Raw genomic sequence first — 65,271 nt, 5'->3', positions numbered from 1 at the left:
CTGGAGGGGTCACGTTCCTGCCCTCCCTGCTCCGTGCAGTGACTCGCCCCATGCCAGCACTCTGTTCTGACAGCATTCCCACTTCCCGCTTCTCCTGCAGCTGCAGGGCACCCCTTGTCCCACTGCCCAGCAGATTTCCTTTTTGAGCCCAAACTGGGAGCTGGCATGGAATAAGCAGCACCAGCAAACCCAAGATGCATGGGAGTGGTCCCGTGTGGCAGTGCCAATCCGCAGTGTGGCTGCACTGGAGAGCCCAGTGATGTTCTGTGAGCCCGCGCCCCTCGGGACGAGCACAGCGCTGCCTGCCTGCTGTCCCGAGCAGCTGCCTGCAGGACAGATGCATTTAGCACTGGCACAGTCCTCTCAGAGAGCTAAACTGACTCCAGAACTGGTGATCCTATGGAATGACTGGCTACTGCCTGGACTTGCTCCTGAAGAACATCTTTGACACCTGAATTTATGAATAGAATAGAATAGAATAGAATAGAATAGAATAGAATAGAATAGAATAGAATATGGGATATTTCAGTTGAAAGTGATCCACAAGGATCACTGAGTCGAACTGCATGATCCCTTCAAGGCTGACTAAAAATTTAAGCTCGTTATTAAGGACATTATCCAAATGTCCCTTGAACACTGACAGCTTGGGGCACCGACCCGCTCTCCAGGACCCTGATCCAGGGTCTGACCTTCTTGGTAAGGAAAGCCCGACCACTGTCTCATTGAGATAGTGTGATAGCATCTCATTGCGGTATCATGATATAGTGTGACCACTGTCTCATTAGCCAGCTTCAACACAAGAGTAGAACTGGGAGAATCCACTCCTTGGGCGGGACGTGGGGCCACTGTCCGTTCTGTGCCATCAGCGACAGCATCGGGGCTCCTCCCGTACTGTCTGCGCTAACGAGCAGCGATGCTCGGCGTGTGCCGCGGCCGCTCCCCGGCAGTGCGCGCTGCACCCCGGCCTTCCCCGGCTCCCCGCCAGGGCAGGGCTGGGCAGCGGCAGCGGGGAAGGTTTCGGCTCGGGGGTCTCCTAGGGCAGCGTCCCGGCCCAGTTTTGTTCTCGGCTCCCGCCTGCGAGGCAGTGTCCGGGCAGCGGGGAGGGCAGCGGGGCGGCCGCGGGCAGGAAGGCCTCGCCAGCGCCACCGCCAGCGCCAGCGCCATCTCCGCTCCGCCCCTTCCTGCCCGGGGCCGGCCGGGAGAGCCGCTGCCGCTCGGGGGGTTGCCGGTCCGTGCTAGCGATGCCGGAGGGGTGGGTTTCAGGGGGCTGCGAGAAGCCCTGCCCGCGGCTGGGACCGTTCTCCTTGTCAGTGAGCAGCTCTGGTGGCTGTCGGGCAGACCCCCAGTGCCTGGTGCAGCCAGGAATGGGGAATGGGGAATGGGGAATGGGGAATGGGGCGTGCAGCCATCGTTCCTGCGCTGGGACGAGACGAGCATGAGGCCGTGGCACGTCTCCCAGTGCTGCCAGTGCCCAGGAGCACCGTTCTCCAGCCCCGCAGTTACCCAGCCCCGCGGCAGATGGCTGAACCGGCGGTGGGAGTCTGTGTGATCCTTTAGATCGCACCCAAAGCCTGTAAAGAGAATCCAGCCCGGAGTCTGTGTGATCCTTTAGATCGCACCCAAAGCCTGTAAAGAGAATCCAGCCCGGAGGCTGTGTGATCCTTTAGATCGCACCCAAAGCCTCTAAAGTGAATCCAGCCCGGTCGCACTGACCCGCCGAGTACAGGCAGGTCCCACACATTGGACAGAGATGGGATGAAGTGGGACAGTGTAGGATCCCAGAAGATAAGGGGCTAATAATGTGTGTGTCTCAAGCACTGATAGCTGGAATAGCTGTGGAGCCATCCAAGGATTGTTGGTAATAACACCCCATTGGAAAAGAACAAGATGTGGCTGGAGAAGGGGTGATGCAGAGGGAGGGCAGCACTTTTCCTGGGACAAACGTCCTTGTTCCAGCCTCTGGAGATTAGCACAACACAGTCCAGTGCAAGCACAGGAATGAGGCTGAGGAATGAGCATCGGCTGTAGGAGGTGGTCAAAACCACCCATGTCCCTCGAAGCCCTCTGACCCATTTCCAGAAAGATCTGAAAGAATGGACTGCATGGGATGGGATGGGATGGGATGGGATGGGATGGGATGGGATGGGAGCAGAGGGCTCATCTAACAGTGATTCATTCCTCTGTTATCTTACTCCAGTTTCTGGTTCTTAACAGCTCTCAGAAAATAGAAAAGGTTCTAAACACTTGGAAAATCTCTTTTACCTGGGAAATTCCTGGGTGCTTTGAATTTGGGAAAAATGAATGTTCTGATGCCTCAGGAAGTGTCCTGATCCCTAGCAAGAGACGAAATAAGTGGGGATCAGTCTGAGGCAGCAATGGGCTTGTGTGTATCCCTCTTCTGTGGAGTTTTGGGCTAGAGAATACTCATTGCCCTGCACAGCAACACTGTGAGGGTCACTGCCCTCTGTTTGGACCTGTGCTGCTTTTTTTCAATCGGTTTAAAAATACATTTTAGAACTCACTTCAAGGTTTCAAACAGTGAACTATGTGATCAAATGGTGTTTTACTGAGGCACTTGGGCACAGCTCCACAGCTCACCCTCCCAAGGGCAGCCAGCCACCTTCTGGATTGAAATGCTCATTAAGAGCTCAGGACAGTGGGACAACCACACCCATAAATTTCTTAATTCACTAATTCCTGTTAAAATTATGAGTAAGATGCCTGAGCTTCCAGAAGAGACCTTCTGCATTTCCATGCAGTGTCAGCTCCAGCATCCTCCAGCACAATTACAGATGGCCCAACTGTCTATGACACTTGGCAGTATCCATAAAAACATGGACACTGTAAAAACGAGTAAAACCACAGACACACAACTCTGCTGCTAGATATGGCATCACCTGAGGGCCAGCAATGGACAATGGAGAGCTGGACATGATTCCAGCCCCTAGGAGCACCTGGCTGCACTCAGGCATGGCCCTGCTGGCCTCTGTAGGGAGCACCAAACCCCCAGGGCTTTCAGAGGGTTATCTCACCCACTGCAGCAGCTGGGACACTGGAATTCAGGTGGTGCCTTGGAAATAAAGCTGTTTGCATAGAGATGCTCATGGGACTAAGGAAAGGGGTTGAGGAAAATTCTTCACAGCTGTTATGGGCTGGGTGAGCAAAGCCCATAAACAACTGGGAGGGGGAACATGGGCACAGAAAGTGGTGTGGAGGAGCTGCTTCAGGGAATAGTTATTTTGTTTGGAAAAGGCCTCCAAGATCATGGATCCACCCTCTGCTTCCATGCTCTGTAACATGACAACACTGGTTTCAGGAAGGGAGGGAGGCCCTTCAGGTTGCAGCTGCCGGTGTGTAGGGTGTGCAGAGGCACAAAACCCATCCTGTACCAAAGGACATCCCAGTGACTAGAGGCTCATTTAAACCTGAGCTGAGTGATGCTGGGAGATGGCCTTGGCATCGAGGAGCAGTGTAAATGTGTGTGAAGCTCTGTGATGGCTCTCAAGCTGTTCTGCCCCATCCTGCTGTACTCCCAGGACTTGATCTTCTACCTTCTGGCTGAAGCTCTGAACCATTAAAGCCTTGACCAATAGATTTAAACTTAAAGATGCTGGTTTTAGGGGGCAGGTTCTTACATGGTGCATTGTGATGAAGGAAACAGGTCCCTTGTTACACTTTGAGACACTCAAAAGCACCAAGTGACAGTTTAGGACGCACGCCTGGGGCCTCCCACTGTGTCACTGCACTTCCAGCTGTGTCAGAGGCCAAATATGGCAGGGCTAAGTGTGTCAGTCACACACAGCCCTGTGTGTGACAGTCCTGCCCGTGGCATACACATGCAGTGGGCAAGGGGGATGATCCTGACAGCCCTTCTTCAGCCATTCAACAATAGCTGCCTCTCTGCAGAAAAACTTGAAACTGAAGTTTTTTGGCTTAATGAATCACCCTTTTCCTCCATAGGTGATTCTGAAGATTTTTGCAGACAGATGAAGTCTGAGTTTTAGTTTTTTGCTCAAAGACAAATTCCCTGCCACACCACCAAATGTAACGGATTCAAAATGCTAAATCCACCATAAGGGAGTTAAAATTCCAGCTTAGTTGGAAGGCCCTTTGCGAGCACTCTGTAGGAAGCTTTCGCTCCTCAGGGAAAGGTGCCACTTGGCCTTTGAACACTCTGGGAACAGAGGTAACTCCAAAACCCCCCAGCCTGTTTGTTTAACCCCTGTCAGAGCCTTGCATGGTGGGGCAGCAAGGTTCTGCATCTCAGCCCAGCTCATACTCTTTGTGTGTTCCTCTGTGGCCTCTGCATGGGAGGAGGTTGGTGGGGCTGTGCAGTGTTGGGGTTCATGGTCATTCAGGGCCTCAGTGTCCCCCCACAGCTCATGTGCTGCTGTGATCTGGTTCTTGCAGGGCACAAGGTGTTCATTACCATCCCCTTGGTGTCACAGCAGGGAAAGGGCTGCTGTGAGCAGAGCTGGTGACTTTAAAAGCAGAAATTATACAAATAGAGAATCATAGGGCGCTTTGAGCTGGAGGTGACCTTTAAGACCATCTCCTTCCACACCCCAGTAAACCCCCCAGGTGGTTAAACCCCCACTAAGATCATGTTACTGAATAGAAAGAAGCTCGTTCTTTCGGGTTCTTTAGACAAGGACCAGCCGCGGTGTGTGTCTGGTTGCCCTCACCGCACACCCAGCCAGGCGTTGTTCCCGCGGGTCGCGCCGCACTTGCGGCCACTTCTCCGGGCTTCCTCGCCCTTGGGGCGGCCCGGAGTCCCCCGCTCCCGCGGGGATCCCGCTGCTCGCTCGGGCTCTGCCCGCTGTCGCAGACACCCCGAGCGCCCCGAACGGGGTCCCCCCTTCCCACAGCCGCCGAGCGCTCCCCGCTCCCGGTGCCCGCGCACCGCCCCCCAGGCCCCCCCGGCGGGGCGGGCGGGGGCGCTCGGGCTGGGGGCAGCTCCCTCCCGGCAGGCGGGGGTTAACAAAAACACGCGTTTTCCGCCGAGCCCCCGCCGCGCCCCGGCCCCGACCGGGGAACCCCGCTCCGCCGCGCTCCGCTCCGCCCGGCCCGGCCCTGCTCGGCCCCGCTCCCTCCGGGCTGACGCAAGGCCGGGCCCGCCGGGGAGGCCGCGCCGGGCTGTCACCAGGGGGCACCGCCGCGATCGCCGAGCACCGGGAATCACCATCCTGGAGGGACAACAACAACAACAACAACAGAGAGCCCCGGCCCGCGGCGCCGGCGGGCGGCGGGACCTGGCCATGGCCCCCGGCTCCGGGCAGCGCTTCCCCGTCCTCCGGCACCGCTCGCCCGCCCCTCTGGAGCCCTAAATCCACTATCGCGGTTTTGTAGCGTTTTTTATTATTTTGTATTATTTCTGGTTTTCCGCTGCCCCCTTCCTCCTCCGTGCCACCCCTCTCGGCGCCTCGGCCCCGCCGCGCTCCGCTCCGCTCGGCCGGGCGGGCGGGCGGCCGCGAGCGGAGCGGATCGGCGCGGTCGGCGCGAACATGGCGACGGTGCCCGTCTATTGCATCTGCCGGCTGCCCTACGACGTGACCCGCTTCATGATCGAGTGCGACGCCTGCAAGGACTGGTTCCACGGCAGGTAACGCACCGCGCCCGGCACCCCGACCCCGGCCCCGGCCCCGCCGCCCCCGGTGCTCCCGCCGCCGCGCTCCCTCCCGCAGGCCTTCCCGGAGCGGGGAAGGAGGAGCCGCGCTTCCCGGCGCCGCTCCCGCGCTCCCCGCGCACTGGTTTTGTGTGTTTTGTGGGTTTAGGGCCGGATTCCCGACACAAAGCTGCTCCCCCCGCGGTGACACTGGAGCCCCGGGGTGGCGGGGGCCATTGTGCGCGCCCGCGGAGGGGATGGGGCCGCCCTGCGCCGTCCGCCCGCGGCTCCGGGGCTCGGCCGCGCTGTCAGCGGGCTCGGCCCCCGCGCCTCGGCCTCCCGCCCGGGCAGGGCTCGGGCACCTTGGCCGCGGCTCCCCGCGGCGGCGGAGGTGTTCCCCGGTGGCAGGGCGGCCATGGCCGGGGAGGGCCGGGGGCTGCGGGGAGCGCTCGCCCTGGCAGTCCCTCGGTGCCGGGGCCGGGCGGGGCGGTGGGAGCGGGCGGGGGAGCCGAAGCATGTGTGCCCGAGGCCGGAGCCTGCCGTGGCGGGGCCGCGGGCAGGGGAGCGGCGGGGGAGGCCGGGCGGGGCGGAGGACTCGGCTTTTCGGCTCGTTTCTCCCCCAAGCGCCTCCCGGCGCGCAGACAATGGGCGGCCGCGGCGGAGTTGCGGCGGGCGGCGGAACTTCGGTGGCGCCTGGTGTGATGAGGGCGAGGGCGGCGACTGGGGACCGAGAGCCTCAACAGCCACCGCACCGCCTGGGCAGCCGTGCCGGCGAAGGGGATCGCTGGGCGAAAGGGGGTACACGCGGGGACAGCCCCCCCGACAGGACCCCTCGCTCCCTTCGGGTGTGACGGAGGAGGAGGATGGAGTGTCAGCGGCATCGCAGCAATTCCCCGGGAGTGATTGAAGTGTAAAAAGTGCAATTAAAATCAGGTAAATCACCTGGATGAGCGCTTTTTACGACAGCGGTCCGGTCAGGTTGGGCTGTCGCTCTTTCATCGCAGCCAGCGCCCAGCAGAGTCTCCCAACAGCGGGCGGAGGCGAGAGGCTCTGCCTGGTGCGGTCACGGGTGCTCGAGCGGGCACTGGGGCATCCGCGGGTCTTCCGTACGCAGAAGAAACTATTCAGGACGATTTGCCGTGGCGTTAGGAATGATGTTCTGCCGTTTATTTTAGAAGCTGTGTAGAAGCAGGAAGGGAAATACAGAAACAGACAGTCCTAGTGGCAGTGCTGGCAGGAGGGTGCTCCGCACGTGTGTCCGGGACTGGAGGCTCGCAGGAATTGCGCTGGCCCGTGCCACTGAGGACTTGGGCACAGAGGGTGAGGTGAGGCTGGAGAGAAGCCTCAAGCATGTGCACTGGAAACTTAGAAAGTTGAAGGACATGAAAAAATTAAGATTTTCAGGCAAAGTAGTGACAGAGTGAATTGCTGAAGAGTAAACAGCGCAAGGAGGTAAGCTGCCTGCACAGGACGCTGAATGCCCATTGAAACTGACAAAGAGATGTTACTTGTAGCTGATCAGCCGAATGATCATGTTGTGGGCAGCTCAGGGTCAATAGCAAGAGGAAAGGTGTTTAATTTTGTGGCATAAGGGGCAGAATTGATTTGTAGTGCTGCTGGGGCGGGGGGTTGGGTTTGTACCCTTTTTCCTTAGTTTACAGTAGTGCCCAGAGATTGATGTTAGAGAAAGAAAACTGAGGAGGAGTTCACTTTTCACAGTGTCAGAGCCTGAGATAATTGTGTCAGAGAAGTTCATGGAGTATTAGGACCAAGCAGCTTATCTATGACACTGTTTGCTTTTCTTCATAATATATAAGCAAATAAATAGAGAAAAAAAAATCAGGATTTAATTGTGTAAAATCGTGTCTGTCCTGGACACTCAAAGCGCTGATGTTAATGTTCATATGAAACTGCAACAAAAATATTCAATGTTACATGGTACTGCAACAAAAACTACAATGTTACATAGGTTCCCAACCAAACGCGAGCCAGCCTGCCGAGCTGCGCAGCGCTCAGGAGGATTGCCTAGTGTTTTAATGATACTTCTGTTTCTTTTTGACATGATGTACAGTGTGCAATTCAGAAAAAAAGATGTAATTTCATGGGTTTGGTTTTGTAGAAGCAGATCAAGTGTTTTCATGTTTCCCCTCTGACAGGGGTTCCCAAATATCTAAAATTAATATTTTTCATGGGTTATCCCTGCAGCAGTCGCACTCTCCCTTTTGTCTAAGGCTGGGCAATGTCTCTGTGGCAACTTCAGCAGTTCTGGTGGCAAATTGATATTTTCAAAGTATCTAAAGTGTGTTAAGCTTATGTAATGTAGTTTAGAAGTCGGACACAGGACAACGGAGCCCTCTCCACTTCTGGGACAAATGCACTGGGGACCCTTGGACACTGCTGAAGTGTGCTGGGCCGTGGAGCTGTTGGTGTGTTCACAGAACCCTGTGAGTCCTTGTGAGACTGAGATTTGATGATTTCCGTTCTCTCCGTTTGCCTGAGCAGCTTCCAGCTGTCTGGAAAGGACAGAGATGATCTGAGAGGCAAAGGACACCAATGCCAAAGTGGACACAGGGCTGTTTGTCTCCTCTCCATGCGCAGGTCAGGTGTTCTCTGGTGTGGCTGCTTGGGCTGATGAAGTTCCACACACCTGAGTACTCTGCTTTGAGCAGCCAGTCTGGTGCTCTGTGATCTCCTGGCCCCTCCGTTGCCTGTGCTGGCTCTTCTCCCCTGGGTCCCATCCTGAGGAGGAGTCCTGGCATTGTTCTGCCTGGTAGCAGGGATGGCCAGGGTGCAGGGACTGGTTGGCATGGGAACTGGCTCTTTGAAGACCAGGAAAAGAGGAGGAAGAGGGAGTGTCTTGATGTGTGAAGAAGCTGACACTCAGCAGATGCCACGGGTCACTCTGCTGCCTCAAGGGCAGGCCTGGCTGGACAGAAAAATTGGTGCCAGCTGTGCCACAGGCAGTGGCACAGTATTCCTGGGCCAGGGTTCCTGGGCCAGCCACGTGCTGCTCGGGCACAGGTGAGGTAGGACAAGGGGGTTCAGCTGTGTGGTGTGAGCAGCTCTGCCTTCTCCTCAGCTTGCAGGTGATGCTGCTGGCTGTCCGTGCCCGGTGACATCGTGCTGCCCCACAGGGACACCCTCCATTCCCCCTTCCTGGGAGCAGCTTGCTGGCAAGTTGCTGGGGGCTGGGAAAAGCTGTGCGTGATGACAGATCTCCGAGTGTCTCATCTGCAATGGAAACGTTACAGAACCTTGTCTCCAGACAAGTCTTTTTGTACCAGTTTGTTCAACTAGAAATCTGTACAGGGTTACTCATTACAGCTGTAGGTGAGGGGAGGTAAATTATTCATATTCTCTGCAGTATTTTGTTACCTGTTCTTATAACCTGCTGTTGTAGGGTGGGATCATGCTCGCTAAATGAAATAACAAGTATTGATTTTATTACCCTGTGTATATTTAAACTTTGAACCTTCTTGCACCAGGACTAGCAGTGGTCAATAACTTAGTACAAGGTTTAGTTACCAAAAAGCAGTTTGTGCAGTTATCAGAGCAGCCTAAAGTGATGGTGGGAGTTACTCAGGACGCCCTGGCGCACAGAGTAAACATGGCTGGGTTAAGAAAAGCAAACTGCTACACTGCAAAGCTAAACTCTGTGTGTGGGCAGATTCTATACTCATAACAGAGCATTCAGCATTTTCCCTTTCAAAAACAGGTCTGGTTTTACACAGCAGCATCTAGTTCCACTCTTTTACCCAGGTTTGTCACTAGCTATGGGCAAATTTGGAAATTTGGGTAAAATTTGAAGATGAAGATAATCCTAAAACTAGAGTGCTATTTGCTTTGGTTTTGTCACAGCAGAGGGAATCCCTGAGGTTAATTGTGCTGTGCCTAGAATTATTTCCTCTCATGTACTGAGTTCAGATAGGACCAAAGTGTGCAAGTTTTTCAAATAACTAAAAATCTCAGGTTATTTCAATTTTTCCTGAAGAGTTAGTTGACGTGAGTGACAGGCTCAGTTCTTTTGGGAGCCTGCCCACAACATGTATCATGAATGAGCCATGCTAATGCCTATACTAGAGTGCTTTTGAAAAATCCAAGTCTAAGTAATACTGGGAGTGGAAGGGCCTGCACGAACCTCCTGGTACCTGAGAGCCGGTGTAGATCACAGAAGATTTTTGTATATAAAGATTCTTCCAATTCTAGAAGTTTTTACCCAGATTTTATCTCTGAAAGGATAAAATGTTAGAAATACTCAACACAATTCATATTTAATTAAAAAAAGACAAAAATACTGTGGTTTAATGATACTCTCCAGCAGCCCAAGCTTTCAGCTGCACTGTTTGTGAGCAGCCCTGTGGGCACCTAGGTACCTGTTGAGCTCAGCATTAGCAGGATGTCACAACACAGAAATGAGTTCTGCATGGAAAGGGGAACTTTTTCCTTAGTGCTAAGTAGCTCCATAATAAAGGAAATGGGTAAAGATGTCTTCACAAAAATTATCACAGGAATGTAACTACATATGGGAGATACCAGTGAAGAGAAAAAGTGTTATACAATCACTATAAGGCTTTCCAAAATTCAGAGGCCACCATCTTTAATATTACCTTAATGTATTTTCTTCTTTCTGACCAATGTAAATGTTGTAGTAGCAGCATAGTGTATTTACACTGAAAACTGAGTGTGTTCTCCTTGCCCAAATAGCCCTCTCTTGTGTGGCAGCCTGTAGGTCTACAGTTCTCAATATATTTTATTAAAATATGGTTTGTGGCATCAAGAGTGTCTTGTGAAGGTGCTCTGAAGCAGTGCTGGAGGTTTGTTTGTGCTACATGTGAGCTGATGCTTTGGAATCACGTGGGTTTTTCATAGTGACCATGTCATGCATCTTATCAGTGACTGATAACTCTGTAACGTGGGTGTACCTTATCAAATCTTACACTGGCTGACTGATACCAATAGTAATTAATTTCCAGAGTTTTATCTGAAAAAAAATGAGCCTGTTCACAGTCCGTTTTACGACTTTATGCATGGCTGTTTTTGGATGCTACCTGGCTGTTCCATCCAAGTACCTCTGGTATACAGTGTAATGGCAATAACAATGTGTTTGGCAAATCTCACCAGGTCTCTCATGTAGATTTTTCCTGGGGTGTTGGTCCCTCACCCTGTGTGATGGCTGAGCATCTGCACCCCACCAGAAGGGCCCTCTCTGCGGGACAGGGGTGTCCTGGGGCCATGCTCTCCAGAAGTGTGATGTGATCAGGCTGCAACACCTTGAGGCAAATGGCTTCAAGTTGTGCCAGGGGAAGCTTCAGTTGGATATTGGGGAAAATTTCTGCATCAGAAGGGTTGTCATCCCTGGCACAGACTGTCCAGGGCAGTGGTGGAGCCACCATCCCTGGATGGATTTAAGAGGGGGGGGACATGGTTAGTGGTGCACTTCGCCGTGCTGGGGGGATGGCTGGACCTGATGATTTTAGGGTCTTTTCCAACCCAAACAATTCCATGATTCTGTGAAGTCCTGCTTTGTTCTGGTGCTTGGTGCTCTTCAGCCCTGGGACCAGAGCCTAGGACACCCAGGGATGAATGTTTTCTCCTGGTCCTGGAGAGTGCAAATCCCTCTTTGTTGTACTCTCCTGGGCCTTTGGAAGAGCTGTTGGAAGAGGCTGACAGCATGCACAGGGCCCCAGCCAGCAGCCCATGGAGGAGTTCCTTCTTTTCCTCTCAGGCACATCCCCAAAATCTGATGGCTGCCGCTCCTCCAGGTGAGGCCAGGCTTAGTCCTGTGCTTACAGGCAGAGGAGCAGGAGTGAGGACGCTGAGTTTCCCTGGGTGTAATGGTGCTTGGCTTCCCAGCTAACCAGGATAGACTTCTCCTGGGATATTCAGCAATTTTTAGTGCTTCATCCATTTGTTTTAGTAACTAGTCAAGACAAGCAGAAAGTTAAGCAATAGTATATTTTGACAGGAAAAAATAAACCAGAATTGCAGAAACAAAGATATTTTTAAATTTCCTGTTTGCAATTATCAACCCAGTAATCTGGAACTATGTGAGAGCTGCCTTATTGTTTTTATGGAGTTGCTCGTGGATTTCATCGTGTTTTCCTCTTTTAGCAAAATACACAGTACATTTACTCTCAGAAACAGCATTTTGCCTCATCTGACAGACTGCAAGGATGTAACAAGTAAAAAAAGTGAAATATCTCTGCTGGATATCAGTAGTATGATTTTTTATTAAATCTCCATTTTTGCTGTTAACATCTCAATGGAAGGGAATGGAAACATGAGAATTGGCTGGAATGCTGTTCCTGTGCCATATGTGCCACGTCCCTTGTGTCAGCAGCACAGGGAACAGCCAAGGATCATTGTGCAGGAGCACAGTCCCCACAGCCAGGTTGAAAGTGAGATTTAATGCCTTTGTGGAGCATCTCAGCAAAGCCTCTGGGTTGGGGCAGGTGGGGGAAGCAAAAGGACTTGCAGTGCGGTTGCTGCTGGGCTTGTGTGTTGGCAGGGACAGTGTCTCCTGGATCCCCATACCATCCACTTGGGATTTCCTCTCCATTCGAGATCACTGAATACCCTTAAATAGATTGCAGCAGTTACTAAGGAATGTGGAGGGTATCTAGTGTACTCTTAATTTATTTTGCCAAAAGGAGCAGATTATTGGCCAGGAGCAGGCAGGGCCGCTGGAACCCCTATCTCCTTACAGGCATGGGGACAGCATACGAGCTCCTTCACATCCCAGAAATGTTTGCCTGGGTATTAAAGAAAAAAAGAATGGAAAAAAAAGCTGTCACTGAGGAGTCCTCTTGATACCTGAATGAGGAGCCTTTGAGCAAAGAGTGGTAAGCACGTGGGGCTGCTAAGTCTTTTGTTCCATGACCACTTCAGAAATCCGAGTCACAGAGGTGCCATCAGAAGGCACAAGACCCCCAGAGAGCCCAGGTGCCCGAGGCTGGGAGTCCAGGGGCCGCTTCTGCCAGCCTCTTCTCTCTCATCCCTGCTCCTGTGTATGGAACACTGACAGTGCTACTCTGCAGCGGGTGCTGGTAAGGGATTCATCATTCCTAAGACTTGACTAATTCCTGCTCTGGCATTGCCTCTCAATTAAACTTCCACTGAATGAAAAGGTGGGTAGAGGGTTGGAAAAGGTGAGATGCCATTTTCTTACAGGCAAATGTGGGGCTTGTTCTAAAAGGGATGGATTTGCTCTTGTTGAGATGGCTGAGGAGGTCTTAACACACTCAGATTTGTTCTGAGGAGATCCTATGAATTCACAGCTTTTACTGCCAAAGTGGTTCTTGGCAGTATTTGGAACTCTTATCCACCACTCTTTTGCATCAGGACAAACACACTGGCCAAATGAAAGCACAGCTGTTCTTGAGGGAAAGGCAACATATCCTCTCATGATTTGTCCCAATGTTTATTAGTTCATTATTGGAAAAAATCATGTGTATTTCCAATCCAAGTTTGCTTATTTTCAGTTTCCAAGTGCTGTATTATTTCATGAGTGAAGAGCTTCTTTCTCACTGAGGTGTTTCTATCAGTGTTTTGACGTGCTTCTGCTCAAGTCATCCTCTTTAATTGTAAGATGATAAAATTGTTTGTCTGGGTTTGGCTAAAATAGTAGAATATTTCTTCTACAGTCCAAGAAATACTCTTCATTTTCTAGTTCTATACAGAGACCTTTTAACTTTTGACCATGTTGAGGTGAATATTTTTCCGGTCTGCTACTCCACATTCAGGTTTCCCTTTTTCTTTGTTTATATTTGCAGTAACTTATCAGACAAATGTTGGTTATCTGCATTAAACTTGTAAAGGAACCAGATATGGCTGTACTAGTTACTTTTTAAGCAGCCTGCTTTTGAAATTTGAAATTGCAGCCAATTTTGAAATTTGGTTTCTACCTTTGGAATTGGCTCATGAATAACAGCAGAAAGCCTCAGCCTTGTTCAGAGTTGGAGCAAGAAAAACCTCTCCAGTCTGCTGAACTAGCACTGATAAGTCGAAGTGTTGAAGGACCAAGGAAAGCAAACAGAGACATGTAACAGTCCCTCAAAAGAAATTTATAGACTATTGCACAGGACTGTGACAAAGTTCAGCCTGGTGGAATCAAGGCACTGTGGTGGCCACACAGCAGCTCCTGCTGAGGGATGCCTGCCCACAGCATTGTCCTTCCAGCACTCCTGGAACAGGCTCCATGCTCACCCCTGGCAGCAGCACATCCTTCCCTGAACCTGCTCCATGCTCACCCCTGGCAGCAGCACATCCTTCCCTGAACCTGCTCCATGCTCACCCCAGGCAGCAACACATCCTTCCCTGAGCCCTCGCTCCCAGCCTCACCAGCACCGCTGCTCTCTCCTCTGCCCAGCTGGCGCTGCTGCACCCCCACAAGCCCAGCTCCAGATGCTGCAGAAGGAATGGGTGTGTGTCCAAGGATGCAGCAATGTCCTTAGAAATCAAGGATTGCTGGAAGGTGTGGGAGTGAAACTGCAGGGGACTATGAGCAACACCAGGGGAGTGAAATGCAGCTGTGGGTGAGAAACTGTTACTATTCCTGATGCTGCTTGCAAATCACAGACTGGAGGAGACAGAGGCAGAGGCACAGTGTGTCCGGACGCTTCGGTCGAAATGGATGGAGAGGGTTCACAAGGACTTGGATGTATTATTTTCCTTCATTCTTTGGACACAGAGTTGCACAGGACTGTTAGGAATGAGCAAATGCTTTCAGAGACACCCCAGCCCCACTCCTGGGCCCTGCCAGGCTTTGCAGGACCATTCTCCTGCAGCACTGTCAGTGCCCACGGCATTTTCCATTTTTGTCAAGTTTTACCCTCTTTTTGACATTGCACCAGGCGGGCCAGAGAACAGGTGAATTTTTCCCAGTCACCTCCTGTAAAAGGCAGAGTGCTGAGGTTGGCTGTGCAGTGGTGATTCCTGCTCAGCCCCTCGGAGGAGCACTTTAATATCTCAGACACCTGCGAGGTTTGGGTGCGTGTTCGCTGCTCCCCATGAGCAGTTCACAGGGAATGTGGTGATACTCCTTTGCTTTGCAGGCAGACACTGCCTCTGTGGGATGCTCTGGGTGTTATGGAAAAGTGGGAGTTCATGTTTCAGGTTCACTTGTGAAGTTTGCAGACTGCATGGAGAGGGGAGCAGGTAGGGAATGGGTGCTGTGAGTGACACCAGCCGGGAGGAGATGGTGTGACAAGCAGTCCTGCACCCAGGGTGGTGCTGGGCAGAGCTCTGCTCCCACTTACCGTCTGGGGCTGCTCTGAACTGCTGTTGGCTGCTACCTAAGGCCCATATACAGTTAAGCCCCTTTTTTGCCATACTGCTAAATTTTTCCATTTGAAAAATGCTGAACTGAAGTGGTTGCTGGAATTCAGTTACAGTCCTACTTGAGAAATACCCAAAGGGCTGGAATGAGCAGGAGCTGGGGTTGTTCCCTCATGCTTCCGAAGCAAAGGGCTGTAGGAAATGATCTATTCAACATGTCACTTGCAGTCAGAACTGCTGTAGTGTTCAATGGTGAGCCAAGCCTTAATGTTTTTAAGTTCTCAGACCTAAGCTTTTTCCCGGGAGGATTTCTGCAGGGAGGGTGGGCAGGTTTTGTTGTTTACTGGGGGTTTTTGGTTGCTTAGGACTTTTTATTTCGAACAAGCAAAACTGTTGTTTTATGCTTCGGTGCAAGGAAGATTTTCAGATACAAAGCACTCTCAAATGTTCTTCAGAATAATTATTTCTGCTTTTTTTTTGTGGTGTGAGAGTTGGCGAATGGTTTGAGGAAGGAAAGCATGTGTCAAGGAGGTGTTTCTGAAGAGCACTTACCTGGAATCTTACAGTGAGTGGGAGCAGAGCCCGTCTGGCTGCCTGAAGTCACAGCCTCAACCTGCCAGCTGCTGCTGCTGCCTTTTCATTGTTCCTTCTGAATTTTGTGGTTTTTTGCATTCTTGGAGCTCTGAAATCCTCTCTGAGCAAACTGATTGCTTTAACTGCAAACCATGCTGATGGGGAGGCTCAGTGGCACTGTTCTGCTGGCATTCCAGGTCCTGCTTGTGCCACAGGGCTTCCGTGGGACAGAAATGTCACAATAATTTTTTAAGGAGTGTGTTACGGAGCACATCCTGCATGGGCTGGAAGGGTTCAGTCAGATAAGGTTTTCCCTTTGAGAAGAGCAAGGCAGAGCTCTAATTTTGTGTTGATAAGTCACAAGCACTGAAAGAATATTAACGCTTCATGTCGTCTTTGTAAAAAGGCAAGAAAAATATCTGGAGAAAAAGAGGAAATTTACCACTTCCCATAGAATCCCGGAATCATTTGTGTTGGGAGGGACCTTAAAGCTCACCTTGTTCCCGCCTCCTGCCAGGGTGCATTGATGTGCAGGTGTCTGAATCAGCTGAAGAAAGGAGCACTTTACATCAGCACAGCAAGAAGAATCTCCACTGCTAACTCACTGCTAGTAGCACTGGATGTCACTGGGTATCTTATTTTGAGCTGTTACTGCTCCACAGTTCAAAATCATGGGTGATGAAGAAATTTGTTGGGGTTCCCCTGTCAGTTACCAGGTGGAGCAAATCCTTACAAGTCCGTGGACATGAAGGACACCACTTCGTGCCAGCCCAGTGCCCAGTCTGAATGCCTGATCCAAGGACACTCATGTCATTTATGGCTGTTGCTACCAAGGTTTTCTTTCTAAACACGCAGGTTCTCTTTGTTTCCCTCTATCAAGGATGTTATCCATCATTCCCACACACATGCCATATGCTGTATCAAAGCATGATGGACCATCTCCACCATGGCTGAATTCACAGTGGGACAGTGCTGAGCATGCCATGGCAGGGGACCCTTTGCTGTCACCTGGATTAGTGGTGGTGGAGGTGAGCCAGTTGGGGAATGGCATGGCAAGAACACACAGAGCGCAGCATGGATGTACACGGAGACGGATAAAGCCAGTTTGCGTCTTGAAATAGGAATAAAATGTGATAAAGCTGTAATTGGGTCATTTGAAATTTGATGTTAATCTTTTGAAAATGTATTTGAAGTGCTGAAATGAAATTAAGGTACAAGAACGGATTGTGCATGTCAACAAGAGGAACAGTCAAGAATGGTGTGAAGGGTCTGTTAATAATTTATTATTCTTTAATTGTGTGGTTGTTGGATTTAATATAGTAAGTTCTTTGTAAATATGACAGTGAAAATCATTCCTGTTCCTTCTCCCTCCTTATTGTACTGTCTGCTCATTTTGGAGCTCCCCCTGTGAGCGTTGCAGTTGGTTCAGAGTGTTTGCCATGCAAAACAGAGCATGAAAAGGTAACACTGGGGCACTATCAGGATTGCCATGTGTTTATATATTTATGTGTATCTATAAAGAATACATGGAAACGATCTTGTGACTGAAAAGGACAACCAACCATTGATCAGTATTTTTAGCAAGATCAGAGCATGCTTATGCAAATTACAGTGATAAGTTACCTCAGATTTAAAAGTAAGTTATATAAATGGTTATATAAATGGGTTTCACAATTAAAGCAAATCAAACACACACAGTACTCAGATTTGTATTAACGTGTATAAATACATACGTGGATGTATAAATACCCAAGTACAGGTAGTTGCTGCTGTACAAAGTTAATGATGTCTGGAGCTTTGCTGGTGTTTAATTTGTTTGCATTTATCTGCCATTTAGTCCCACACGTGCACTGCCCATCCCCAGCCTGATGTGCCATGCGTGTGGCTGTGGGTGTGACACGCAGGATGAGCAGATCCTCAGTGCAGTCAAGAGGAGTGAGGAGGAACATGAAACGCAAAGGAGAGGTGTTACTCAGTCTTGTGGCCTTTGAAGGACAAGTCACAAAATCAGAAATTCCAGAGGGATCCGTCGGTTGCAGGTGTGAGTTTGTAACAGGCCAGTGTTACAGGAGTTTGGTGAGTTGTGGGTCCTGCACAGCTGGTGTTACAGCAGGGGTATTTATTTGCAGTAATGTTCCTGTTGGAGGGAGAAACGGAGCGACAGGGTCAGGGCAAGGCTGCAGTCAGTTTGTAGGGGTTTACAGGCTGATTTCCTGGAGTGTATGTGCTCATTTTTAAGGGTAATTCCTAGAATTGCAGAGGGTAAAACATAAAGGATATGTTTTTCTGAGCAGTGCTTGGTACACACAGGTTTGTATTGCAGCACAGCTGATCCTGGCTGCTGCTCCTCAGGGCTTGGGTTTGACTCCGCTTTTGGGATTCCTTGTGCTGTGGGGCTCTCCTGGAAATGTGCCCTACCTGCCTGGTCACTTGTCAGGTGCTATTCCCGACAGAGATGCTTATAACCTTCAGATCCTTGGGCCAGCAAAGAAAGGCTGAGGTTAAATCCAGTCTCGTTTGCAGTGCTGCTTGCTGCCACGCTGGGCTGGTGGCTGTCAGGGCTCACTCAGACAAGTCTGCCGTGGGGGTTGGCTCTGTTGGTCTGTGGGGTTTGGATACATCCTGGTTAGACAGTTGGCAGTGCCCACCCTTCTCATCCCTCGTGCATGCATGCTGTGTTGTACTGAACCTTGAAACTGAGACCTCATTCTGTAGGATCTCAAGGAACTGAGCAGTAAGCCCTGGCTGATTTTGGGGGTTCTGAATTCCAGCTTGGAATAACAGATTTGTTGCTGGCATGCACAGGTTCTAGTTAGGCCACATAACAGTGAGATGCTGGCAAAGACTTGGGCTGTGCAGTAGGTGCAGGTTGCTGCGATCTAGAAACTTCATTTATTTCTGTTTGGTTGATTTCTTTTTTTCCAGAGTGGAAATGGAATGTTGGCAGTTGGTTTTTGCTGAGGAACAAAAGGCACGTGCTAATAGTAGATATTTTTGTAAAGTAGTTTGACCTGTGCTTGGGCAGAAGGTGCCCTGTGAGTGAAAACACACAAAGGCTGGATTCCAGCACATCTCTGTGGAGGATAATTTGTGCTGGGCTCATACAAGGCTGGTCTGACAGTGGGCTGTTCCCAGGGGCTGCCTCCTGGAGCTCTTCATGGAGCACTGGTCAACAGCTGAGGTGACACATTGTGTGAGGAAGAAGTGCTGAGACACTAATATCACAGAATTTTGTTAGTCATGCAATAATTCAAGGATTATTTTCCCTGAGACAATTCTCCTTCCTACTCCCTTCTGCACTAGGCAGAATACAGCCTATGGTTTCTAAAATGCTCTTGAAAATCAGTCCATTCCTGGGATCTTTTGTTTCCTGCTGTGCTTGTCTCAGTGCACGTGAGAGAATGCACTTCATCCCTCCATCCCTCAATTATGTGCAGCAGATAAACAAGGATTTATTTGATCAACCCAGCACTAATTCTGTAGAGAAATTTTGCTGTGTGCTTGGAGATAGAAGAGGAGGTTTTTAGGGGTCTGGAGAGTTGTCTGTGCAGACTGGGATGAGCTGGGAGCCGGAGGGAGGAAGGGTAAAGGGCAATTTTATGCATGAGTCCACTCTCGGGTGTATGGCCACAACCTGACACAGCCTCAGGGCAGCACTCCTCTTGCAAGTGCCCTTTGCTCTGTGGAGCTCTCTGTGACCTCAGCAGGAAAACCTTGCTGTCCCCCCGATCTGTCTGTAGATCTCAGCCGTGGGGAAGCTCCGTGTGAGAGGCTCTGGTTAGGAGTGTCCTGTGAGGATGACAGGTCTGAGGACATGGAGCCTGTAAGGTGAGTGTCAGGTTAGTCCGTGGAGCAAACTGGCAGCAACCCCCAGTGCTATGGACTCCATCAGGGCGTGGGGCTGCTGCTTTCCTTCGCATGGAGCAGAAAGGGTTTGGGGCACCTGGGGACATTAGTTAGTGCTGGCGTTGGCAATGCTGGGGACAGTTGGCCTCCCTGTCCTTCAGGTGCTTTTCCAATGTAAATGATTCTGTGATTCTGTCATTCTGGGCCAAGAGTCCTGTGTGGGCCATGGGTGGAGGGGCTGCTGTCTTGGTCACAGGGCTGAGTGCCACAGCCTGGGGAGATGAGCTGTGGGGAAGGGCCCTGCACTGCACCTGGCTGTGGCTGTGCAGGGGCAGCCGGGACGTGTGCTGCCTGCTGGCTGGCTTTGTTTCTGAGTACTGTAGAGTGCAGTGTGTGTGCTCAGGTGTGTCTGTTTGGAGCTGTGTGGCAGCACAGCAGAGCTGTGCCGATGGTGTCACGCCGAGTACGATGGGTGTCACAGCTCTGCTGGCTCTGTGCTTCTGGCTGACACCTGCACATCAGTTGAAGATGAAATAGAAACCATACACAGAGAACAGAAGGTGACTGGTGAAAGGAGTGGGAGAGAGGAAGAGAGCAGCAGAGACAGGAGGTGCAGACCAGCTCACTTTTCACACCTGCAGCCTGTTGGCTCAGCCCTGCAGGTGGGAACTCTGGCACCCTCGCACAGCCTCGGGGCCGGGCTGGGGTGCACTGGGGTGCTGTGGAGAGCCTGCTCTGTCATCTCCCCTTCTCCCAGGCTGGGATGAGTCCTCCTTGTGCCCTGCAATTGCAGTATGGCCACCCAGCCCGGAAAAAGTTTTGGATGTGGCCAGATTCCTTTGTGGACCGGTGCCAATTCTGTCAGTGGAGTTACGTAAGGAATAAATGAAACCTAACAGAATGATTTTGAGAGGAGAGATATTTTTGTTCTGTTTGTTTAATGGACTTATTGACCTTTTGGGTCAAGAATTTTGGGACCTTTAATTTGGGCTTGGCAATTTTTTTCCTTCAGTTTTGTTTTATTCCTGCTTTTTACCACTCTCTTTGTCTAGTTCCCTCCCTCTTGGCTTATTTCCCATCTGCTCATGGGAAACCCAGTGCTGAGAAGGAGGAGAACAAACATCAGGGCAGCTGTAATCACACAGGGCTGAGCAGGTTCTCTGCTAAGCAGGCTGAGCCCAGTTTGCAGCAGCAGCAGCAGCAGCACCTTGGCACAGTAGTGGGTTCACAGATGTCCTGTGCCCAGCTCAGGTCTTTCAGGTGGCAGAGGATGGGGCTGGCACTGCCACTCTCAGAGGATAGGGCAAGAGATGTGTTACTGTGCAAAAAATGGCATGAGACATTCTCACCAGTCAGTGGTGAAGGGGTTCACCTCTTCAAGGTGTTGCCTCTGGGGTCATTGAGATGACAGGCATTGCAGTCAGCTGGAATTGTGTGATTGATTGTTGGGGTCAGTCTCGAAGTCTTTAATTATTTAAAATTATATGACAGCAAGCTTGAATAGAATTTTGAGTTGATATAACATAATTAGGGGGAAAAGAGTCTCATCTAGCACTTTTCAGCCACGTGTGTTTCATGAGAGAGTCGCCTGCCAGCAGTGGGGGTCAGGAGAGCTGGGCTTCACTTCTGAAGCAGGGTGTATTTCCTTGCTCTGTAGATTCCCTCAGTGAGAAGGGGTTGTTGGAAAATGTAATTCATTCTAAACTAAGCAGTAATTCTCCTTCAAATTACATCTTAATAAAAAAGATAACATCTTAGGCAGTCTCTGATTTAGGCACACTGCATTTTAAATCTGTCCTAATTATAGTGCTCATCGCTTAACATTCATTTAATGAAGATCCTCATTTATAAGGACAAGGTTGGCAAATAGGAATTAATGCCATTATAACCTGTGAGTCTCCCAAAGGAAACAAATCAAAAGCTCTGTGAAGGAAATGAAACCATATTATTTATAGCAAGGCAAAGCACAGAGTCACCAGCCATACCTTCGTGTATCTGGCTCAGGGGCCTGCAGCAGATGTCCTTTGGAAAGGACAGTGCCCTGCTCCAGCTGGGACACAGCTTCCCTTGAGGAGCCCCTGGCTTGCACGTGGACCTTGGCTTTGTTTTGGTCTCAGTTTCTGATTCAGGACCAGACCTCCTCTCATCAGCCCCAGAAATAACCAGAGTGGTTCACTAAGGCCCAGAAATAAGGATGGAAGGAAGACATTACGTTGTCTCTGTGGATCTGGAATGTTGTGGTGGATGCACACCTCTGCTGCTGTCCTTTCATCTCATGCTGGTCGCAGAACTGCTGGGTTTGAAGGAGCACCATCAGATTGTCTTTGTAGCTGATTTCAGCACACACAGGAGGTGGATGGTTCCACTGGCTCCTTAGAAACCTTAGTCATCCTGAACAGTGTTTCACTGGTGGAATTCTAGTGATGGCAGTGAGAGTTATGTACCAGCCTAAGAGCCTTTGGAGCGCTGCAGCCTTGCAGAGGACCCTGCAGCCCTCCCTCACAATCTCTCCTTCCTTACTTGGAGGCTTTGGAGTCTCTGCTGATTTGAGGGAAGGGCTGGAGCTGTGCCAGGGCAGGGTTAGGTTGTATCTCAGGGAAAGGTTCTTCCTCCAGAGGGTGCTGGCACTGCCCAGGGAATCTGCATGGCCCCGAGGCTGCCATAGCTCCAGGAGCCTTTGGACAGCGCTGCCAGGGATGCCCAGGGTGGGGTTGTTGGGGGGTCTGGGCAGGGCCAGGGGTTGGACTCCATGATCCTATCATTGAGCTAGAGAAAATTCAGACATAGAAGATTTTCAATAATACAGAAAAAACATGGTCACACTTGTATGAATTTCTCTCCACAAATATCAAAATGGCAATTGTTTAGGAAGGCTGTGATAATCTGATAAGAATACATAGCAAACTGGGTTCTATTTATTTAACTTTTACATTAATTTTCATCCTACTAGAGTGATGTCTTTAACTTAAAATCTGAAAAAAACCCTCCTGCCAGTAGTTCTGGATTTCAGTTTCCCACTTATTGGCAGCAGGCATTAAACCAAGATCTGAAATATAACTTTGAGCATGATTAACCCTAATTAATGGGTCCTTTGAGCTGAGGATATTCCATGATTTTATGAAGCCTCTGAAAGCTCTGTGTGGGCAGCACAGCCCAGCTCTTGCACAGAGCTGGGCATTTTCAAGGCACTGAATGAGTGTTTGTCCATTCTGCATCAGCAGCCTTGAGGCCCTGGGGCAGGTGTTGGTGCTGCTGCCTGCAGGGGGACACTGAGTCAAAAAGCTGAGCGCATTTCCTGGGATGAAAAGCAGTCCAAGCAATCTAATAAGCAGTGAGGATTGTCCCTGTGCCTGCATTCAGGTGTTGCTGAAGCTGCTGGGCTCCTTGCAGGGACTGAGCAGATGCTGTTCCGTTTGCAAGGAGGCCTTTTCCCTTTTCCCTTTTTCCTTTCCTTTTTCCCTTTCCCCATCCCTTTCTCTCCACATTTGTGTTTCTGTGAGCGAATGAGAGGTGATGTGAAATTCTGTGTGTCCAGTACAGCTTGAGTTCTCTCTCATTTAGGCCTTAATTAAAGACATCCGTGCAGGGCACCCTCACCCCTGTGCCCACACCAGCACACGAGTTCCTTCTGCCGTCCTTGGTCTTGGGTCTCCTGGTGGAGTGACACCAGCATGTGTCCCTGTTCTCCTGGATGACTCCTGAGCTCGCTGCTTTGCTTTAACCCTAGCTGACAGCAGGCTTCAGCTCTCCAAAATCTCTGTTTCATGGAAACATGTGACTGATTAGATGAGACAAATCCTTCTGCTTAGGAAAAGGCCTGTTTGTTTGCTCTGGAGACACTGGAGAGCACGCAGGAGAGAGCTCTGGTTAGAGTTCTCCCTGTAAAGCCACCAGGAAAACAGCCCAGAAGACATGAACCCATGGAACAGCGCATTTCCTTGCTCTCAAAACGGCCTCCCTCTTTCCCTTTTCTGTCTTTCATTAAATTCTCTTGTGCTCACAGTGTTGGCTGTTGCATTTCTGGATGCTGGGATGGACCCTTAACATTGGCCTGGCATCAAAACATGAAGTGTGAGCCTCCCCGCTGCTGGGCAGTGCTGCTTTTTTGCAGTACCTATGGCTTTGTCCAGGTGGTAGAGGCTCCTGGAACTGGACAGTTGTCTGTCTTCTGTGCAATTACAGAAGTAAACGAAGTTACACTTGTTAAGGAAGAGCGTTGTTGTGAGCATGTGACACAGCAGGAGCACAGCTGTTCAGGGATGGGGATGAGCTCAGGGTGATCACTAATTGTGACCTGTCAAAATGCTGGGAGTTCTTCTTCTGCACTCCATGGAGCTTTGGTGATTTGTCCTCATGAGCTGGGGTGGAGCAGTGCTGGGAAGGGAAGGGAAGGGAAGGGAAGGGAAGGGAAGGGAAGGGAAGGGATGTTAGACTATTTTTTCCTTCGGCTCTATATCTGTTTTCCTAGATTTGATTTTCTTCCCCATCTAAGAGTCTTTTTCTTGTTTATTTTATTTTTTCGTATTTTTCTATATTGTCTTTTGGTTGATAATGGAGGTGACATGGTTTTGATAGAACAGATACTACGTGGGTTAATTTTTCTCCTGAAGCTACTTAAAATGTCACCCCCCTGCAGATGACAACCCCAGGTTGCCAGAAACTTTCATGCTATAAAACCAGTTTAGTTTACTCACCTTTTATTAGTGTTGCCTGCATAACAGGAAAATTATTGTTAGCTTTATCAGATTATTGAAACTTGAACATCTCTTCACTGCAAACACAGAAGCAATTTCATTTTAAAGTGGAAAAGGGCAGAGTTTCTAATAAAAATGTAATTTGTAGCCTCTGACTGCAAAAGCTTCTAATGTGCTAATTCTCCTTTAAATCCATGTAACGTGGGTGAGATATCAGCTTAAACAGCTGCAATATCAAAGCCTTTACTTGTCATTTTTATTTTTTCCCCTACAACAGTTCTGGTGAAATTCAAATACATTTTTAATAATATTTCCCTTTTATCTCATTATCAAATTACTTTTATGCTGCCTCAACATGAGTTAAATCACTTAACGACCATTTAAAAATCAGCCATCAGGTTGGTGAAATTGTTCCAATAAGATTCCTGAATGCAGGACAATTAATCTCTTAGGCCATCTTTGCTGTGTTTGGTGAGAAAGGTTTTTTTGAGCTGTGAGAGGTGGTGGTGGCTGCTGCTCCAGCATCCCACATCCGTGCCCTGCACAGCAGGTGATCCCTGTGAGCAGCTGTAAGTGGCCAAACTTTTTTCCAAAGCCATACTGTAGCTGGAAAAGTTGACTGTGCCTTGTAGGGGCCGGCTGGAGTTTGAGGTCAGTTATTTTTACTTCTCTGTGTTGTTCCCTCAGATGTTTGACTCCCTCAGAACAATGCCCCCCCCGTGCTGCAGCCATTGCCCTGTGCCACAGCTGCTCAGACCTCCTCCCATCCCGTGCCAAGGGTCTCATCTCCTTGCTTTAGCTAAATATAGAGTTTTCAAGCTCTTGTAGAGAGCCTAATCCATACCTTTACTGAGCTTAGCCAGCTGAATCCTGTGGCATAAGCAGCTGACACAGCTTTGTTGGTAGAGGAATCCTCTACATTCTCTTACACTGGCTCTAATCTACCAAGGTTTGTTTAATTTTTCTACTGATTAATCTGGTATTTTTCTACTATTTTTTCTGGTATTTCTACCAATCTGATATTTTTCTCTATATATGTACAGGATTCTGAGGACTGGATAGCTGTGATGGTGATTTTTCGCCGGCAAACTTCAGTTTTCTGTGCTGGCTTCCCAGGGACACACAATAATTTTGTATTTTTTCAAGTAACTGTTTAATGAAAAAAATCAGCCAAATCTGCTGTTGCTTTGACACAATTCCAAAATAATGATTTTTGTTCCCAGTCTGGCTTCGCAGAGATGAGAGTGTCTCTGGCTTTAGTTACAGAGCTCCTGTCACCCTGGGCTCTTTGTTTTGAAGGGAGCTGGCTCCCACATTGACAGTTGCAGCAGGGGCACCATACCTACCAAGGTTTCTGGCAGGATCTCATTTTGGCACAACAGTTACAATGGTAATAAAAAGGATGTGTTGCTGTGTCTTAGCTAGTTTGGCCTTTCCCATCAGGACTGCAGCCTCGGTTGTGTTGCTGCTGTTCTCCAGCAGCAGGTGTGCCTGTGGTTTGTGGTGGTGACGTGCACCACTGTGGGCCTTGGGGCAGCAGGGGGTTCAAAGCCACCTCTGGCAGTGGGGGCTCACAGTGCATTTTAGCAGCTGCTCCATGGCCCAGGTGTGCTTCTGTGGGTTCTTGGACGCGTGTATCCCCTGCCGAGGGCACCCAGAGCCCTTAGGGAGTGGGTCCCAGGGCTCTCGTGGGAGGGGTGGGCGCAGCATTGTGTGTTATCCTCCTTTATCAGCACCTAGATCATGGCCTTCCTGCTTCTGGAGCAGCACCAGGTGCTGCTGTGTGTCCCCTCTGTGTGAATTTCTCCTATTGCTGAACCGATTTTTGGACACGCTGGTGTCCTGCAGAGCTTGAACAGAGCGAGAATGATCTGAGAGTTTCTGTGAAGTGCTCGGTGGAATTGGCTCACACTGCTGCCTGGTCTTTGGGATGAAGCAGCCATCCTCTGCTCTGCTTCCTCCAAGTAGAAACAGGAGCCATAAACTCTGAACTCCTGCACTTGTCAGTGCTCAGCCCTGCTGGGGAATGCCAGGATGCAGAATGTGTCTTTTTGCATGGAAGTAGCACTGTGTGACCCCTGCCCATATCTCTTCCCTGGCAGAAAAGCAGTGTTGGTGTTCTCTGCAAGCTGAGGAGCACTGAGAGGTGCTCTCTGCTGATTCAGAGCAGTGGCAGCTGTTCCCTGCTCCCTGCAGAGCGCTGGGGAGGCATTTCAGGAGATAAATAAAGTAGAGAAAGCCCAGGAGAGCTCCTGGCACGGTGCGATCCAGCCTTCCTTGTGCTACAGCTTAAGGTGCCTCTGATGCCTCTGGTGGGTGATCTTGCCTAGCTAAGCTCCCATGGAGCCCAGGGAGAATCCCAGAGCACCCCGCTGAGCCCTTTTCCCTGTGCAGTGCCTTGCAGCCTGGGCTGCTCCTGGCACAGGCGGCAGGAGCGGGGTCCCCTTTGCCCTTCCTCTGTGGGCAGGCAGTGCCACGCCGCACCTGCGTTCTTTGGCTGTCTGCTTGGCACTTGGACTGTGCAGCCGCTTCTTGTCTTGGGTGCTTCAATGCTCAGCTGTGTACTTGGCTCCCCCCCAGCCTGTGCTCCCATGGGATTGTCCATGGGCGTGCCCAGGGCTGCTGCTGGTGTGTCCCATCCAAACCCACCTCGGTGGCATCCTGGCACAGCCAGGAGCGCTGAGCTGGGTGTCCGCTTCTCCTCCTCATCTTCCTACACTGCAGCAGAGGTGGGACCTGTGGAAGCTGTGCACATGGTATCCCTTGCCAAGATGCCTCTGGTACTTCACAGCTGTCCACACATATTTTGAGAAGGTGTGTTTTGTTAATTGGGTTTATGTGGGATGGTACTGGGAGAACTCTGTGCAGGTGCAAAATAGTCTCCTTGGAAAAAACAAAATTCTGTGGGTCTCTCTGCCACATTTTCTTGGAGTTCTGCAATGGGCTGCTGGGTGGGCTTCTGGCTGGCAGCTTTTGGAGCAAGCCCTCAGGAATGTGGGTGACAAAAAGCCAGTCTGAACCAGTGCACATGGCCCCAAAGCTGGTTTGGGCAGGGTGCTGCTGCTCAGTGCAGCTGCAAACACATGGAGCCGTCATCATTAATGGTATGCTTGGGCATGGTTGGGCTAACGTCAGATTTACCTTCTTGTGTTCCAGCTGTGTTGGTGTGGAAGAAGAGGAGGCACCAGATATTGACATCTATCATTGTCCAAATTGTGAGAAAACCCACGGAAAGTCAACCTGTAAGTACCCCTGTGCAGCCCTGACACGAAGCGGGGGGGGGGGGGGGGGTGGTGTTTGAACAACAGGAGCTTTTTGTTTTGGTCATTACAAAAGGCACACCTCAGTATCATGTGCCATAAATATTGGAATTCAAACCAGAAGGTGAAGAAAGATGTTTGGATCACGGAGCTTTTGCTGCAGCCTTAGGCGCGTATGTGAGCTCATGCAGGAACTTACCTGGAAAACTTCAGTCCTCAACCCCACAAAAAACTGAGCGTCCTTCCTTGGTTGAATTGTGCCTACATTCAGTAATGTGGGCTAGAAAAACCCTATGGAGGCAGCTAAGTGCTAATAGAGGGAGTTTTGGAACCTACATGGAGTTTTCTGTCTGCAGAGGAGAAGAGTAAGAAGCAGTTTGTTGTGCTTGGCTTGGATGTAGAATTACAGTGATTTCAGTGTCAGTCAAAATTGTAGGATACACTGAGGGTGCCAATTCTTGCAGTTCTTTCACAGGAAAAAGATTCTCCTGAGCAAAAGTGACAGTTGATCTCAGTGGGAGTTTTGTCTGGGAAGGAATCATGAGATGTGTTTGCTTTGGTCAGATTAATTCACAAATTCTTTCTATTATACAATGCAGAAAAAAAGAACAAAAGAAACCAATCCCTGTGAAAGATTAAATGCTTTGCTTGAAAACCAGTTATTATAAATAAGCAACAGTGCCAGGGAGGATCCTGCTGCTCTGCAACCTGAGGGCATCCTGCAGAGGAAGAGCACCGTGCTCATCTGCTGGAGCTGAGGGAAGCCTGATGGCCTTTTATTTAGTGTGAAATAAGGGATGACTGGAAAGTGACTGCTGTTGTGTTAAAATTCAGAATGTTTAACCCAAGCAATTATTTCTGTTTAACAATTATTGCCTTAATTTTTAAAGTTTAAGAATTTTCTAGTGGGAATGGGGTGGAGTCTGAGTGTTTGTTTTGTGGGCAAAAAATAGAATTGTATTTCCACTGTGTTTTTTTTTAAATCAAATGTGAACTGGAAACCTGCATGACCTGCAGCTGCTCCTGTCTCCCAGAGGGTCCAACTGAGAAACTGGCAAAATCCCCACTGAGGGGCTGGTTCTGAAAGACTTAACAAAATCAGTATGTCCCTACAAAATGTTGTGTTTTGAAAGGATCAGCCTTTCTAGTGTTTTGTTTTCCTACTTACACAAATAACCACAAATCATTTTGAAATGAATGATTAGGGATTGGAGTGGGGGTGATTGCAGGCATTCCCAGACTGTTCCTAACCCAGGAGGGAAGAAGCAGCACAGGATCTCCACCCTCTGAGTCTGTCAGTGCATAACTTTGAGATGGATCTGATACTTTGATTTCTTTCACTTTTAAAAAAAAATTATAAATTATGAAAGGCACCTACTTTTCAGGGCAAGGGGAAAAACACAGTCAGGAGCAAAAGCCTGTAATCAGGAATTGAATATCAGTTCTATAAAAACTGGGGTGTGTCATCCTGGAATTCAAGGCATGGCAGTTTTGATAAAAAGATTGCAAGTTTAATATACCAGTTATGATGAGAGGAGTTGAATTGACAACAACATTCTGATGCTTTTTAAAAGGTTTCTGTCTATCCAGTTATTTTTATCCAAATAAAAATCCACTGATGTGTCCCAGAGCATTCAGCCCAGCAGAAAGTTCCAGCCCCTGCCATGGCAGGGACACCTTCCACTGTCCCAGGCTGCTCCAAGCCCTGTCCAGCCTGGCCTTGGGCTCTGCCAGGGATCCAGGGGCAGCCACAGCTGCTCTGGGCACCCTGTGCCAGGGCCTGCCCACCCTCACAGGGAACAATTCCTAATTCCCAAACTCCCATCCATCCCTCCCCTCTGGCAGTGGGAGCCATTCCCTGTGTCCTGTCCCTTCATTCCTTGTCCCCAGTCCCTCTCCAGCTCTCCTGGAGCCCCTTCAGGCCCTGGCAGGGGCTCTGAGCTCTCCCTGGATCCTTCGCCTCTCCAGGTGAGCACCCCCAGCTCTCCCAGCCTGGCTCCAGAGCAGAGGGGCTCCAGCTCTTGGAGCAGCTCCAGGGCCTCCTCTGGATCTCTCCAGCAGCCCCACACCATTCTGATGCTGTGGTGCAGATCTGGGGCAGCTCTGCAGCTGGGGTCTCAGAAGGTGTCCCTTGACCCTGTTCCTCTGGGGATGCAGCATGGTGGGAATACAGGACAACATCCATTCTGTAGGACAGGCAGGGCACGTTCTTTTCTCTCTTTGAATACAGAATAGGCAGTTTAATGACATGCAACACCAATCATCAAAGTAGTGAAGTGCAAAATTTTTATTTAAATATAAATCATAGCTATCCTTACCTTGAGTTTTGGTGACAAGGTCACAAGCTGCATAGTAATTTTCCCTGCTAATGTGTAGAGTGGTAGATTCTGTGGAAAAAGGAGGCTGTTCTACTCTAACCCATCCTTGCAGGGTACACCAGACCAGGGGAGTTAAAAGCTGGAAGAAGTGAAGGAGGGAGTGGCTCGGCTGGTGAATTCCATCTGCTGGAATTTGCATGGAGGATATCCTGCTGCAGGGCTTGGGCACTGCTGGCAGATCGCTTCCTTTGCTTATTAACTGCTCCAGAATCTGTTCAGACCCGTTATCCAGCACTATCAGCTCTGTAATAAAGGAGTAGGAGTTGTTCCAGCACCAGTAGCTCACTGGTAGGATTTAATTATGGTGAGATTAGCAAAAGGAAACACAGACACCAATTGTCTGTTATGCAACTTGTCTGGATTTAAAAATATACATGTATTTCTGGAGCTTGCCTTCTACCAGATATGTTTTCCAGATGTCAAATTTAAAAATCATTTTCCTCTCCTTACATTTTTCCACATTACCACTGTGGTGAGTGGCTGCTCTCAGAAGATTGCTTCCTGTCACATGGCATTTTAAGCCATTCCTGCTTAATGAAATGTGTAGGGACTTCTCTTTGGGAAAAGTCATCCATATTCATCCAACATTTTCTGACATCATTTCAATAAAATGTAAGGGCTTCATTTGGGCAGGCTTGGCTCATTTTCATAACACAGTCTGAAATGCTGGGTTTGATTGCTGCCTCATTTGCCACAGTGAAAATCAGGAGAAATCCTTTCGAATCAGTGGAGTTACAGAGCTGCAAGTGAGCCAAAGGCTGTGCTTGGCTTTAAGTACTTACAACCTTTAGTGATGATCAGCAGAGAGCTCACAGGGTGCTCCCTGCTCTAGGGAAACAAGATGGGCTTTAAAGTCAGTCATTTAGGTGGGAAAAAACTCCAAGATCACTTAGTCCAATCTGTGACTGATCAGCAGCTTGTTAAGACCAGAGCACTGAGTGCCATGTCCAGCAGTTCCATGAGCACTTCCACGGATGGGGACTCCACCCCTCCCCGGGCAGCCCTATCCCATGCTTGACCTCCCTTTCATTCTTCCCTAGAATTCAAGTTGATGATCCCTTCTACCCAAATATGTTTGACATAATATAGGTGTATCTATATATATTAATATATAATTACTATATTAATATAAATTGTAATTATATTAATATATGAATAGGAATTAATCTATAATTGTGATTATGATATATATAATTGCATATATTGATATATTAATATAATATATAGATGTGAATTACTCATTTTGAGATACAGTTTTTGTAAAAATTTATTCCCTTTTTCCGATGTTGGACTTCCAAGGTTAAATTTGGATCAGAAAGATCTGCAGAAAAAGAAATCTGTGATAAACTACAAAAAAACAGCTTTTCTGGCCCAAGCTGGGATCTGTTGGCTGTGAGAATGAGCCTTTAGTCCTTACTGTGGTGTTCATGGCAAAGATAAAATATAGAAAGTGTGGCTGGAAATGACCAAGAGTCAAGTGTCTGATGCAGTGTAATGGACTCCAGCTGGTGTCCAGGAGACAGCTCCTCCTGGGGAATGCTCTGGGGTGAGAACCTGGGCTGCCTCTGCAGGAGGGCTGGATGGGAGAGCTGGATGGGTAGAACTGGATGGGGAGAGCTGCATGGCAGAGCTGGATGGGGAGAGCTGGGTGGGAGAGCTGGATGGGGAGAGCTGGATGGGGAGAGCTGGATGGCAGAGCTGGATGGGGAGAGCTGGATGGGAGAGCTGGATGGGAGAGCTGGATGGGAGAGCTGGATGGGGGGAGTTGGATGGGGGAGCTGGATGGCAAGGGCGGATGGGGGAAGGTGATGGGGGGAGGNCTGGATGGGGAGAGCTGGCTGGGAGAGCTGGATGGGAGAGCTGGATGGGAGAGCTGGATGGGGAGAGCTGGATGGGGAGAGCTGGATGGGAGAGCTGGATGGGGAGAGCTGGATGGGAGAGCTGGATGGGGAGAGCTGGATGGGGAGAGCTGGATGGCAGAGCTGGATGGGGAGAGCTGGATGGGGAGAGCTGGATGGGGAGAGCTGGATGGCAGAGCTGGATGGGCAGAGCTGGATGGGCAGAGCTGGATGGGGAGAGCTGGATGGGGAGGTTCCTCGGAAAGGGGGACGCCTGCCAGCTCTTGGTGCCGAGGCAAAGAGCTCCCTGGAGGTTTTGGGAGAGCTGCAGTAGATTTGTTAATTCAGCACTGATCTGTCGCCTTCATTTTCCGATGCTCTGTGCTGTCTGGAGTGTTAATAAAGGAATGTGGTTAAGCTCTTTAATTGTCCTGTGGCAAGTGACACCTCTTTCCCTGGGACTTGCACTCAGAGTGCAAGTGCAATCAGCACACTCGTGGTGTGGATTCAGATGGCCGAGAGGGGGGAGGAGGCGGAGGAGGCGGAGGTTGGGAAGGGAGGGAGAGGAGGAAGGTTTGGCATTCAAGCCAGGCTTGTTTCCTTTGTTACCAGGAGCATTGAATTAATACACTAAGCCTGAGAGTCATTAAGATAAAGAACTAGCAGCTTTAATGAATATCTCCAGCTAGGCTGGAGCCTGCATGGAACTAATAAACCAAACATGCTCTGTGCAAAACCCGGGATGGACTCACTGGGAGATGTCTTTCCTTAAGTTATTCCAGGGCTGTGGTTGGGAAAGCAAAATTTGCTCTTTCCCAATCTCATGTATTATATCTCTAGCCTGCAGATGCCTCTCCTAATGGAAAAGTGTATGGATCGGTGTGTGTGCAAAGAGCGAGGAGTGGGTGCCATCTGTGAGGGGTATGCTGCCTGCCCTCACTGTTTTGATAAGAGGTCTGGACTTGGGGTGAAATACTGAGTTTCATGATGTAAAACAAGGGTGGAAAATGAAAGTATGTGACATATGAAAATTCTATTAACAGAGGCTTTAAGTGATACAAATGAGGAAAAAGCCAGTTTCCTACCAGCATGAGTTCCTCTGCACCCACTGTGGAAGCAGGAACAGCCGAGAGGAATAGTGCTGACTCAGGGAAAAAGCAGGACCAGTTTTTCTTGCTGTGTTATCTGGCTGTCAGAGGCAGGGCAAAACCACACTGGAACCTGACTGGCTCACGTGTGCTCATTCCTGCTGGCCCTTTATCCCTGCTGGACTGTCCTGTGTGTCCATCCCTCACTGGGAGCACAGTAAAGGGGCCTCAATCAGCTGCAGCTCTGAGCCATAATAAATTCTCTTCCCTGCACTTCTAGCAACTCTTTCCTTTTCCTTTTCCTTTTCCTTTTCCTTTTCCTTTTCCTTCTCCTTCTCCTTCTCCTTCTCCTTCTCCTTCTCCTTTTCCTTCCCTGTCCATTCTCTGTGCAGGGCACACTAAAATCCCATCAAAGTTGGTGTCAAATGCAGCACCACTGGACAGAGCTTTATTCTGAGGTGATTCCTGACGAATGCACTCCCACAGATCCGTCCTGCAGGTTGTGCCAAGGGGTTTCCAGGGAGTTTCCTGGTGAGGATGAGGGACAGTGTGAGAGCCCAGAGTGTCCAGAGTCAGTGCTTGTGTGAGGCTGCAGGCACTGCAGCTCAGCAATTACCCAACTGCTGCCCTCTGCTCCAAAATGCTCACTGCTCACTCTATAATGGATCTTCAACTGCACCACAATTGTCTAATGGGTCACTGAGAGCAATATTAAAATCTTCAGGGCAGCATGGCAGGGGTTCCCTCCACTCTTCTCAGGAGATAAATTACATGAAGATTCATCCTTCCTGCCAATGTCTTAATAATTACCTTAATCGTAACATAGCTGTCCAATTCATTCCTTTTCAGTGAAAAAGAAAAGGAATTGGCATAAGCATGATACCGGCCAGACAACGGAGGTGAAGCCTGTGCAGAACGGGAGCCAAGTGTTTATAAAGGAGCTGCGGAGTCGGACATTTCCCAGGTGGGTTTGGGGTGGATGGGGCACAGGAGCAGTGCTGGGGTCCTTGAGGCTGGGAATGGGCTGTGCTGGAAGCATTGCATAGTATTGGTGGTTAAATCAGTGCTGTTTGATTGCAGATGTCCCAGGCTCTTCCTTTTTTCACATTTGCAGCTGTATTCAGATCTCCTCTCAGCTGAGCCCAGTGCCTGTGGATTTCCATAGATGCTGGGATTTGGGAAGGCAAGGATCATGGAATCATAGAGTAGTCAGGGTGGGAAGGGACCTTAAAGCCCATCCAGTGCCACCCCTGCCGTGGCAGGGACACCTTCCACTGTCCCAAGCTGCTCCAAGCCCCATCCAGTCTGGCCTTGGGCACTGCCAGGGATCCAGGGGCAGCCACAGCTGCTCTGGGCACCCTGTGCCAGGGCCTGCCCACCCTCCCAGGGAGGAATTGGAATAGACATCCAATCTAAATCTTTCCTGGTTTAAAACTCTTCTCCCTTGTCCTATCACTATCTGCCGCTGGAGAAACTCACTCTTGCTGTTCTTTATAGGCCCCCTTAGGGCACTGAAAGTGGCTCTAAGATCTCCCCAGAGCCTTCTCTTCTCCAGGCTGAGCCCAGAGTGTGTTTGGCCCCTAGAACATCCACTTGCATAAGAAACTAACCCACTTATTGCATAGAACTCTCCAGTTCTTAAAACTCTAACGCCTTTGCTGAAGTCTGTCCCCGTCTTGGACAGAACAATGACATGCTCAGTCACTGGGTGACAAAGGCTCTCTCACTGGGGTAATGAATGGTGCTAATTGTTAGGTGACATGTCCCATATGTTATTAGGCTGCTCCACAGCCATTTGCGGGAGTGATCATTTTCTTTTGGCTCTTTAATGTAGGCTGCAACCAAATAAATCTTTAATTATTAATAACTAATTATTTTAGAAGAATCCTTGGAGACTGGCAAAGTAAACACAGAACTTCCTCCTTTTTATGGAGAATTTAATTTCACACTGTATTTAAGATACTAGCTTAATACTAGATACTGCTTAAAGAAAAAACTGAAAACAATCCTGTAAAGTATTTTGCAGCTTTTACAGATGTGTTTTGCTGAGCTCAGGATCCAGTATTTTTACTTGCCTGGCTATTTCCATTGGGACCTATAAGGTTTTTTATCTTTGCTCTTTGTCCTTTTTTTTTTTTTTTTTTTTTTTTTTTTAATTTGTAATTTGACAGGTTGCACAGCTCATTTTAAGAAAGATTTATGGCCCAGGCAGACTGATTTCAGTAACCTCGGGTGGCCTCTGAGACTGCAGCCACACATCTCTGAGTCACTCCAAAAATTGTTATAAAGAATACAGCCCCCCATTTTTTCTCTTTGTTACTCATTAGTGTGTGCATAAGAAAATCCTGCTGCCAGATGAAATCTCCTGAGACAGGAGGGTCTGTAGCACAAAAATGCCTGCAAGATTCAGGACTCAGACACCAAGTCTTGTGGAGGAATTTTCTCCTCCAAAGCAAATGAATGGGATGTGCAGATGGGACAGACCAGGCCCCATCACTCAGGCCTAAGGGCTGCTGGAGGGGACAGGGGGGTCAGACCAGGAGCATCACTGGTGACTCCCAGCACGAGGCAGGGAATAACAACCCCCAGTGAGTGCTTGGGAGGGTCTCAGATCAAAAGGAACTCTGATGGGAGCAAAAAGGCAAAAAATATTATTCATGTCATTCTTTCTAAAATGTTTAATACCAAAATAATGCTGGAGTAGCAAGAGTAGCAGTGAAAACAGTTAAATTGATTATTCTCTGTGAGGGTGGGCAGGCCCTGGCACAGGGTGCCCAGAGCAGCTGTGGCTGCCCCTGGATCCCTGGCAGGGTCCAAGGCCAGGCTGGACAGGGCTTGGAGCAGCCTGGGACAGTGGAAGGTGTCCCTGCCACTTCAAAATGATCTGCAGAATACTTCCTGAGCACATTATTCAACTGCTTTAAAATGTTTTGCAAAGCATTTCTAGGGCCATTTATTTGAGACTGGGTAACGTTTTTAACTTCATCTTCTTTAGAGTGAAACATTTAACCTTAATTCTTTAACATTGATCACTGGTAGCTTGGCTGATCCTACAGCTGAGGAAAATGGTCTTTTGCTATAAGCCATTATTTTAGGACTTCCCAGTAGTTGGAGCATGAGGCTTGAGCAATTGCATGATTTTTTTTGTGCCCTTTGTGCTTTGCAATAAATGCGGTTTTGGCTTATGTACCTAATTTGCCTATAATTCCTTTTTATGGTGTCTTCCTTTCAGCAGTGAAACACAGAGCATTCCAAACTCAGCGTGGAGCTCCTCACCACTGAATCTGTGTTTGCTTTTGCAGTGCTGAAGACATAGTGGTGAAAGTGCCAGGCAGCCAGCTGACACCAGAGTATTTGGAAGAGAAGGGCTTTGCTGAGCCCATCCTGGTCCCCAAGAAGGATGGGCTGGGTCTGGCTGTGCCTGCCCCCACCTTCTACGTCAGCGATGTCGAGAACTACGTTGGTGGGTACCTGGCATTGCAGTGCTTGGAGCTCAGCTGCTTTATAGAGATCATTAGTTGCATGGAAAACTGTAAAATGCGTTCTAAAATATTGTCTGTGCCATGAGCTGTGCTGGTCTCCGTGCAGCGTTTTATGTAGTGGGAGGTTGTAGTTAGCAATTAAGTCATTCTTGTTTTGTGTGGCAGCTTGGCAGTGAGGCTGAGCCAGCCTGCACGGCTCTCCACAGCTCTGCATAAGCAGGAGCAGCCTAAGTAGTATCAAGGAATGGTTTTCCCAGGGACATGACTACAAAAGCACCATTTGATGGGCATTTATGTATATGCAGATCTTTCGTGCATGTGTGTCTGTGTGGGTGCATACATAAGCAACAGGGAGGATCCAAGGGCTGAAACAGCCAGAAAATCAGAAGATTTAGGTGTTACTGGACAGGTTAACTCACCCCCAAGCATAGAAAATGGGGCATGGCAGGCTGTCCATCAGCCTGTCCTCTCCACTGAATTCGTGTGCAGGGCCGGAGCGGAGCGTTGATGTCACTGATGTCACCAAGCAGAAAGATTGCAAGATGAAGCTCAAGGAATTTGTGGATTACTACTACAGCACAAACAGGAAAAGGGTCTTAAATGTCACAAACCTGGAGTTCTCTGACACCAGGTAAGGGTCCAGCCTGCTGCACAGTAATTACTGCAGTTTTATTTTGATTTGTAATTTTTATTTAATTTATTATTTTGTATATAACATATTTCTATATAATAACATAGCTGTATGCTATATTATGTATACTATACTACCCCATATGTTTTTTTTTTGAATTATATTAATATTGCTCACATAGAATTATGTAGAAGTTATAATTTAAAATTACTGAATCTCACATTGTGTCTGGGATATGTGTCTGAGTTAGGCCTCTGCCTTCCCTAGTGCTTTTCCTCCTTAGGGAAAGTTTAGCGGCTTCTGGTTGCTCTGACTTTAGGTGTAGGGTAACATGTTGCTGGGTGTCCTTTGAGGAGAATAACTTTGGAATTTTGTTATAATTCTGTAATCCTACAGCATGTGTTCTAGTTCTGGTTTCAGTGCTTTTGCCAGGTAACCTGTGACCTGTCTGACAGCAGCTCAGGGTCAGGGTGATGCTGACTTCCCAGTGGCAGTCTGGAGGTGATGGTGCAGATCAGAGGGATGGGATCTTGGGCAGGAATTGCTCCCTGTGAGGGTGGGCAGGCCCTGGCACAGGTGCCTGGAGCAGCTGTGGCTACTCCTGGATCCCTGGCAGTGCCCAAGGCCAGGCTGGACAGGGCTTGGAGCAACCTGGGACAGTGGGAGGTGTCCCTGCCCAGGACTAGATGGGAATGAGATGGTCTTTAAGGTCCCTTCCAGCCCAAACCACCCTGTGATTCCAGGATTAGCTGATGCCAATGCTGAGGGCAGTGCCTGGTGCTCTGTAGCTGTGCTGCCATAACTGAGCAGTGCTTTCCTTGCAGGAGCGCGCAGGGGCAGCTCTGAGATACCCAACACCAAAAGCTGTGCAGGTTATTTTCACAGGCCCTGGATCCTTTGGGGTAGCTGTTGCTTCCAGAAGGGAAGTACCAGGAAAAGGAAAAGATCCTTTTACAGACAAACACACTGCACAGATGATAATGAATGTCAGCAGAAAACAAAGCATGGTTGTTTTGGGGAGCATTTTGCTTCAGTGCGAAGGCTGAAAAAAGAAGGCTGGTGGATAATGACAAGCTCATTTTCCCAGGCATTCCCCTGATCCCTGTGGCTGGGATTTAGTGGCTCACCCTCATCACTGCAGAGAGCAGCTCTGCTCACTGCAGGTTTGGGACCACCGAGATTCTCAGCAGAGGTTTTTTCAGCTTTCTGCCATTATCCCCAAATAATGGGATGTCTTTTTTCCTGAAGGACTGCTGCAGCTGTCGTTCATACTCCGCTAATCGAGACATAAATAGCAAATATTTTATTTCCTAGTACAGACAGTGACAGTTTAATTGAATGCACAGCTCCATCTTCCCTGCCATGGAGATGGAGTTATTGTCATTAGGGCTTGACACTGAGCACAGTGACATGTGGGAGCATTTAATATTGGCTTGAAGTGCAGATACTCTTACTGACGTGGTATCTTAGAGTGCCTAGCATTGAATCTTTACTTCCTGCACTATCAGCCCAAATTTTGGACTATGTGAATCAAAAATTTAGCACATTCTAGGACGAAACATTTAATATCTGGTTGTCGTGCCACTGCATTGTCTTAGCTGTGATTATAGTATATGTTATGTATTTGACAAATACAAAATATATGAATGATGTAAATAAATAAATAGGAACATATGTTCAGTGTGAATGAAGATAATATTTTGTATAAATTTAGATACATATCCAGTAAGAGTATGTTCTTAATGTACATAAATAGATTCATTCATATAAATTATAGAAATATGTATTATATATCATATATTCACATTATCAACCCAAATTAGACTTTTTCCTTCTTCTGAGCTTTGAATATAATTTACTCCATCTAAAGAAGATTGCTGTTTTTCAGCATCAGATCAAGAGTTATTTATCAACAAGCATTAATGTTGTTGTTATTTGGAGTATTAATATGAAGCTTGACTTGCTAATTTTTACAGTTTACCAGGGGATTTCTGTCCAAGTGCACACATTTCACTTTCTGTTCTGATCTGCTGTGATTGCAGCAGTGTGGTCCCTGAGCCTGCGTAGCAGGGGCTGGAAAACTACAACCAGCACAAATTTGATCATAGATCATACTGCTGAAAGAATGCAAAGGATTGTTGTTAAGTCATCACACTTAAAAAACCTTAAATCTCTGTCTGTAAACAGTTTTCCCTAATTTTCTGAATGGAGAGCAGTTCCACTGCCACAAGAGGAGCTGCTCCAGTTTGCCGTGCAAGTATTTGTCACACTTGCTTCTTGCTGTACCGGGGTCCTGGTGCTCTGTTTTAAAAGCTGCCTGTCTGTTCTCCACTCTGTCTGTAAGGATGTCCAGCTTTGTAGAGCCTCCTGATATTGTTAAGAAGCTGTCCTGGGTGGAAAATTACTGGCCTGACGATGCTCTGCTGGCTAAACCCAAAGTGACCAAGTACTGCCTGATCTGCGTGAAGGACAGCTACACTGACTTCCACATAGACTCTGGGGGGGCTTCTGCCTGGTACCACGTGCTGAAGGTGAGGGAGCCTGGCTCTCAGCTGTAGCTAGTAACCAACTCGATTTTATCCACGTAGGCCATAGGAGAGTTCTCTCCAAAACTCAGCTCTCAGGTTTTTTCGTTGTTGTCCTGTTGTATGTGAGCCTTAACTGCTCTGAGTGCCCTCCCAGAGGTGCCCGGTTCTCCTGAGTGAGAAAACACTTGAAGCATGGAAGTCCTCTAGGTATTTACTCTCCATTAGGATTTTTATATTTGTTTAGTGCCTTCTGCACATACATCACCCTAGGCCTTAAAGATACCATGTCCTACTTTTGCAGCATGATGGAACCTGGCGCTGTAAACCTTTTGTACCATCACTCCCACAAATCTGAGCAGATGTGGTCAGGTGTGATTTAATTATTTCAGCCCTTCTGTAAAAAGCTGACTAATTAATTTGATTTAAATACCGCCAAAATACACATACATGTATATTTAGATGACTATTTGTGCATGTGTGTGTCTTTGTGTGTGTGTGTGCCAGTGCAGTGTTGTTTGATTTGGCTGCTCATTGCTAATTTTATATTTCTAATTCAGGGAGAAAAGATCTTTTATCTCATCAAACCAGCCTCTGCAAATATTTCTCTGTATGAACGCTGGCAGTCAGCAGCAAATCACAGTGAGATGTTTTTTGCAGACCAAGTAGACAAATGTTACAAATGTACCATTAAACAAGGCCAGACACTCTTCATCCCATCAGGTGAGTGAGGGGGGGAGGAGGAGGGCTTTCCTCACCCTTTAGAGTAGCACATCCAAAATGTCAGAGGGGTGGGATTTGACAACTCTCTCTGACAAAGTATGGAGTCTAATTCTCAGGAGAGGTTTTATTTCATGTGCTTACAAACAAAACAAATCAGAACTTTTACTGCTTTCTGTTAATATTTTAGCAGCCTTTTAAAAGTTAAACTTGTAGGAAGAGTGTTCCACTCGTGGTCTACCTGAGTTGTAGTAACTCATGAGTTCTCTGTCTGTATCCACCATGTCATTGGTGCTTTCTGACATTTAACAGACAATTTACATGGAGTGAATTTGACCATGCATTCTGACCATGACACCCCCAAATCCTTGTCACCCCTTAATCCCCTGTGACTCTAAGGAGCTACAGGTCACTGTGTGTGAGTAGATTCTTGCACCAAATGTTTATGCACTTGCATTTTACCTTGGGTGCAAGAAGTGGAAAGTGTTTCTCTTATGACCATCTGTGGAGCAGATGGTGGAACAAATACAGAGCAGTTTACAGAGATTCACAAACTCGAGTAGATTTTTGCATGAAAATACATGTTTAGAAAACACCTGATACTGACGCTGTGAAAAAGCACGTCAAGGGCTGTTTCAGGTCTTTGAGGAGACAGAAAAGCAGCTGCCGTTATGTAACAAAGCAAAGATGGGGCCAGGGGCAGCTTTGTTCAGAGTGTGTGGTTGTGGGGCTGGGCTCTGTGGGTACCTGTGGAGCAAGGTGCTCAATGAAGTGTAGACATCATTTGGGATTGAAGTCTGTGCTAATAGCCTTCGAGTTCTTGTCTTGAGGACTCTTCTCTCTCTTTTAGGCTGGATTTATGCAACTCTAACACCAGTAGACTGCCTGGCCTTTGCAGGACATTTTCTACACAGTCTAAGCGTGGAAATGCAGATGAGGTAATCTGACTTTAAAATCTAATGTTATGTAGAGCTCATTTTTAAATAAATCAGTACTAATGAATCACTGACAGTAATGCTGGTGTAGCTCTTGGGCAGTTTTGGCTGGTGCACCCACCTTTGTCCCCTCTGACCGTATTCCCTCGTGCTGACTTATCCTGAGCTGTCCTTACCCCTGTTGACAAGGCACAGGAGGATGCCTGAGGAGCCTGGATTGATGTGGCCACATCCTGGAGGCAGAACAGTTACACACTGCCTGCAGCTTTACCCTGGCACCTGCCACTCGCTGCTGGGTCAGCCCCCACCTGCTCAGCTGGGCGCTTTGCCCAGTGTAAGACAATGCAGCGAGTTCTTTACTGATTCTGGGCAAATAGTGCAATAAGACCATCATACATCTGTATCTCAGTATCTTACCAGTGCTTTCATGTTTTGCTTTTGGCCTGAGGCCAGCCTATGTGGCAGCAGGACAAAGAGGTGACCCACTGCAAAGTGACCCCGGCACTTCTGTGACACACTCATGCTCTGCCACGCTCAGTTTCCTGTGGCTTTGTCTTGCAGGGCATATGAAGTAGAAAGGAGATTGAAAATCATCAGTCTGACCCAGTTTCCCAACTTTGAAACGGCATGTTGGTATATGGGGAAGCATCTGCTAGAGAAGTTCAAAGGTAAAGCTGCATTTCCTTGCCCACCCTGATGGCTCAGCTTTGGGATCTGAGGCCAGTTGCCCTGAATTTCAGTAGCAATAACTGACAGGAGCACAGGGCAGGAAGGCTCAGTTGGATTTGGGACACAATAAAAGCAGTGCTTATTACCATCAGGTTATAGTAGGGATTCATTTGTGGGGATCAACTCTCAAAGAGTTAACTTCAGCTTTCCCAGTTACAATTTTCAAATTAAATGCTTTCTGTAAACAACTGTAGCTGTCAGTGGTTGAATGGTGCTGGTCTTTTTCTTTGCTTAGGTTTGCATAAAGCTGGACAACAACCACCTGCTCATCTCCTTCAGGGAGCAAAGATCCTCAATGGTGCTTTCAGGTCATGGACTAAAAAACAGGTAGGAGAGGCAGCCTGGATAAATATTTTGTGTTTGTCTGTTGCTAGAGCAGAGAGGAAATTGTGGAGCAAGTAACATCTCCATTGCAAAGCATCCAGTTCTAAGATGCCAAAGAGAAGGAGTTGGGAGAATGGGGGGTGAGCAAAGTGATGTTGCAGTTGTGAAAATGAAATAATATCTGAAAAAAGATGATTGATTTGTTCTTCTCAGAGGACAACTCGTTACAATAACATCCAGAATAGAAAAAAAATCCTTTTTTTCTTATTTGAATGTCTAATGAAGTCAAGATTGATTTAAATACATAGAAAAAAAATACAGACAAGTCACTTCAAGAGGGTTTTTTTTTAATTTTTGAAGAAAACTTGCACAGAAACAACAATTTGGCTTTGTTGTGTTTTAGGCTTTAGCAGAGCATGAAGATGAACTGCCAGAAAACTTCAAACCAGCACAACTTATCAAGGACCTTGCCAAAGAAATAAGATTAAGTGAGGTTTGTGCTGCTTTTATAGTATTTACTGTATTGGGCATCCAGGCTATAAAATGCATGGAGGTAGCACCCATTGAGTGTGGAACCAAATCCTGCTGGGTGGAGATGTGTGACAGCAAAAGGTGACCACAGCTGTCTCAGCCCCTTCAGGAAGACTTTGTGCTGCATTCCACCCTGTTCCTAACCACATCCGAGACCTTAAAACTGAAACCTATCATGTCCTTTGATCCTCTTTGATGTAGTATTTTAAGCTTTTTGATTGTCAGAACAGCAAGCTAAGCAGAAAATAATTTCTTTTTAATTACTCTGTGTTAATTTCAATTGGGCAGCTATTTTACTGCTAATTTTTCCTGAGGGCATAAAATGTGATTGTGCTATGTTTATCAATCAGAATTGAATGGAAAGGGGTTTTGCTCAAGCCAATCAGCATTTTAAGCAGAAGGCTGTTGATTTTATCCATCCTGTGTGGTCAGGCCACATGAGGGTACAACCCAGAGAGGGTTACATTCCCTGCCAAGCCTCTGGAGTTACTGCAGACCAGGCTTGAGGAATGTGGAGGTGAGAACTGGGGGTGAGCAGAGCATTATTGTGGCCATGAGGGGATCTTCATTCCTCGGTCAGACTGACCTGTGCTGCAGATCCTCTCCACCGCATCTTTGGGCATTCCTGGGGTTGTTTCCCCATCTAACGGAGGGTGCATGTGAATGTCAAAAGCAGGACAGGTGTGTGTGAACACCTTGTGCTTTGTGCCAAACCACAGAACGCTTCAAAGGCCAGCAAAGCAGACACGAGTGCCAACCCCGCGGCCGAGGAGGTCTGTCCTGTGCAGAAGGAGGAGGCTCCGTCGCCCGTCCAAGTCACCCCTCCGCCCCCACCTCTAGAAAAGCTTCCTAAAAAAAAGACTCCCAAAACTGTGAAAACCCCCAAACAGCTCAAGCCATCCAAACCCCCGAAGGCTCCTAAATCCCCCAAACCTCCCAAAACACCGAAAGTGAAGGGAGAAGGCAAAAAGAAAGGAAAGAAGGCAAAGGAGAGCCCTCCACCAGCCATCCCCAACCTCGACCTGCTGGAGGCACACACCAAGGAGGCTCTGACCAAGATTGAGACGCCAAAGAAGGGGAAGGTGAGTCATGTTTTAACCTCTGCCTCTTCTCCCACCCTCAGAGAGACAAAACCACTCCGTAAGTCTCGTGCAGAAGTAATATGTGCACACGTTGTGAGAGCCTGGCTCTGCAGAAGCAAAGGAAAGGTTTGTAACTGCTGGCTCCTTGCCCTTCTCTTCCCCAGCTGCTGGGTTTGATTTGGCTCTTTGCTGGTTATTCATTGATGTGAAGCCTCCCAGAAACCCACTGGTATCAAAAGGTGTCTGTAATGAAAGAACTTATTTCTATAGCATCTCATTTGCTTGAAATGTTACTCTAGAATGGGTGACTAGAAACAGAACAATAGTTTTCTTCCACTTTTACCCATGTAGGACAAGTTTCTTCTTGACATCCTTTAATTCTGATGCCCTGTAATTAAGCATGAATTTTGCTACTGATTTCAGTAGGGGCCAGGATCCATCAAGGCTCTGACAGAGGAATTGTTGTGTACTGTTTGTGAAGAAATATCCATGTTTATGAAGAAAAATCTTTCCTAAAATGTTTCTGAAGTTCTAAGAGTTTGTGTGCAGTTTGTGAAACCTGTCATGAGGTGACAGACAGGAAGAAGAGAGTATTGGTGTATGAAGGAGAAGTGCAGCTGCTATTCTGCACACCCTGAAGGAGCAATATTTGACTGAACCTCAATATTTGATTGAACCTTTTGGGATTCAAAAAGAATAAATGGGAGTTTTCAAGAATATGTCATGTTACTTCCCACATAAAGCCTGTGTTTCTGACATGCCAGCACTCCTCATTCAGAGGACTTTTTCCTGACTTTTTTCCCAGGCTGCAAAGAATGTTTTAAGTGTTCCCAATAAGGAATCTGTGAGCAGACAGAATGAGGTGGAGAAATTAGAAGTTCGAGAGCAAAATAAAAGCAAAACAGAAGCCAAATGGAAATACAAGGTAACGTCTCCTGTTAAATTCTGCCACATGATGATAAGCCAGGGGTTGTGGCTCTGTCTAAGTGGAGAGAACAAGGTGCCAGTTTTCAGTTCCCAAAGAAAAGAAGATCAAGCAGGAAATAATCAAATAGCCCCTGATAAAGGAAGAGAGAGTGGATGGATTCTTCAAAAGCATGTGCTGAATTGCCCATTTGTCCGTAGTGACACCAGACTGTTAAGAGTGAGATGGTTCAGTGTGATTCTTGCTGTGACACAGTCCTACTAGTTTAAGTCTGAAATCAATAACTAATGAGAAATCAATAACTAACTAATAGCTAATAATCAATAACTAATTTTAATGGCATAAGATTAGAGTTCATGAAATCTGAATTATGGTGTATGGATTAAAAGCTTGCCTTTCTTGAAGGCTAATGCGGTGTGAGCAAAATTTACCCACAGAATAGAACATTTTGTCTGCAGGGAAAATCTGATAGGGTTTTTAATAAGAGAAAGTTTAACAGGCTTAGATTCTGAGGGTACCTGGGAAGCTGAAACATAAAGGACTCATTTAACTGATTTATTTATTTCGGTTTGGTCTTTTGCCTTTCAGAACAGTAAACCTGATTCACTCCTAAAAATGGAAGAGGAGCACAAATCGGAAAAGACACCTTTATCAGGAAATAAAGACAACAAATTCACATTCTCTTTCTCTAATAAGAAGTTGCTTGGGTAAGTAAAAATATGACAACACACATCAACTGAAAAAGGAAATTGAAAGGTCATTATTTATATTTTTTATACAAGATGATGAAAACCTGCCTTTCTGGTCAATGTAGAAAATACCCTATCATTAAAACTTCTTCTAGTGCTCTAGTCAGAGTCCTATTTTGAGATATAAATTGTACATTCAGAAATGTGTTTGTAAAATTATTCTAGTTGATTTGGCACCCCTGAAGGAATTCAGTTTGACTGAGATTTCTGCCCAGAGATACTCATTGTCTGTCAAGTCACAAGCTGTTTTCTACTCAGTGTTGTTACTGATTTGTAAATATTTTTTTTTCAGTTCAAAGGGAGTCAAAACTCATCTGAATACCAGCGTGTTTGGGTCACTGCAGAATTTTAAAGAGGACAAAGCCAAACCTGTACGGGATGAATATGAATATGTGTCAGATGACGGTGAACTAAAAATTGATGAGTTTCCAATCAGAAGAAAGAAAAACACTGCAAAAAGAGAACTGCCCTGTAAGGATATTTCCTGGTTTATCTTTATCTGCTCAACAAAGTCTTAGGTGCTGATTGTCCAATACAATCAATATAATCTTTAAAAACTATGTAATTTGGAATAAAGAAAGCCATGTCTTACCTATCAGTCAAATGTGAGTAGAATAGGAGGGCTGCTTTATGAAGGGGAAAAAAATATGACTTTTTGTTTCTTTTTATTTATTCAGTTTTATCAGATAAAAAGGAAGCTCTGCATCACACTCCTGTTAAGAAGGCAAAGGTGGAGTCAATACCATACAAGGTATGAGGTTATTGTACCTTCACAAGGAGACACTCCTAGAACACGACGTTCTTAAGGTCCTTTCCAACTCAAACCATTCTGTGATTCTCTTCCTGTGATATAGCAACTCAAGTGTTTGTTTTGTGCCACTTGTGCCACAACTCAATGCTGGAAATCAAATTACATTAAAATTAAATGTTTTGCCCTACTGTGGTTAATACAAATTCATATTATAATACAAGAATAAGTCAGAAAAAGCAAAATAGTTTGTTAAAACAGAGCCAAAGATGACCAAAGTGCTTGGCCTTCAGTACTATGGAGTTCTTTTCACCCTGATTTGTGTCTGGGACATCAGGAGGAAGTACAGACCTCTGTCTGAGTCAGTGCCAGAGCTCTGGGGTTGGAAGTGTCTCCCTGTGCAGGAGCCCAAGGGGGGAGTCCCTGGAGACAAGACTGGCACCCACAGCAATAAGGACTGGTGCTGTAGCAGCCTGAAAGCAGGGCAGGAGGGGGGAAGAACTTGTTTTCTTGGGCACCAGACTACAGTGCCTGGAAATCTCAGCCCCAGAGAGAGGGCCAGATGCAGGCCAGATTCCCTCCCTGGTAAAGGGAATTGATTCCCTGAACAGGATCAGATCTCAAAGCTTTGGACAGGAAAAGAAAAACCTACCATGCCTACAGGCTACAAGGAAATGGATTTTTACCATGGTTTTGGGTTGGTTTTTTTTTTGTTTTTTTTGGGTTTTTTTTGTTTGTGGTTTTTTTGTTTGTTTGTTTGTTTGTTTGTTTTGTTTTTGTTTTTGTTTAAATAAAGCAAATTCCAAAGGCTAGGCCTGTGTCTTTGCAGGAGCAGCAGGGTGCATAAATCACTGTGCTGTTGTTGGGGACCAGCTCATTGAGTTTTCACCTTTTTTAGTCCTTTCCTTGTTTTTGCAGAGCGAGGACTCATCAGATGAAGATTTGCTTCACATTGACACAGAGGCAAAGCCAGGACGCAATTCCAAAGTAAAGAAAGAGAGTGGAAGTTCAGCAGGAATTCTTGATCTTTTGCAGGCAAGCAAGGAAGTTGGGGGTTTAGAGTATAACACCAACAGGTACGCACCAGGGGATGATTTTCCCTCTTGCCTGTGAACAAAATTGCCCTTTTGTGATTGTGTGTGAGTAAGAATGAATTTTGCAGCTTGGTAACTGCTTTTTCTCCAGTAAGCAAACTTTTCCTTTATCCTGTGACCTGGAGTGAGAGGGAGGAAAGATTTTGGTGGTATAATTTGAACAAATAGGAGATTTCACATCTGTAGATGCTGAAGGTCAGTTTTAGCAATAATGCTGTAATAGATTAATAATTCAAAACAAGGAGAGAGTTCAGTGACTGCAGCTTAAGGTTTTTAATGTAGTGAGATTGTAATAAAATTATCTAAGTGGCCAGCATTTCTCCCATAAGGAACTCTAAGCTGCCACAAATGCCAGGTGTTTAAAAAAAGGATATAGGAAACTGTCTGCCCTCCCTCCCTCCCTTCCATCCATGGTTGTCATTCTTCTTCCCACCAAAAAATAAGGCTTGGGGAATAAAAGCACACTCTTTCATGGGCACTTCTGCACCTGAAATGGAAATGTCTGCCTGGGCTTAGTGGTGTTTTCTGTGGAGCGTGGAAAGTGACACTGGATGTTTTGGGCTATGGCCAGTAATGTACAGCACCAGATCCTTCAGTGATCCAAACAGTGAGAGGTGGAAAGAAATAATCACATTGACACTTGTCTGCTTGACACCATCCCTGTGAATTCCTTTTCCTTTCTGCATTATGGTCCATAATATGAGTGTTTATGTTGATTTTACAGTTTCATTTTAGCAGAGGATTAGACACATCAAAAAGTAGTTAGGTGTGTCTGATACTGTCATAAAGTTGCCAGGTTAATAAAACTTCCATGCTGGAAGTTTGCTATAAAACAAGAAAAATTATCAACTATTATAAAAACTCAAAGCAATCTTCCTTGGCCCTGTGTACACTGCTGGCCATTCTGTGGATAACACAGCTCACTGCATGCTTTGAAATGGTCCTTGACAATTGTCTGCCTTGCTCGGGGTGTATTTTGCTGTCTGCAAGGGGTTAAACCAGAACAGAGGTTAAACTCAGGCCTTTGCTTTCCCCCCTCAGCCCGGGCGCTGTACCCAGGTGTTTGAAGGCTCTGTGGTTTGTGGAATCAAAGTCCCACCCCGGCCTCGGCTGAGTTACTGCTCTGTGCGGGGTGTTCAGTAGGAGCGTGCCATATCAGTGCTGGCTCTGGGACAAACACTGTGTTTTGGCAGCGTGTGCTGCACCTTGATTGGAAAAAGCCCCTGGTAAATGTAATTGCTGTGTTTCATTTCATAATTACCCTTGGCTTTTCAAATGGCCATAACGTGGTCTTTTTGAAAATGAAGCGGGAGAAACGTGGTACGCAAACACGCCGTGTCCCAGCATGAGGCCAGCGTGGTCCCGTCTGACTCTCAGGAACAATTCCCACCTTTCTCTGCTTGCAGGGCAGAGGAAGGGTAGCGAATGTATGTATTTATAGATCTGTATGTGTATATTGTGGATGCTGTGGAGCAGCCGTATGGCACTGTGGGATGTCCTCCCACACAAGCAGTCAGTTCCTGCATCCCTGTCAGAACAGTGCTGGATTCCCAGGCACTGGGAAGCAGGTCAGGACTTTTTGTGACAGTGGCCTTATCTGAACCAAGGCAAGCTTTATTCTGTAAAACACTGAGCTGTCGCTAGCAGCTGGCCACCCCAGAGGCCCTGATGGCATTACCTGGAGTGCTCTAGAGAGCTGCAGCTCAACTGTGTGTGTCAGCAAGACAGGGAGAGGGAAGGACAGAGCTCCTGCAGAAAGGCTGCTGTGAATGTGGGAACACACTGAAAGAACTGAAAAGGAGTATGCAAAAAGCTTGGAGGGCTGGTCATCACCTGATCTTGAAAGGAGCAAAATTACTCATGTCCACATCTGACTCAAAAATGGAAGAAAACACTGGGTTTGTGCTTGAAATTGTTTGAGTTCTTTCATTTTATACAACTGTGACTTCTCCAGAGCCACATCTCAATCAGTAATACTCTTCTGAAGTATTATCAATTCAGTTTCTAAATATGAGGATACAGGTAGGAGACTCTGATTGCTGATGGAAGGAAGGACATGATCTGCCTAGAGAGGGTGAGAGAGATGGCAGTGGTAGAGTTGGTGATGAAGAGCAAGGCACAGGCTCCCTACACAATATCCTGCATGATGGAGGGTGCTGGGATCATTCCTGTGCCCTGCCCACTGAGGAAGTAAAACCTGAGTCCAGCAGTGCTTGCTACTGTCCCCAGCACAGCTGTTTGCCTGCTCCACCTGCTCTGGGACATGCCAGGGACAGAATGGCAAACCTGGGTACCACAGTCTCCCTGAGCCTCCTTTTCTCAGCCTGAGCCCCTTTCCCATCTCCCCCAGCCACTGCTGGTGCTCCAGCCCCTTCCCCAGGTCTGCTCCCTTCTCTGGACACGCTCCAACCCCTCAATGTCCTTCTTGTCATGAGGAGCCCAAAGCTGACCCCAGGACTCCAGGTGGGGCTGCAGCAGTGCCAGCACAGGGGACGGGCACTGCCCTGGATCTGCTGCCACACCAAGGCTGCCACAAGCAGGATGAAGGCACAAAGAACTGCCAGTGTGTCTGTTAGAGTGTCCTGCTCTCTGTGCACCCACGAGAGCAGCTGTCAGCCCAAGGACAGGACAGTAAGGCTGCTGGGCTGGAGGCAGGTCTGAGCTGTCAGCCAGTGCCACCTCCCGTGTGTTTGGAGATGGCTGTGGGGATACAGCAGGGACAGAAGCACTTTGTTCCTGCTCCAATGCTCTTTTAAAATGGTTTTTTAAGCCATAATTGTAACTCATTGATAGTTTACTTTCATAAATGTGTTTTTTTAAAAATCATTGCTGATGCTACAGAAAGGGGATATGGCTCTTCCAGAGCTTCAAAATTGCTTCTGAGTCTTCTTGAATTTTTTTGGATTGGAAAGCTGAAATACTCCTGATGGAAGCACACCAAGCACATGCCCTAATGAGAAACACTCTGCCCCTTGTGCAGCTCTGAGACATTTCCTCATCTTCAGGTTGGTGTTTAAGTCTCAGAACCACTGTTTTTGATCATATCCCACCATTTATTTGTTGAAGTTTGTATTGCTTAAGGCAGTTCCTCTCTGATTTGCCCATTTAGTGGTCAGTATTTGATGGTCTGTTTGCAGTGTTTTGAGAGTCCAGTGTTTGGAAAAACAGTTCAGGGAAAAAGGCTGGAAGAAAATATGATGATTCCTTGTAGATGATGCATAATATTTCTTTGCCAGGGAGAAGGCAGAGGAGAAGGCATTATATTGGAGGGATTTAAATAACTCTTTCCTAAATAAGTTTTTTGATGTTCTTCTGTTTGTCGAATTCTGAATTAGTCTTAACTCATTTTCAGGATCATGACTAAATGCCATTAGTGCCCAGAAACTTTCTTTATGGTCTTGTACATTATTCAGAGCCCAGATGAAGCTCAAGTAGGAGAAAGTGACATGGTGCTGTTAATTTTCTTGTATGTTTGTGGCTTCTATTGCACAACAAATGTATAACAATTGTAACAAATATTATTGCCACAACAACGGTTTTTTTGCGTTTCACAACTTGCCAAACTCCAAACTTCTGTAAATACTGGATGATGTGTTCTGACAGTCTCAGAATTAATTTCCAGCAGCTCCTGGAGTGGTGACAGCCCATGATGTGAACAGGGACCAAAAACTTCCAGGTAGTTTTGAGTAGAGCCCCCCTTGACATCCCCCACCAGTGCTGATGCATAAGCTCTCCTTTTACAGGAGCTGATAATGTAGATTATAAATAATAGTATTAAAAATGATGATGAGGAGGAGGATGATTTGGTAGTACAGAAAAATAACATTATTAAAGATAGATAGATAGATAGATAGATAGATAGATAGATAGATAGACAGACAGACATTTAAAGATGATGATGATGCGGAGGAGGAGAAGGAGGGTGATGATGATGATGGTAGTTGGTAGAGAGACACTGCTCTGTCTGGGATTCTGCTGTGGGCTTTGGGAAGTTTCCTGAGCTCTGCCCAGAGTGCTGAAAGCCCCAGGGACCTGCCCACATCTCCCTGGCTCCTAGGCCATCACCCCCACATCTGAGGTGCTCTTTGTGGTGTTCCTGTCCTGTAAAATTTCCCACTGGCCCTGGTGGAATGTGCAGCTACTCAGAGGAATCAGGGGGTCTCTCCTAGCACAGCTGCCTGGCTACCTGTGAGGGGTTGGTGTTTCTGGAATCACTAAGTGCTCTGGCATCTCTTGTGTGCCCCACAGCCAGCCACCTGCCTCCCCCAGCACGCAGGAAGCCATCCAGGGCATGCTGTCTATGGCAAACCTCCAGGCCTCAGAGTCCTGCCTGCAGACGTCATGGGGTACCAATCAGGCGAAGAACAACTCCTTCTCCGCACAAAACTTGAAGAAAACTGGTGGTGGTGGCAACAAAAACGCTGGGAAACGTCTGCTGAAGAAAAGCACAAAGAACAGCATCGACATCGAGGATTACGACGAGGACCAGGATCACTTGGATGCCTGTTTTAAGGACTCGGATTATGGTGAGTAGGAGGGAAGCAGAGTGAGGCTGTGCCTGGGGCTGCCTGGACGTGTCCTGTTGGTGAATGTCCCTTTGCTTGTGGGGGCATCCTCCCACCCTGCCACTCCGGGATCGGCCGCGCACGCGTAGGAGCAGCGCATGGAACAGGGACCTGCACACCAAAGGGAGCAAAGACACGTCACAGCAGAGTGGCTGCAGAGCCCAGGGTCACACAGACGTCCAGGCAGGCTGGATTTGAGGTGTGGCACAATGAGAAACTCTCAAGAAACATGGAGAGCCCTCGAAACTGCAGCAGTCAACCCAGAAACGGGGGACTGTCCCAGAAATGTGGGTCAGGTACTGCTACTTGTAACAGAAAATTCCTTGTCTGCACAGTAGCAATTAAACCTTCAGCTGAGAGGAGTGAGAAGTTGAATTTGTAGATGGAAAAGGAATCTAATGTTGCTTTGAGTTTTGGCAGAGATGGCAAGCATCTGCAGCAGAAATGGGCACAAAGACAGTTTACAGCAGTTACATCAGTTCTGCCATAATTATCAAGGAATCACAGAGTGGTTTAGGTTCAAAGGGACCTTCAAGAGCCATCTAGTTCCACCCTCTGCTGTGGGCAGGGACACTTTCCACCAGATCAGGTTGCTCCAAGCCCTGTCCAGCCTGGCCTTGGACACTTGCAGAGATGGAGCAGCCACAGCTTCACTGGGCAACCAAGCTGGACTCAATGATTCTTCTGGCTCCCTTTCAGCTCAGGATGTCCTGTGATTATAGAGGAGTACAGAGAGCCAGTCACAGTTTAATGACAGCAGCTCCCAATAGTAATGTGTGGATGAGAGCAGAGGAACGTCCCGAGTGTCCCAGCTGTGACAGAAGTGCTCAATGGCACTTCTGGGGATCATGCAGCTGTGATGCCTGTGGTCACTGCACCTGGACAGAGCAAGGGTCCTCTGTGCAGGGTAGAGCTTTTTCTTGAACTGAAACTCTTGCCTTTGTTTCCTACTGCAGTTTACCCTTCTCTGGAATCAGATGAAGATAATCCAGTATTCAAGTCCCGATCAAAGAAAAGGAAAAGTTCAGATGATGCCCCTTACAGTCCAACTGGTAAGTTGATGTGGTCTGTGCTGCCCAGGCTAAGTCATACAAATCTCTAAATTTTTCAAGGAGTGTGGAAACTGTAACACACAACTAGTGATTTCTTTATCACATGAAGGTTAACCCTTTCCAGGGCAGTGGGAGGTGATCCAGGCACTGGGATTCCTGCCAAGCAGTTTTAGCCTTCCTCCTGCAATCAGCTGGCAGGAGAAAGTAATTCCTTGGTTGGTTCATTTTTTCTCACACTCTTAGTGATAGATCATTTGGCTGCCACCATAGCAGTGGTGTAACAGTGAATCAAGCCCTGGACAGCTGAGTTGCTGTGGATTTCAGGTGTTGACTGTGGGAATAGTGAGAGAGAGCAGGAATAGTTTCCTCCAGGTTCAGCCGAAGCTCATGATCTGGAAGGGTTTGGTCTGCCCTGGGTTTGTTGGAGCTCTCCAGGGGTAGTGACAGGCAAGAGGGCCCCTAGACCCCTTCGACCCCTGTGACCCCTGTGGTCCATGAGCAGGGCACCCTCTGTGTGTGCTGGGTGTGACAAGCAGCCCATGGGTGGTCTCATCAGCTTGTGGCCCTGCATGTCCTCCCCCAGCTGCAGGTGAGCATTGTCACTTTGGAGATAACACTCATGATCCAGGATGTGGGCACAAACCCGCGTGGCTTTGGCTTCAGGTGGCTGTGGAGCTGCTCAGCTGTGTGACATCTCTGTCAGCAGCTTCTGCCCGTGCCACCGTGCCTGGAGGCTGCTGGCTCTTGTGCCTTCACTCGTACCTGGGGAAGGGAAGGGCAGAGGCTGCCCCATCTCTCCTGGCTGAGCAGGGCAGAGCCCGCTGCCCTGTGGTGGCTCTGCTGCTCTCACGGGCACATTCCTGCCCCTGACCTGCCTCTGCTCTCCCTGCAGCACGGGTTGGCCCCTCGGTGCCCCGCCAGGACAGACCGGTGCGAGAAGGCACAAGAGTCGCCTCCATCGAAACTGGACTCGCCGCCGCTGCCGCCAAGCTGTCACAGCAGGTGAGAGGTTGCCTGGAGAGTGGGAGCTGTCAGGAAAGGAGAGCCCTGTCCCCAGCAGCAGAGCTGTGCCCAAGCCTAGTGCCGTGCCAGCCCTGTTTAGTGTTTGGTCCTGCCAATGACACGAGGCTCTGCAGTCTCAGGGAAATAAACAGGATCCAAGCCCAGCGGTGTGACAACGCACCTAAGCATGTCACAGGGTAGCAAGGGACAGAGAAAAGCACAGGGAAGGATGAGGGCGTGAGAATGGCTACTGGGGTACAACAGGAGAAGGCTGCCTCAAAGGAGTGTATTTGATGTGTACTTGAGAGCCTGACTGGTGTGATTGCCTGTCTGCAGATTGGCTGCTGGGAAGTGTCAGGGTTTGCTTCCAAAGGATCGGTGAACTGTGAGCAAAGGGTCAGTTTAGGAAAGGTACTGGGGCAGTTTGGATGTTTGGTAAGTGTCTGGTCTCTGAAGGGGTCAGAGAAGCCTCGTAAAGGTGACATGGTGAGATGCTAAGGTGACAAGGTCTGCTGGAGCGAGGTTGGTGAGGCAGCTCAGCCAGCTGGTGGAGATGCAGGCTGTGGTGGCCTTGGGCTTCTGCGATGTGGACTGTTGAGTGGAAGAGCTTTAAGGATGGTGGCAGGGTTTCAAGAAGAAGGAACTGAAAGTAGACAAGGGACACAGGACAGTAGCAGACCTCTGCCATCCCAGTGTGCATGTCCAGGTGCAGTTACAGGTAGGAGATGATGTGTGTCCTAGCAGGAAGCAGAGGCTGAATCAGTGGGATGTTTAATATCCTTCGTGCTGTTGTGCAAGGGTGTGAAGATCCCCGAAGATAGGAAGTGCCAGTTTTTGTGGAAGATGGAAAGATTTGCCCATGCTGACCACGCTGCTGTGCCGGGGCGGTGTCGGTGCTGCCCCGCTGGCTCCCGCTCGCCGCAGTGGTAAGGAACGAGGAGGCCCCGCACAGAGCGAGGACGTAGAGGCACGAGAGGCAAACGTGTGTGTGCAGCTGTGAGCCAGACGTGTTGGAGCAGCCCCCGAGCGCTTGTCCATGGCCAACTCCTGGCGTGTCGTTGTATCAGGACCCTAAGCAACGCCGCTCGCCCTTGCCCTAGCTAAAGGTCTTCTGGGGATTAATCTGAGCTTCATCTTTGTCATTTTAAAGGAGGAACAAAAAGGCAAGAAGAAAAAAAATACCAAAAAGAAGCTGTCAGCCCCCAACGCAAGCAAAGAGGCTCAGGAAGGCAGCTCCCCCGAGCCGAAGCTGGAGTCACAGGCCAGCAGCCTCACAGATCACGAGTACACCGCAGGGGCCAGCACCTTTGGGGTCGCCCAGCCTAACAGGGGATCGCAGCCGATGGCACCCGGTGTTTTCCTCACACAGAGGAGACCCTCATCATCCTCGCAGAACAATGCCTCCGCCAAAGGTACCAGGAAACGCCTGGGTTGTGGTGCAGGAGTGGGGAAGGGTGAAGGGCCGTGGAACCCGAGCCTTCCACAGGGCCTCCACTGCAGCGTGCGGTGTGGGCGTGCGCAGGCGCAGGCACGTGGATGCAAGTCGGATCTGGTCAGAGACGGGGCCTGTGGCCTTGGCTGTCCCGGCACTGCCAGCCAAGTAGGGGCCAAGTAGGTGTTTCTGTGCTGGGCTGTTGGTTGCAGGATGTGGGGTACCCCTGGCAGGAGCACTGCCCAGCCTGGTCACAGCTCAGGAGGAGCGCCTGCAGGGCCACATCCCAGACAGCCTGGCCGGTGGAGCCTTGGCCAGGGGAGGAAGCATCCATGAAGGCTGTTCTGCCCAGGGCTGGGGCAGGCAGTGTGGTGTTGGTGGTGGCTGTACACCAGCTCTGTGCCGACTGTAGCTGAGGACAGTCCTCCCAGGACATGTAGAACAAGCAGGACACACTGCAGATCTCTCTGGAGGGTTGCTGCAAGGAAGCAGAGGAATATCAGACCTTGGGAGTAACACAACTACAACCAGAGGCAGGAGAGAGGAAGAGGTTGCTCGCTGTCTGTCACAGGGAAAGCATGAGAAAGCTGAGGCTGTCCCAGAGTCTGGGCTGGGATCTCCTGCTCTCCATTTGAACTTGGCTCAGGAAGTGTAACTGAGGCAGGTGTGTAGGACAGGCACTGTGTATCATGAAAATTGTGTGTGATCCCACTGGGAAAGGTCCCAGTGACAAGTGAGGCAAGGTGGCAGATGTTTCCTGAATTCCATGTATTCGAGTGGAGCAGATTAGAGGCAGTGCACAGCACCCAGGCAGCTTGGATGGCCATAGGGCAGGATGTGTGTGGCCTGTGGTAGGGGCTGGGGTCCTGCCAGGAGCTGGTGGTACCTGTGGCTCTCTGCAGAGCTCAAGTGGAAAGAATGTATTTGCCTGGAACTGTGCTTTTGTGGTGAAATGGTGGGAAACAGGTCCAAGGCAGAGATACGCCCAGGAGCCTGGAGCTGCGAAGAGCTGTAGGGAATGTGTCTTTGTGTCTGTGTCAGTGTGTCTGCGTGTGCGTGCAGCCTCTCCCTGAGGGGCAGAATGGCAGTGGTGAGGCTGGGCTTGACTGTCTCCCTGTGGGCAAACAGGCGACCATGAGCAGCGAGCCAGGGCAGGTGAGGGCACAGGGCAGCAGGGCTGGAACTGCAGGGGCAGGAGGGTGCCTGGCAGAGCTGTGCCTCCCCGGAGCAGGTGTCCCCACGTGTCCCTGGGGGTGGGTGTGCACTGGACCCTGGCTCAGCAGGGCTGTCTCTCCAGGGGCTGTGCTCCCAGCCAAGCCCTGTCCTGTGGCCAGCAGCCCCGTTCCTGAGGGCTACTGGTGGGTGTCCTTGAAGGTGCTGGGCTGGGCTGGCGGCAGGGCCATGGAGGCAGAAGGCAGATGGAGGCAGGAGGCATATGGAGGGTCTGTGCCTGTGGGGTGGTGTGGGGTGGGCATGGGTCCTCACCCCACCCCTGCTGTCCTTCCAGGGAAGCGTACGAAGAAGGGGATGGCCACGGCCAAGCAGCGGCTCGGCAAGATCCTGAAGATCCACCGGAATGGGAAGCTGCTGCTCTAGTGGCCCCGGGGACGCTGCCACCCAGTTCTGGGCCACCACCACAATAATCCCTTTAACTTTCAGCGGTCGGACTGTACAGAATCCTGCTATAAATATTTTTTAATATAGATGTCCTTTCTCAGAGTGCTGAGAGCAACTAGCCGCAAAAAGTTAATACTAATCTCGGCCACGGAGGAGCGCGCCAGGCCCCCGCTCCAGCACCGGCTCCGGCCTTGGGCTCCTGGTCCCGCCCGGCCAGCAGGCAGGGCGGGTGGCCGCAGCTGCTGTGGTGGCAGTGCCAGGAGCAGGAAGGGGCCACAAGGCCACGTGGCGGGAGGGGACCGCAGGACTCGAGGCGTGGAGCGGTGAGGTGGCGGGCGCGTTTCTCAGACACCGCCTCCGCCCCACGCAGCCGCATGCCGGGCCCCTTTTCCTAGAATGTAGCTTGTACATAGCTTTTGGAATAACCACCGCCGGGTTTTTATACGGGGAGGGTCTCTCCGGGCGCTGCCCGCCGGTACCAGCTCTTTGTGTAACTTCTTGTACGAGGAGGGAGACAGTTATTTTACTAGCACCTTGTGGAGTGTTTCCGTGTTTTGTGACGATGTAATTTATTAATGTTTGTAGCTTTTTATATTTGTACATTTCTTATGGGCTTTGTTTATATACACACATTACTGGGGCGCGGCGCCTGCGGGGAACCAGAGCCACCTGCCACTGTGTGCCAGGGCCACCGGGGCCACCACCAGGGCCAACAGGGCCAAGCCGGCCTGGGCGTCGCGCCAGCTTTTTTTATTATGATTATGATTATTATTATTATTATTAGTATTATTATTTTTTCGCAACATGTACATTTCTAACAAAGTTTATCGTGGCTATCTATCTATGACGGTGTTTTATTTACCGATTCATATCAAATGCTCTTGTATCGACTTCACAAAATCTTAAGTAAACCTAGAGCAAAGTTTAAAAAAAGAAGAAAAAAAAGGAAAAAAAAAAAAAAAAAGAAAGCAAAGTAAAACTATTTCAGGTTTTGTACACAATTGCCTGGGCCTGGACTTTTTGTGGGGTTGGTGAAGGAGGAGTGGGGAGGCAGCCAGGGGTCCCTGAGGATGGGTGAAGGAGCGAGCAGGGACCCAGCGCTAGCACAGACAGGGGGTGGCTCTGCTGCCACTGCCCCGTCTGTCACCCACCCCCATACTTGCTAGAGCACCACGAGAAGCCCCGGTGAATTGGGCCATGCACGGCCATTCCCACCCCTCACTCTGCTCCCTGCTCTTGGACACCTTGTGCTGGCAGTGGCCCGGGCCACCTGCAGCCTGCGCAGTTACCTGTTCCCTCTGATGGCCGCAGCAGCCCCGAGGGACAGCCTCTGCCCAGCCCCCTGCTCCGGACCGGCCGAGAGCTCATCCCCGGCTCCGGGGGGAATCCTCGCAGTCCGTCCTCGATGGGACATTTCGGGCAGGCTGCGCTGGCTGGTGGCGATATCGAGCTATCGCCAGCTGGGGGAGTTCACAGTTCAGAAACAGCCGGGGAAATGGGATCCGTCGAAAAGGAACCTCCCGAGCACCTGCGGCTCGGGGACACGCGAGCAGTCCTGGCTCATCACAAGATACGCCGAGCTGGAAGGGACCCGCAGGGGCCCAAGCTGAGGATGCGCTGTGCCGGGGGAGAGGGAGCGCCCGCCGCCGGCCCTGCCGCAGCCCCCAGGCACACAGAGCCGCCCAGCCCGGACGGAACAGCCGGGAGGAGCTGGAAAACCAGCGCAGAGCTGCCGCTCCCATCCAGGGAGGGACAAGGGGTGACACTCGCTGTGCCAGCCTCCCTGGGCAGGAGGCTGGGGCTGCCACAAGGTCCGGAGTGCCGGTGTGGGCCATGGGCTCACCTTTGCTGTTACCTCTGCAGTGACTGGCACCTGTGAATTCATAAACGTTCTGCTCCTGAGGATGTACTAAGGATGGCCTGGCCAGGGAGGTGTTTTCTGTGCACACATGTGGAGAGGCTGTTGGCTGCTCCTGGTAAACGACACTCACAGCATTCATGTTTCTGTTGTTTCTGTCTTTATATTGACAAGAATCACTCCAACGCTGGCATTTGGCACAACCACACCTTAGTCTCACATTCATCTTTCCCCTGGCTGGGGCAGGCTCTGCCTGGGCTCTGGGGTGCTTCCAGCGGTGGCCCGATGCCATCCCACTCTGCAGGCCCTGTTCTTTCCATTCCATCTGCCACGGACCTCAGTGCCTGCCCCACAGGACTCACAGCATTTGTGTAAACTGTTTGGAAGTTCTTCTCTACATATCACAAGAGAAAGCCTGCTTCTCCTCTTCTCTTGAAAGAGTAATAATTATAATGAATTAAATTTTCTTCTGTTTCCAGCCTGCAGGGAAGACACACTTTTAAGACTCATTTTCAGGTCATTGTCCTGTCAAAATTCACGTACCTCTGTGCCCCAACTCACTGTATTTGCTAAGCATTGATCTCCACGGTGCACTCCTCCTCGGGGAGAGGCACGGACCCACCAGGGGCTGTCCGCCTCTTGGCTCACTCTCTGGCTCACTGAGCTTGCTTTTGGCTCGCTCTTCCCACTGCAGGTGTTTGCCGACTGTGTGTGACCACGTGTCTTCCTCTCACCTTTAGCTCAATCAAATAATTAGCTGTCACTTAGGAGTCAATTAGGTGACGCATCTTGAAAGTCTTTGTGTTTTCCCTACTTCTTCATTTATGAGCTCTGTTTAACAGCGCAAGGGAAACACTTTCTTCCTGAGGTCACCAGGGCACCCTGGGTTCATCTTTGGACTGCAGAAGAGTTCACACTCATTTCTCACCACTGGCTGGGCAGTGTGCTCCGTGGGCCAGACCCCTGCTATGGCCACAGCTCTTTTGCTTTGTGGTCTCTCAAAACTCACTGTCCCTTCACAGTGACCCTGCCCTCCTGCTGTCTGTGGGGAGCATGTGGCTGTGCAGTAGAAACTCTCCTCCACTGGCCATTCTTTTCCCTTTTTTTTTGCTGAACTCAGCAGTTCCAGCCCACAGCCACTTCATTTGCTGCCATAAAACACATTTAGTGGGTTGGTTTGGAGAACAAACCTTCCACACGATGTGGAATATCAGATGTCTGAATCCTGAGGAGACAGAAAGAGAAGAGGGGGTGAAGGTTTTCTAGAAGCACTTACGTATGAATTTATGGGAGCAGACCTTAAAATAGGACCTAGAACAAGTTGTACAATTAAAACTGTGCACTAATGCTGTATGGTTTACATGTCCCTTGCCCAGGGTTAAAGACTGCAGCAGCTCCTTTCAACGCACTTTCTTTATTCAAGATCACCAGCCTCGGTACTTTGCCTCAAAATGTGCAAACCTTTAACTTCCCCCAAGGGATAACTTACTCTGAGAATGAAATATTAATTAGAGCCTCGTCATCCACCATCACTGTGTGGCCTCTTGGAAGCCTGGGGAAGCCAGACACGCTCCAGCCCCAAAGTGCTCCCTTTGTGTAGGGCTTTTGTTCCCCACATTCCACCCGTGGGGCCCTGTCACAGTGGATAAGAGCTCCCCAGGCCTGAAAGGGAACTGTCAGGCTGAGTGTAACTGGCTGCTGACAGGGAGTATCACCATTAACCAGCTTGTTATCTTGAGCAGGGTTTGCACAAATCACTCCCTGCCTGGCTTTTGGTATCAGCGGTGATGACAGCTCTTCGACAGATGCTGGTGAGGAGTGAATAAAGATGCTGTGGCTAAAGACCATCTGCAGGGATTAAACCTTCATCACATTCGGTGACTTTTCTGCTCTTGAGACAAAGGGAACCTTTCTTTTTCCCCAGTCACACACCTTAGTTTCTCCAAGAGGCTGTTTCCCTGCCAGACACTTCCATTGCAGCTTGTCTATCATGGAGACAATTGAAAACCACCTTGTCCATTGTCTAAACTGACTATTTCCACATTTAATCCTTGATTCTCTCTAATGCTTTTCTAAATCTCCAGCAACAACCCACCCTCATCCAGGACTGCTTCAGGAAGTTGCTGATGACTCTTAGGGCCACCAACTTCCAACACTAACCACAAAGGTTGAAAGAGAAAGTGGCGTGTGACCTTCAGACTCATGTCTTTCCATCTGAGCTATGTGCAGAGAGGGAGAACTAAATCACCAAAAATGTTGTGATTCTCCATCTTCTGAGCAGTGACACAAATGTCATTTGAGTAACACAAGAACCATGGAATCACAGAATATCCCGAGCTGGAAGGGACCCACAAGGCCCATTGAATCCAACTCCTGGCCCTGAACGGGACACCCCAACAATCCCATCCTGTGCCTGAGAAAGTTGTAATAACGCTTCTTGAATAAGATTTGCTGTTTAAAACAAGGAGAATATTAAGTCTTGAGTTTGTTTGTCCAATGCTTAAAACTGAACAGGGAATTAAATAGACCCAAGCAAAGCAATTAACTGCACTGAAGAAACTGCTGTTTGTTTTCAGTATGTTTTTGCTGTGTGCAGTAGCATATGAGGAGGAAACAACATCAGATGGGGATGTTTATCTCATGCAGTGACTCAGACCTCATGCCTGATGCTTCTCAAAGCACCACGTCTCGCTGTCCTTGTTGCAGTCCTGTTTCCACTGAGCTCCTGATGCTCACTAATGCTTTGCACTCTTATTCCTTCCAGAGCTCTGCCGGTGTGTTCCAGGTAGGACCCCCTGGACTCCTACAGACCTCACACTGACCTGAGGCATCCTTGCAATAGACAAGTTTTTATTGTCTCTTTGTGAGGATGGGCAGGCCCTGGCACAGGTTGCCCAGAGAAGCTGTGGCTGCCCCATCCCTGGAAGTGTCCAAGGCCAGGCTGGACTTCTTCATTGTGTAGTCAGTAATGAAAGGGCCCTGACTATGCTAGCTGTCTTGTCAGCAGTAATTTATTTTTATGCAGAAATCAAGGAGATTTCTGTCTGAAAACTGTCTCCCCTCTGGTCCCAATGGTCAGTAACTGCCTGGCTGGACGAGGCTCTTCCCACACACATGCCTGTCCTGGGTAGTCACGGGAATCCCGTGCACAGAATGGATTTGCAGGCATAAATAAACAGACAATTCTGGGCTGCAGGTTTCCAACCCAGCCACACGGTGCTGGATGAGATAAACCTTGGCCCAGGTCCCTTTCCCAAGGTAGACCCTGGCTCAGGCGCTGGAGGTGAGCAGGGGCAGGAATTATATGTTATCCATTCAGCAGTTCCCACAGGGAGAAGGGTTGTTGGTGCTGCTGGTGAAGGATTTGCTCTTTCTTGGAGCACTGTTCTTGCCAGCATCCCATGAGCTAATTCTGTGTACCCAAGGCAGGCTGGCAGGACAGAGTGGCATTCCTTCTAGAAAAGTGTGCTTAGCTTTCCTGTGAGCCAGTTTGTGACTGATGGATCCCTGGGTGGTCAATTTGGCTGCAGCCTTTCTGCATGGCTCCATGGGAGAATTCTTGAGCTTGGCTCTACCTATGGATTCACAAGACATATTGCACTTCTTCCTAGGCATTATTTTCCAGAATGATTTGGTTGAGAAATCTAGAACAGTTGGAGGGTTTATCTGGAAATGCATAACTTTGCCCTTAGGTATATTCATTTAATATACAGATATGTATTTATTTAGATGGAAAACAAACCAGCCTTAGGCAATAATAATAGCTAAAAGCCAAACTTGCAATTGTTATTCAGTGTTATTGCTATTAAGCGTCTGTTACTCATAACACAGCCGTACATACTTTGGATCTTAATCTCCTTTTGTGGTATTAAATTGGTCAAGCAGCTGCTAAATGGAACAAAAGTGTCATCCATCAGGATCGATTGGGATAAACATAAACATCCCATTTCCTTGCAGACAAACATGGCATGGGCTGAGCAGCTTGCTTTGACCATCAGAATGATGTTCCCGGAGCTCCAGCAGCTGGAAAATCAGGGTGTTAACCTAATCTGAGCCTGGCACGTGGCACTGTTTCAGGGAATTGGGGGATGCGAAAGGCTGGAACAGGTGATGTCCACGCTTTTTGTGAGGATGGGGCTTGGGAAAGATGACTTTGTAAGCCCCAGGTGCACCTGGGGCTTGGCTTGCACTGCCAGCTGTGCCTGCATCAGGGAGCGCCTGTGAACCCTGGGTCAGATCCCTGCACGTGCAGGGGCAGGCACACAGTGCTCAGCGTGGGAAGTACCAGGGCTTTGACTCTGGCACTACATGGCACTTCCTCTTTATCTAAGCAGCCAGCCTCTTGCAAAAGAAAATTATCGACAAGGTAGCTCTGCCAATAACACATTTTAGCCTATCACAAGCGTGTGCAGGGAGCCTGTGTGCCTTGACCTACCATCATCCAGCCTCAGAGCTCCATTTGAGAGTGATCAGCTGTAGGGAAGTAATTGGAAAAATATGGCACAAATTGTGTGCGTACACATGCACATGAGTAAAGCAGCTTTCATTAAACAGCATTAAACACAGAACCATATGCCAGATTGAAATCACTGACGTTTCCTCTGATTACTACAACCAGTACTGGGCCTGTGGAGTGATACCTAGCTTGGCTTGGTGGTGGGCAGCCCATGAATGTCCCAGCAAAGGGGTGAGGTCAAAAATGAGAGGTGGCTGCAAATTTTGGGATTGACAGCTAAGAACCCACTGTGGAGGTTCAAGTGGCACATGACCCCTGTGAGAGTGAGACCTCCTCATCTGCTTGCAGCAGCGGTCAGTGCAAGGTCTGCTGAAGATATAAACTGATTACATTAAGTGATTGCTCCAACTGTACCTGAAGGTAACATAAATTGGATTTTCCCTTCTTCATCTTCACCTACACTGAATTCTTTCCCCTCCCCTCCCATCCCCTCTCCTGTCTTTTCCAAGCTGTGCTGAGGACACGGTACATGGGATGTCCCGTGACACCCTACACACGTCAAGGAAAGGGCTGAGAGCAACTGCAGAAGAGACAGGACCAACCTTTGGAGTGGGGAAAAATGCTGTCCCTGTAATGGGCTTATGATGTAGAATATTTAGAAACATGAACTCAAAAAAGCCAGTAGGTTCTTTTTAATTGGGAGTGTAGAGTTTTATTATTTAAAAGGTTTTATAAAGAAATTTTAAACAGACCATGGAATTGCTGTAGCAGGTTGGGTTTTTTCTTTTGGAAATTACTCAGCCATTTGGTTTCTATTCTTGCACAAAGCACAAGCTTTTTGAACAATCATTTGATATGCTTGTTGATGCATCACAAAAAGGAGATATGCTTTGAATTCTCCTTAAAAACTCCATGTAAACACAAGGTTTATGGAGCATTGCAACAAAATACCATCTCCTTATTGAGTGCTTTCACATGTGATTTCCTCTCTGACTACTGCATGTAAACATACTTATTGTGTTTGGGAAATTCCAAAAACCTCAGACACAATCAGGCTCAATAGCTCAGCAAAGGCAAGTTATAATTTAAAATATCCACTTTTTGCAACAAGGTGCCTGGATGGTAGCAAAGGAAGGAAGAGAGGGACATTTTAACACAGCAGGGTGGTTGGATAGCCCCATTTTTCACTCCTTGTAGTCACAGGCTCACCCTGCATACACCAGCAGCATCCTCCAGACCCAGGGACCGCTGGTCCATTGTCTGTAGGAAAGACCCCCAGGCCCAGGATCATCATTTTGCACAGACAAGGGCATGGTCCTCTCCAGGCCCTTAACTGTCCACTGTGTTTCTATCTTTTTGTAAAGAAAAGCCTTTCATACATAAGTGTTGCCTTCTTTTTTCTTGCATTTATGTTTCATTAAGGCTTTATATTAGAAAAGCCATAAAGAAATAAGCAACAATACCAAGATATTACACAGGTGAGAAGAAATACCAAGATATTACACAGGTGAGAAGAAATAGCAACAAGTGCAAGATTCAGCATAAAAAAAAGATGTGAGAAAATTATTAAATACTCCTGAAATAAGTGGATTGTCTTGTTTCCCATTGTGCACATAGCACACTGCTGAGCACAGAGGCAGTCACTACAGGACTGGGGTCCCTGTAGCTTCCCCTAGAAGTCAGGCAGGATGTGCACACATCTCCCAGCTCTGAATCTTCAGTGTCCCCATGGAGACTTGTGAGGTCTTTTTAGTTTAGCACATAAGCCACTGCCACCTTCCTCCCCACAGCTGAGCCTTCTGGAAAAATTGTTGAAAGTTTAAATCCTACTAATTTATAAATGAATAAACATGAAATTCTCTTTGGTAAGTTCTAAATCACTGTGCCCCTAAGGCTGTTTAGGGTTACAATTATAGAATCATCATGGATCGGTTTGGGCTGGAAAGACCTTAAATATCATCTTAAATATCCCATGATGGGCAGGGGCACCTTCCACTGTCCCAAGATGCTCCAAGCCCCGTCCAGCCTGGCCTTGGACGCTTCCAGGAATGGAGAGCCACAGCTGCACTGGGCACCCTGTGCCAGTTCCATAATGATCATATGGTTATCATTTTCCTCTGCTAAAACTGATACTCAAATTTAAACCAGACATTTCTCCACCTGTACCTGAAGGCAACATAAATTGGGTTTCTGCTTCTGCAGGTTCCCCCGCCCGGAAGGGCATCGCTCTGGGCTGAGCACAGCAGGGCTCTGGGC

At 48.5% G+C, this 65,271-nt stretch overlaps 1 protein-coding gene across 2 annotated transcripts; it reads left to right on the top strand.

The window, feature by feature from the left end:
- The first annotated feature begins 4,936 nt into the window (after positions 1-4,936).
- On the top strand, positions 4,937-57,699 carry PHF2 (PHD finger protein 2). Of its 2 annotated transcripts, XM_041399595.1 has the most exons (22): positions 4,938-5,602; positions 27,151-27,236; positions 33,408-33,522; positions 35,861-36,021; positions 36,530-36,671; positions 39,016-39,202; positions 39,757-39,919; positions 40,767-40,854; positions 41,413-41,519; positions 41,816-41,907; positions 42,308-42,397; positions 43,155-43,517; positions 44,323-44,442; positions 45,031-45,149; positions 45,484-45,662; positions 45,869-45,942; positions 46,858-47,015; positions 51,282-51,559; positions 52,555-52,650; positions 53,543-53,652; positions 54,803-55,064; positions 56,592-57,699. In XM_041399595.1, the coding sequence occupies exons 1-22, from the start codon at positions 5,505-5,507 to the stop codon at positions 56,678-56,680; spliced, it is 3,177 nt and encodes a 1,058-aa protein (XP_041255529.1). In that variant the 5' UTR covers positions 4,938-5,504; the 3' UTR covers positions 56,681-57,699. The 2 variants fall into 2 exon arrangements, with proteins under 2 accessions (XP_041255530.1, XP_041255529.1); XM_041399596.1 differs by lacking the exon at positions 54,803-55,064 and having other exon boundaries at positions 4,937-5,602.
- Positions 57,700-65,271: the final 7,572 nt, after the last annotated feature.

This window comes from Onychostruthus taczanowskii, unplaced genomic scaffold (assembly GCF_017590055.1).
Source record: "Onychostruthus taczanowskii isolate IOZ18803 unplaced genomic scaffold, ASM1759005v1 scaffold166, whole genome shotgun sequence".
In the NCBI taxonomy this organism is placed as follows: Eukaryota; Metazoa; Chordata; class Aves; order Passeriformes; family Passeridae; genus Onychostruthus; species Onychostruthus taczanowskii.
Note: the sequence above shows the minus strand (reverse complement) of the source record. Positions and strands in the feature narration are given on the sequence as shown.

Coding starts and splice junctions, on each gene's coding strand:
- PHF2 (XM_041399595.1), top strand. CDS start 5,505: ATGGCGACGGTGCCCGTCTATTGCATCTGCCGGCTGCCCTACGACGTG. Junction 44,443..45,030: donor AAGCCAAATGGAAATACAAG/GTAACGTCTCCT, acceptor TTTGCCTTTCAG/AACAGTAAACCTGATTCACT. Junction 47,016..51,281: donor TTAGAGTATAACACCAACAG/GTACGCACCAGG, acceptor TGTGCCCCACAG/CCAGCCACCTGCCTCCCCCA.